This window comes from Pipra filicauda, unplaced genomic scaffold (assembly GCF_003945595.2).
Source record: "Pipra filicauda isolate LSUMZ 115617 unplaced genomic scaffold, ASM394559v2 scaffold291_size933811_pilon, whole genome shotgun sequence".
Classification (NCBI taxonomy): Eukaryota; Metazoa; Chordata; class Aves; order Passeriformes; family Pipridae; genus Pipra; species Pipra filicauda.
This window is the reverse complement of record NW_024104411.1, coordinates 640,209-710,263: the sequence shown is the minus strand read 5'-3', so window position 1 is coordinate 710,263 and position 70,055 is coordinate 640,209. Positions and strand designations below refer to the sequence as shown.

Sequence of the window (70,055 nt, the reverse complement as noted above, 5' to 3'; positions counted from 1 at the left end):
AATAACTGTTTTGTTTGTAACAATCCTGCCTTGTAAAATAGTTGAATGTTGACAGAAAAGGCATTTTCATTAACAAGTTCAGCTGTTCCACCTCACTGTGCTGACAAGCTCTTATCAAATGGCATTTACAAGCATTCCCTGGTACGAATTATTTGTAGAATCCTCTCCCTGCACTTTCAAAATCCTTGCAGGTGGATTTTTATCCCGGTTTCCAAAGGAGATGAGGTTTCTGCAACTGTGTTGGTTGATATGGCTGCTTCTCAAGTTCAGTTCATTACCAGTGTTCAAAATCAGTCAGCGATGAGTGGAAGGGTGGGTGGGAGAAAGGAAGGAAGGGTCTGAAATAGAAATTTTGTGACAAGTATGGCCTGAGTAAAACAAATGAAACAAGCAAAAATGTTACCCATTGCATCTTCTGTTGGCACTGTGCTGCTGGCCAGGCAGCACACGCTGGTGGACCAGTTTGCATCCGTGCAGCTGGAGAACATCCCTCCCACTGCCCTGTCTTGTCTGGACAGGATGGCCAAGAGGCAGGATACGGGATCCAGTTTGCTGAAATGAGAGAGAACAGATATGAGATAAAGGATACAAACCCACGGGACATAAAAACTCATTAGTCCTCCTGCTGTAGGAGATGCTGCAGAAAGAACCCCCGGAAAGCAGAGCCGGCGTAATGGGAGCAGGATGCTATAAAACATGAATCACAGCCTCCAAATGAGAGAGTGGAAGTCAGGACCACATTCTGCTAATATTCTTTCTTGACAGCAATAGGAATACTTAGGGGAAAGATTCAAGGAGCTCTTGTACTTGGAGCTCTGAAAAACACTACAGAGCTCTTCAGGGGCAGTGTTAAACAAAATTGCAGTCATAAAAAACTCACAGTATAAGTACAGCAGTCCTCATTGGAACCGGGTCTGAATGCAGAGCATATGTGTTGGGGGACAAGGAGGAGGGGACAGGGGTTCCAGAGGTACATTTCACAAGGGACCTTTCCCTGACCAGAGCTGGGCTCCTCATGAGCCCCTCATTAAGCAGTGCTGTGTCACAGGGGAAAACTGGCAGACTCAAAAATTTTGGGTTGATGCATGAAAAGCCATCAGCTAGCCCAAAGGTATGTCTTGCAAAACATAAAATATTCCATTTGACCACTCCTGAAATGACCCTGAACTCACCTCTGGAGCTCCCCCAACCCATAGCAGGTAGGAACCAGGTATTGGAGAGACCTCTCTAGGGGTAAGGACACTGGAGCCAATTGTGTGGGGAACAATGAAGTCTCCAAGTCTATGAGATTTGTAGAAATGGGAATTTGCAGAAATGATAGATGAAATGATAGTAGAAATGATCTACAGGTAGATGCAGGAGCAGATTTCTGTGATGACCTGATGCCCTCTCTCCCATTTTCCATGACTGTGACTGTATTAATATATATCTAAGCAATAGGGGAAATTCAGGCTGAAATCCTGGCCCTGTTAAGTTCAGGGAGTTTTGCAATTAATCCAAATGGCTTCATTTTGATGACATTTTGTCTGGCACTACTCAGATTTGTCAAGTGGAGCTTCCACTTGCAGGACACCCTGTGATATCCAGCAGTCCCTCCAGGGAGCACAGGGCTGTGTTAGGAAACAAAGGGCACTGGCCTCTGATGCCATATATTTGTGTCTTCACCCTGGCAGTGCTCAGAGAACTTGGAACCTGGATATTGTCTCTTTTGTTGGCTGTTTAGGTTTGATATTTTAGTCCTACACAGTCCCTTTTTTCTCATATTACCTGCACTGTATGAAACAAAGGGTAGAGTTGCTGCTGTCACCATTTGGGGTCTTTCTTCCGCTGTAGACGCAGTGCCAGGAACAGATAAAAGACAAAGGCAGAAGAGATTATGGGAGGATAATCAGGTAGCTTTGAAAACAAATCAAAGAATGGGACTTGGAAATGAGTTTTTTCAAGCTCATTTGTTGGGAGTCCTCCATGAAATCCACTAATGCACTGTTGTGCCTCAGAAATTGGTGGTAATTTAGTTCCACTTACTCTTTCCCTCTCCTGAACTGCTTTCTCCTCATGTCCTATTCTTCCCTTTCAGCTCTGTTTTCATAGCTCATCAGGACGTAACCAAGGCTCTATGGCTGAACAAACAAAGCCTAAAATAGGTCAGTGATTTAAAACTACCAAGCATCCAAAGGCTACATCGAGGCCCTGCTGGCCTCCACATATCACAGCTAATGACAGAAACAGCACCCAGGAACTCATATTTTAAGTGGAAAGGCCCTGGTTTCCTTAAGAACTTACTCAGCTCCAGGTATTGCTGAAATCTTGTTGGGATCTTGTTAAGTTCCTCAAGCTTCCCCTCCAGCAGCCTGTTCTTACCAAAACAAAAGGGAGTCAGTGGGGTTCACAGAGAGAATGAGCAGCTGAAGTGGGCAGATCTGTTCACGTTGAGACATGGATGAGTCATTGTTGTCCATGGCACAGGCTCCCTTGACTGCTAAATGAAAGGCACTCTACCCTAATTGAGAATTATCATCTTCACCAGGCCAGCACAGAGATTCAAGATTAATTTTACCATCTTCAGCTCTGAAGAGTCCTTTCAGGCTCATACTCACACAGCCCTGCACTGACGGCCAGTCAGAGTCCATCGGCTTTACATGACACAAAGCGCTGCTCAGTCTGAGACATCAGCTTCTGGACCTGTCTCTTCAAATGCATCCCTGTTTCCTGGGGAGAGAAGACCTCTAAGCCACGTTGTGGGGTTGTATCATGGAAGGAATCTCTGCAGGAGGCTGGGAGGCCTGCCTGCATCTCAGCAGTGTTTGTTCAGGGATGCTATCGCTGACGATGCTCTGGAGATGCTCCTCCAAGGAGCACGGCACCCTCTCCCTTTCTGTAGCTTCTTCAGCAGGAACACACGACAACAACACTTAACTTCTGCTTGCTTACCCGCCAGAAAATAAAATTCATTTCCTGAATTCACCCTGCCCATTTTGTTCATTAAATTGTCTTTTCTTATTTACAGCGGGGAGGCTGTTAGGATGACACTCATGGATGTGTGCAGATATTTGAAATGTACCCACTTCAAACACCGCTCAGGCGAAGAGTGGGTAGTTAGGCTCAGACACAGTATGAAAAATAATATGCCAGGCCCAAATGTCAAATATAATCATAGGTGATATTAACCTCCCCAGTGAAAGGAATACATCCCTCTGTGAAATAACCTGGCTTTAATGTTCAAGATTGCTACAACAGATTAAAAGGCAGCCCCTGATAAGTTGCCTACACTAAAAGCATCATGGAAATTGAAAACATAATGTACCTCACTTAAGTGATTCACACTATTAATATGTAGAGGTTTTTAAGCTATGGTTTTATCAAAGTTGAACAGTGGGAATAAGTGAGGGGTTTTTTCCTCTTTTTTTTTTTTTTCCTGAATAACAAAAGAAAACAGATGCATTTATGTCCAGGGAAGAAAGAAACAAAATTGTTTCTGAGAAATTGAAGTTGGCACCTTGAGCAAAATCAGTTCTGTGCTGGGTAGATCCCAGTGTGGGATGTAAAAGCTGGTCACCTGTATGAGATAATAAAGAAAATTGTGATCAAAACCCCAGACCAGACACACATTCATCCTCCACGCAGACCAAAAGGGCAAAGGAAAGGAAATGTAATAAACAATTCATAATTTTACTCTAGATTTTGATGCAAGCAAGTCCTAATTCCTATGGTAATGCTGAACAAGATGATCTGTGGATGGTTACAAGAAAGGTTAAGTGGTTCCTCATAGGATGGAGATGCTCACACCAACATATGCACATCATCACCCAGCCCATGTTCACCCGCAGCTTCCAAACCTTCTGAGGTTTAGAAATATCAGGTTTCCTTTCAATTACAGTCTCTCATAACCAATTTCATTGGCAAGCCTCAGGCTGGCTCTAAGAGCTAAACTGTACTGTTTAATCTGCTTGTTGACTTTCCAGCTTTAGTGCCGCCAGAGCTGCACCTTCGGTCTACAAAAACATCACGCAGCTGCTCCTGTTCCCTTGAAGGCTATTTAATATCCAGGGCTGTTAACTCTTCAGAAACAGCACAGCGTGAGTTTGGAAATCCCTTGCCAGTTCCTCTGCAAGCTGAGGATACAGCTGCCTTAAAGCACCCTTCCAAATGGACACGGACAGTGAAGATATTACACCTCGCCCACGTGTTAGATGGCTCTCATTTTGTTTTCACAGCGCTGTGAAACACCTGCGTCCAGCCCCCTCGGGAAACCCTGAAGGACAGAAGAGGCCAAAAGCGTTTTCTCAGTGCCATAATGAGAAGGAAAAAAGGCAGCACTCTGTGTGCCACAGTCTGTTTTCTCACTGCTTTGACAGCATTTATGAGACACCGGTTGCCCCGATGGGTTTGAATCTTGCTGTAGAGCATCACTTGTGCAGCCACTGCTATTTCAAGTCTCCCATGGGACTAGAAAAACAGGGGGTTTGAAATTAAATAAGCCAAAATTTCTGGGAAGGAAATCCCAGTATCTGTATTTATATATGTATGAGCTGCGGGGTCAATCATAGAATGGTTTGGGTAGGAAGGGACCACAAAGATCAATGAGGGGTTGTGTGGAGAACTTGCTGGTTTCGTACTGAAAGAAAAGAGGGTTTCAGAAATTATCTCCCTTCGTGTCCCTGCAGACTCCAGCCAGCAGGTCCCTACCTCAGTGACAGATATGATGGGGTTAATACTGCTGCATGCAAAACTTTACTAGAGCCTTGGGGAGGGGCTGGGCCTTGCTTTGTCACAGGCTCAGATAAATATTTGGTACCTCAGAGAGTCCTTCCCATTTCTTCTGACCACATTAATGCCTCAGCTACCACCATTTCCAAAGATACCCAAATCCCAAAAATCTTGTCCTTTTATTTAAAGGTCTGGGGGATGCTACCCCAAGCTGAGGAAGGTTTACCCATCTCACCTCTCTGCCTGTAAATCCATCCAGCACTTTTCAAGGAGAATTTCACCAGCTCACTTTCTGCAGGAAAGGCTTCAATGCTATCAAACAACACTAGAGCTCTCAGCACCCTCTTTCCTTTCTGTCTGCAGCAAAAATCATATTTGAATTATTTCTATGGATAGTTGTCAAATTGAAATCCAGAGACGGAAAACTGAATCCTGATGAGTTCAGATGACTTTTTTTTTTTATTGCATCTGAATAATTTCTGATGGCCAAAGCTATTAGAAAAACTCACACTGACTTCAGCAATGAAAACTGGACCCTGCATTGGCATCCTGGGAAGAGCTGCCAGTTCAGCAGCTTACCAAAAACATTATCCCACTTTTCAGCCTGGAAAATGAAAAAAACCAGTTTTCATGTTCAGGTGTGTTTCTACCTGTCATTTTGGAATCCACCCACTTGTCCATGCTTTTATCTATAAAGACAGACCTGTTTGAAGCTTAATCTGTAACATATGGGTATCACATGTGGGTTTTTTGACTGTGCAATATTCTTAATTAAAAACATTACAAATTCAAAATGAACCTATATGGGGACCTTCCCTTGTATGTTTTTATTCTCTTTAAAAGTTTCTGTCATGTCTGCCCTGAAGACAGCAAAATACAATAAAACATATTCTGTGGCTAATTCATACTAACTGTCATTGTTAGCCATTTAACAGGCGATGTCAAGACAATGTCCATGCAGCTGGAAGTGTCTCCACTTGCTGTCTTCTTTAACCAAGAATTAACTCATCTTTCTTGATGAGAACATGAGCCTTCTCCCTTCCCACTTTCCAGGCCATTTGTCAGCAAAGATTACTCCAGATTTATGACACAGTTTTGCCAGGGCAGCCAGGGTTAGTGGGTTATTTTTCCAAAGGAAAAGTGCTGGTTGGTCCCTGCCCTCTCTCAGTTCTTTGGAAATGTCCACCTTTTTCTGGTTTGTATTGCTGGCTCTTGAGTGACCTAATAAATGCAGCTCTCTAAGCTGTACAAGCACAAAAAAGTGGGTCACAGGCTGCAGCAATTACAGGAAAAAATACAGACATCACAGTTGCAACTTTCAAGTTATTCACCAGAAAGCAGGTCTGCTCCTGGCTCTCTCAGGAATGACTTTTCCTCAGAGCATTGACTAAACCAGCACTGTGTACTGTATAAATAGGAATTAGTTGAATTAAAGGCAAGACTACAGTGAGTTGTAAAATCCCTCTACCCAGACAACCCATTAAAGTGACTGATTTCATTTCTCACCCTAAAGGTCCTGTTGGAAGGGCCATGAATACATTCATATTTGTTCCTTCTGCTCTGAGCCAAGAAATACAGAAAGATCTGCAAATGGAAAAGCAGTACTTCTGCAGAAAGCAAACCCAACTTCTTTCCTAGTTCACCTCTAGTGAGAATTGGGAAATACACTGCATAAAAACCCAAAAAGCAGAGAGCAGTTTGCACCTCCCTTGTGGTCTGCACGAATTACAACAGACTTTTTTTTTGTGGGTGGTTTGTAGCTAGTTTTACTGTTTAGATTCCAGGAGAGGAAGGAGTCCTCTTGCTTGAGTCATTTCCACAACACAGTGAAGTACAAGAAAACATGCTCAAGTAATTTGGGGACCGTGAAGAAGAGCAGGGTTCTCACATCATGGCAGTGTTTTACTCCTGGACCAAACCACTTTAAGGAACAACAGTAAACCTCTGACTTCTGACCCAGCCTTTTTTTGGTTGGAGGGGTCTTCCTATGGCTTTCCTTCCCTTTTGGCAATTTATTATGAATTCAGGGTATGTAAAACCTCAGGGAGTCAACAAATAGAACAGGGAATGTCCAACCTGCACAGGGGCAGGTTATCACGGAGGGGAAATCCTGCCATGAGTGAAGGTGTGAACGCTGGATGGTGTTACCTGCTTCCCTCCTGCCTCTGGGAAACAGAGGGCAAACTAACTCCTGAATTTAAGATATACAGAAGAAGGATTTGACCCTTCTCTGGCACCATTCCAGTGAGTTTGTTGAACATATAAAAGCAATGATGTTGCTCCTCTGAAGTCAGTGATTTTATCAGTCTTCTCACTTAAGAAATGATCGATTTTCTTATATTACCAGGCTAAAACCTAGCCTGTAATACGCAGGTCATGAACTCATCTGTCTCCACCTTCCATGTCTCTGGGCGCAGTACAACAAATTAATGGTAACAATAATAAACTCCTTTGGAGTTTTAACGATTATTCATTACCTGGAGTACATCAGTTCTGCAGTCTCCTCTTCCTTGGATGCCTGATACTCTGGGCTACACTGCTTATATTTAAGAGAAAAAATCAATAAGCACCATGCAGTCCTGGCTTTCTGGGATGCTAATCTCTCTGTTCCAGACTTAAGCACGCAGTCCCCTTGGCTTCAGCTAACATTCAGCCAAACAAAAGAACCCATCCAACAAAAAGAAAACATGTCCCCAGACTGCTTCTCACGAGAACTGTGATGTCCTGGGACAGCACGTAAGTGATGTTGACAAGGGGACACTGGGGCTTTACAAAGAAGAAGAACTGGGGCATGTTCCTCACCAGCCTTCATCCTCCAGCACAGAGATGAAGAAGCTGAGAAGCCATGTCCATACCCCAAATGCTTTGTCGGACCCTGGGAGGGTCAGAGTGGGTCAAGAACAGGGCTGAGAAGCCGCTGCTCCTCTGTGGGATCCTTCCTCCACCATCAAGAGACCTGGGTGAGAACAGAAGCAAGGGCTGAGACCTCAGGAGGCAGCAGGAGGATCTCCAGCAACCTCAGTGGGTTAATATTCATTTGAGAAGGACTTACTGACCTGTGAACATGTGACTCACATCAAGTCCTCACCTTCTGAGCAGAACATCACACCTGGTTCCAAAGCTTTCATGGATATTTCATTGGACTGCACACCAAGGCCAGGAGAGCAGCAATCCTGCTGTCAGAGGGCTCTGAGCTCTCTCTCTTCTCTCATTTTGGTCTCTGAATATAATTCATTTAAGCTTTTATGAGGCAATTCCTATCCAGATTTTATTAGAAGCCGAAGGCCCTTTTATTTCCTCAGTGTATTCATCACACAGAGAACTGATGCTCTGGTTAATTTTATTTCTGTACTTTCTGTGTTTTAATAATGATCTCCCCAGTTCCATTCAACTCTGAAAAGATGGGGGAGATAGAGAGATATGAGGTGGAATAATGCAATCATGTACTGCAGACAGAGGAATAGTGGTAAAAATGAAGTGTAATGAATATGTGACTGAAGCAGAGACATAAAAGATTGCTTAAAGTATAAAATCTGATATATTTGCACACCTACCAGGCGTGTGTGTGCACTCTTAAAAAAAAAATATGCGGGTATGCTTTCAAGAAAAATGTAAAACGGTACAAAAAATTACTTTTATCAAAAAATATTCCAGAAATGCAAATACAATACACACATCTCTGTGTGCTTTTTTTTTCCTCTTTCACTGTCTTTTTGAAGCCAAATAAGATAAAGACTTACCGGAACCAAAAACAAAAAAAATCTTCTTGTGACACTGTGGAGATGTCACACAGCTTCAAGCTCCTACAGGTCAAGGCTTGTTCTGGTATTTCATTGACCCCCCCAGCTGAGGTCTCTCTGTGTCCCTCAGCTGCCTGATGGAGGATCTCAAGCCAAGACAAAGACACGAGCACAGGACACTTCCACAATCTGCTGTTCCATTCATTCTCTGTCAGATGATTTTTTCCAACTGCATTCAGCCAGCTCAGAGCATCAGGCAGACTCAGCAATGGCTGTCTGGGGCTCATGTAAAGGCAGCCAGGCTTTGTAAGCCTTGATTAAGATCCAAGAAGGGATTTAGTTCCATTTTAACATTTTTCCTTTATCTGATACTCGTGGTTTGCATGTCACTGAATGGGTGTGTTATGGTTTCTAGGGGATGCACGCAGTGCAGACATTGAGAGACTCAGTGGTGAGTGTTTCCTACAAGCCACATAATGGGAAAATTAAAATCTGCCTGTACTGGACATGGAATCCCCCTGGAAGAGTCAAGGAAATTAATTTGAAATAAATGGTGAAGGCTCCATCTTTCCCTGAAATCCCATGTATTGCTGCCAGTGAGTAACACACAGCTTTCAGCCAGCTCCTAAGGAAACAAAAGAGGTGTAACCAGGTGGTGGGTGGTGGGTGGCAGTGCCCCATTGCAGTGTTTTGAGGTGCTGGGGGCGGGGACCAAGGGCCCTCAGAGAGCCCCAGAGTCCTGTAAGGTCCCTGCTCAGTTGCTGCACACCCTGGTTGAATCATGTAAAGCCCTGAGAACAGAACTGCTGCTCTGGTTCCTGCTGGAGGGAGGGAGGACTGGATGTTCCATGCCTGTCCTATATTTGCAAAAGTTGACAAGTCCCCTCTCTGCTTCCTTTTAAAATGCAAAAAGTCCTTGAAGACACCGCTGGGGTTTTACCTTTATTTTCACTGTCCCTGTCCTCCTGCACCCAGACAGCCCACAAGCTGAACAGAGAGTATCATTTTTAACAAGATGCTGAGGATTCAGCAGAGTAATTAATCTCAACAGAGAGACCTGTACAGTTTTCTCTAGTAATTCACGTAAAGTGGGAGGTTAATGGGATTCAATAGAGCTGCCCTTCATCACTTAGAGAGAGATGGGCTTTCAACACCCCCAAGTGAAGTGGTTCTGGCATAAATGCCCCTCCTCCTCCTCTATCTGCCCTGACCCCTTCATCCCTGAGGGGATGCCACATCTCAGTGCTGTATGATCCCCCTCTTGAGGCTGATTAGCCAGAGCAGGAGAGTTCAGAGAGGTGAGAGCATTGGCATCCTCGCGGTGACATCTCGAATCTGATCGCTGATGTCTGCGAGGGCTCCCAATTAGCCTGGAAACGCTGCCTCCGGCCCACAAACACCTTAAAAATTAAGTTTAACGAAAAGCCGCCTGCGTTGCCTTTCTCCAACCCTCTCTGCTGTATCAAAGCTTTTGAGAGCAGCTGAGGACAACTTTTATATCCGAGAGGGGCCCATTTGAGCATCGACTCATTAGTGCTGCGGCAGTGCTGCGCACAGAGCCGGGGAGCATCCATCAGCCCACTTACCAGGAGCACTCGCTGAATATCAGCAAGTGTTTTAGGCTGTTAGGTCACCTCTGAGGGAGCCACCAAAGGGTCTTTCAAGCAGAAAGGTCACCCAGCTCATCTGCTTCCAGGGGAGCTGATTAGAGACGACTTGTTTCGGGAGCCATCGCACCCCACATCAAGTCCGTTCTCTTGGGGTTTTCTCTCCCTCCTCTTGCAGTAATGATCTGCAGCTCATCAGAGGGGGCTCAGCAGGGGAGGACAGCAACAGCACTTGTTTTAATAAATAACATTTTTGAGCTGGCTTTCAAGGTTGCAGCTTGGCGAGGGATCTGATGAGGCATCAGGAGGGAAGACTGAGAGAGGCACACGGGCACAGATTGCCCAGAGAAGCTGTGGCTGCCCCTGGATCCCTGGAAGTGTTCAAGGCCAGGTTGGATGGGACTTGGAGCAACCTGGTCCGGTGGAAGGTGTCCCTGCCCATGGCAGGGAGTTGGAATGAGATGGTCTTTAAGGTTCTGCAGGATAAGGTTGTTTGTGCCTCCTCAATCTTCTCTTTGGTAAGTCAACATTAGAAACATCACCTGGGGCAGTTATACCAGTGATACATTCCCTGAGCAGTGATACCAGCCTAAGGCCTTCCCTGTGGTGGGAAGGTAAGATGCTTCCAGCAAGGCTGCTGGATTCCAGGGTGTGTTTCTGCACTGAGGAGGTTTGGGGGCAGTTCTGCTCAGGTTGGGTGTCTTTTCAAGGACTGGCTGCACTCTCGGCTCTAAGTGATCACAACAGACCTGCTCCAGCTGCTGCTGGAGTCAAGGTCCTTGCAAAGGAGAAATCATCACCAGTATGTTTGCATAACAGAGAGTTAGGAAAAACATTGCACTGGGAAAACAGAAGGAATATCTTCAGTTGTTATCTACACCAATTTAACGTGACTGTTAGAAACATCTGATGAAAATAGTGCCAGAAACATTGCCAAGCATATCTCCCTCCAAAATCAAAATGCTTCATAGCATTAGCCCTACTTTAATGATTCTGTTTTTCAAGTAGAAAAAAGGCAGAGGGGGGAGGAAAATTCGGAAAATAACACGTTTCTTTTTTTTTTCCCTTTCAAAACAGCTCCTTGTTTTTCCAATACATTTATTTTGTCTTATTATTTCTCATGTAACTCTGAAGAAATTAAATACTTGAAAACACAACAAAACATATAAATTAAACCAAATGTTTTGATTAATGCAAAACCACTGACACTTCTTTTCCTGAATAATTTAAAAGTTAAGCTTAGAAAACCAATTTCTGGTTCGAGAAGCCTTTGTAAAAGAGAATGTTTGGCATTTTGCAGCACTTCTGTTAAGTGGACTGGTGTCAGCATCTTATTCTTTTAATATTAAAAACAATTTTAAGACATCCGAACTCCAGCTCTGAACTATTTAGGAAAAGATGTGTCTTTCTAGCCCTTCTCTATAGTCTCTCAGCAAACTCTCTGGTTGTACTTGGCATTTCTTAACTAGGATATAAATACTGTATTTAAATTATGGTAACTGTGTCCATAGCATGTCTGATCTTTGAAGTAAAGATGTAACTACAGTGGGCCATATTTTGTCCTTCATCCCTCACTCTTGTGTCATGAAAATGCACAGGATTTCTCCATGGAAATAATCTGGTCTTGAAAGGAAAATTAATGCAAAGTAATTTCCACGGGTGGCCACTTCTATTTTTCAGGAGGTTTTTGTAAGTGAAAACAAGTCTTCCATACAGCTACATTAAAATAGTGGGGAAAAAAATGAAATTATCTTTCTCTGAAAGTTTTATGGTGCTGTTTATGAGTCTGCTGTTCTGTTACTGCAGGAAATTGTAAAACACATTCACTGGGAGCAAAGAGAAAAATATTGTCCCACAGGCAGAAGGAGGACACCAGAATCATGCAGAGAGAAGCCCTGTTAGGTGACACACCATACGTCCACAGCTGGACTCCCTATCCCAGAGCCAACATTTCTCCCTAACCCACTGCAAGGTTAAACACAGCTGACTTACTGACCCATACCTGGACCCAGTGGGAGCCCTCAGCCTCTGAGCACATCATCAAAAAGTCATAGAGACAATTACATGCACCCACAGTGAGGTTCACACACAGACTGGGTAGGAAGGAACCTGTAGAGTGCTAGCAGATGTGCAAAAACTCGGCCAAGCTGGGCAGAATTCCTGCTCAATCAACGCGGGCAGAGGTTTGGCAGTGAAAGGTTTGAGCTGTGTTTAGCACACGGTTCCCTTGGATTGGCTCCTTGGGGGAAATCAACTGGACAGCAGCAGATTGGACTCATCTTTTCCCGGGAGGGCTGCTCAGGTGCACACACGAGAATGGCAGGAGGAGACACCAAGTACCCCCCATGTCTCAGAGACATTCTGTCTTAAACTTCTGCCTCAGGGCTTTCTGCACATTTTGTATCTTCTCTGTGATCACGGTGTCACTGAGGTGATCTCCAAACTTCTGCTTCAACAGCACCCTGATGATTTTGATGCAGCGTTCGTCCATCATGGGCTTTGCCTCCCGGAAGGTGTTGCCCCTCCGCCCCGTGATGGAGTGGCTCTGGATGTAGTCAGAGGTGAAGAGCTTGTAGAGCAGTGTCTTGCAGGCTGTGCTGATTTTCTGGTCAAACCTGATGGTTTCTTTGAGCTGTTCCTTGGTGTAGCCGTTGAAGAGCTCCACCACCTCGCACGGCTGCCGGTGGGGCTCCTCCTGGAAGGACAGGGATTCCAGCCTCTGCACCTTCTTCCTCAGAGAGAGGACATCCTGTTGGAGGTCAAACACCATCTTCTCCAGCTGCTCTATCTTCTCCACCCTGAAAAATTAAACTTGAATGTGTAAAGGCAAGAAGGCGCCACGGTCTCACCGTGGATATTGCCAAGGGATGTAGCATCTCCACCCAAGCAGTGATTACACACTTCCTGCAGGAAAGGCCAGGACAACTTCTCTGACAGAGTATCAGCCCATCCAACTATGCCTGGGTGAGCAGTAAGGCAGGAGAGAAGAATTACGTGGTCTGGACTTTTCAGTAACTCAGAAATGTTCAGTTTAACTCTCAGCTCCCCCTTGTCATGCAGATATGGAGATTTTGATGCTCAATTTTCTTCTCAACTCTAAGGAAAAACGTAAGCCTTATCCTGCAAGTCCCAGGAGGCACATATTTGTGGTATTAAACAACAGAAATGTGGGAAATTGCAATGCAAAAACCGTAACGTGAATCTTTTTGGCACACATTTCTTTGCAAGAAAACTGTCCCCTAGCATCCCTTTATAACTGGATACTTGTCATCAAAGTAATGAACAATAAAACAAGGAACACACAACCATGTTCAAAGATGGTAGGTGTCATTTTGATTGTTATAGGAAAGAGCTTTGTGGTTTCTGCACTGTTTTAGAGCCTTCTTGCATCTCTAACTCCAAGCCCTACAGTCAGAAACACCTGGCTCTGATTATAAAGAGACAGCAACTTTTGGTTCTTAAATTGCACCACTTTGTCACACAGCTGTTATCTCACTGCTCACTCTTGTAGTGAGGAAGAAAACACAGTTAAGAACAAGTGCCTTCTTTTGCTAATTACCTTTCCATCTCACCAGGACTGAAACTTTTTTGAACCCTCTCGAAGTCATCCATCTCTTGCAAAGTGTCAATCTTTTGCTCTTCACGGCTGGAAGAAACAAGCAAGTTAAACAGCACTGCCACAGCTTCATGCTCATATTCATATTCATACCTGATGAGAATTATCTGTGATTCAAAGGCTGTAATTTAAAGCAAAGTCACTTCTTTTTTCATTTGCAGCAAGAATAAAATGGATTGAGAGGGAATATCAGAAGTTTTTCCCATGGACAATGTCCTGTGCAACCCCTCTCATACAGATGTGGAGGACCACCCACTGACCTCCCCCAAGGAACCAGGACTCCAGAGCAAAAGGGACTCAATTGCTCTGCTGTATTTACCCACACAGACTCCTGTTACCTTTTGTGCTTTGGGTTTAAGCCTCCATTGACATCTACTCAAATCAAGCACCACCAGGGAATGGAAACAGAGTGGACAGACCCCATGCTATGAAATCAATGTATATGGTGTGAAACATTCAGGGTCCTCACTGCTCTTTCAGGTGTTACCTGTTCAGACAGATGTGTTGCTGGCACTGGGAAAAGATGCCATCTGACTTCCTCTTCATTGGCAAGGCAACATAATCTGCAGCAGGGATGGGAGACAAGCTGAAAAATCAGCTGTTGAGAAGGTCCTGAATCCCTCTGTCTCCAGAACAGAGTATCTAAGCACTCCAGCTAGATTGCATGGCAACAGATTATTCCCTTTGCACAAACAGAGTGATCCAGACATGTTTTCCAGGATTGATCAATTGGGATTTTGTAATTAGAAAAAGGTCGTATCTCAAGGGCTTCTCCTGTTCTCATCACAAAAGAAGCCATGGGCAAGGTAAGCAGAGCCAACATGTCTCTGGGCACTGCTGTCAGTCAGCAGGTAAATAACACGCTAACATATTTTTATAAGTACATTTAACATGTGTAGTGGTGAGTGGAAAAACAGGGAAATAGGCAAATCTGGAAAGGTTTGACTAATTGAGACACAAGGCTTTTGGGTGTTTGACAGTTGTTCAGGCAGGCTACATTGCCTTTTGGCTTGTGGGGAGAGAACTGCTACCCCAGGAGACAGAGCTGATGGCTGATAGAGCAGATACCACACACCATCACAGAGGTATCTCCCTTTAGACAGCCTTCCTGGAGGAGATCTCCCAGGTGAAAAGGACCACAAAATTTAATCTCTAACCTTTGTAGCCCTGAGAGAAAGCACACACAGCCCCAGAGCAAAGCAGAGGTCTCCTGGCTGCTCTGCAGGTCCCCATCCCACCGTGCCGCTCAGGACCAGGCAGGAGAGCAAGAACCCAAGGTTACCTCTGGTAGCTGGACCAGCCCTCTCCTCTTCACCCTGGGAAGTCCCTGGCCCCGGCATGGCCATGGTGATGAAGGTGGATGGAGGAGTGAAGGCACTGGCTGGGTGGGGAGGACCTGCCAGTGAGCAGGGGCTTCCTGCTGCAGTGCCCAGGACACGTCTCTCCTTGAGGATGGAGGAGCTGCCAGCGTCATGGGGCAGGCTGTCCTCACCTGCCCTCAGCAGTGGCTTTGCAGGGTAGGCCCTGTCACCATGATATTTCCTGGATGCATTCCCTGGGGTCCATTTTGGGAAGGTTTTCCTGGATTTTTTTGGTGGGGATGGCATCATGCTGTGGACAGCCGGTTCTGCTTCTGAAAGGAAGGAGGGTACTCAAGAAGTGCAATGGGGCATCAGTTTTGTGTATCTCCCACCTCCCTCCCAGTGCTTTTTACCCTGATTGCCGTGATGTGAAATTTATGATGGGACTACAATGTGCTCAGCATCCTCCCACCCCAAAATCCCCACGGAATTAGAAGGGTGCAACCCCCCAAAAGACCTTACTCACTTAACTTCTCCAGGAGCTGCCTGTCTTCCAGCAGCTTCTTCTCTAAAATATCCTTGTGCTCTGTGGGAAGAGAGGATTTTTCAGCGCTCCCTCTCGACAGGTCGGTCCCGAGCAGCCCCAAATTGCAAAGCCCAGGGCAGTGGGGTGTCACTCACCACTTATGCCTTCCACCATGCCCCAGTAGAGCCCACTGAAGCCGGGGCAGCGGGCCAGCACCTGCTCACCCACCGTGTAGAGGTGGAAGGGCTTGCGGGGCTCCTTGATGTTCTCCATGTTGATCACCCGGCTGCCGTCGGGCCAGCTGATGAGGACGTAGAGCTTGGCTGACATCAGGGCTGCCCACCTGCAGCAGGGGGAACAGCAGGGGAATGTTATGGCACAGCTCCGGGCTCTCCCATGGTTGGAAGTGTTGGCAAACAACGCTCTGCCTGGGGCAGTGCAGCCTGCAGGTAGAAAATACTTCTCCCTCTATCTTTACTAATTATTTCTCCTTTCCCATTCCTGCCCTTCTGTGCTTGCCTCATCCTAAACCCCTTGGCTGGAAGGATGCCCTGGCTCTGACTGAGCACAGCCCCACATGCCTTCAGTGTATCTAAGTTCAATTTGAATTGGAACTGCAGGGACAGCCATGATATGTCTCACCTGGGGTCAGGCAAGACCAGCTCTCACACAGGACACCTTGGGCAGATGCTGGATGAGCCACTGAGCAGACACAGGCTGGTTCCTCTGCCCGTGTGAACCATCACAGCTCAAATGGCTTCAGTGGTTCTACAGCAATTTGCTACAGTGCAGAGCTGTATCTGTATGATATCAAGGCAGTACAGAGAAGAGACTCAAAAAGACTCAGGAGTATTCCAGGAAATGATCATTGCTTTGCCTGTGCAGTTATTTTCCCCAGTAAACATCAAAGTGCTTTGATAAGGGGAACAGCAAATTCCCTTCATTTCACACGTGGGGAAACTAAGGCACAGACCAGTGACAGATATATCTAAGGCAGTCAAGTAGGAAAGCTGTAAATAGCTGGATCCTGGGTCCTGGCCACTTCTCTGCCCACTGAGATACCCTCTTTCCCCTCCTGGATCTGCAGACCTAAAGCCCTGGAGAAAACAGAGTGCTCAGCAATCGAACAGCAGCCAGGCTGATGGTGACTTCCAAAACCTCCTGCGCCAGAGGAGCAGCTAAGGAGACAAAGGCTGCTGAGCTCAGGAGGGGTTTCTTTGCACCTTTCAACCATGGATGGGGACAAAATCAAGCAGAGATCACCTGCCAGAGCTCCTGAGGGCCCTGGCAGAGCGTCACCCCAGTCCTGCCTGCTCTGCTTGGCAGCAGGATTTGGCAGAAGGGTTCTGGGGGCAGGAGCTGAGCTTGTGTGCTGGGCACAGCGTGGAGAATGGCCACGGTGTCCAAAGCTGATGGGAGGGAGCTGGGGCAGGGAGAGGAGAGGTGGAGCAGGGACAAGGTGACAGGAAGGGCAGCTAGGAGCCAATGTATTGCAATTTCTTGTTTTACCTCCACATCCACATTAAAGTCAAGCCTGAATGTGATTCCCCTCACTTGGAAGGTTCAAGTTCACCCTGGAGAACTTTCTCCTTCCCCCCCTCCACCATCATCAGCTACAGAAAAGCTCCTTGCAGCAACCATAACTCTCCCCAAACCTGCCAGCCTGCCCTGCTGGTACAGTCTCACACCTGGTTCTCTCCAACCCCCTTCTGGCAGAGACACAGTGACATTTATTTTTATCAGGTAGCACCATACATAAATTATCCGGGTGGTAACTGCCTGTCTCCCCACATCCCCTTCCCTGCAGCAGGAGCCTGCCCCCAGCCCTCTCCGAACACAGGGAAGGCTACAGACCAGAAACTGAGATAAATGCATAACTCAGCCTTCTCCCTCCCAGAAACACGGCTCCACATTCCAAACAGCAAAAACCCCTGCCCAAAAAGCTCTCTAGAGGGGTTTTGCTTTAACATTTAAAGAATGATCTTTAAACACTGATCTTCATAGCTGCTGCTGCTCCCTCCTTCCCCACTAACCAGTTGTTCATTTACCCTAATGAAGGCAGCAAAACTACACAAACACACAGAGAAAGAAAGAGATCAAAATCCTGATAGCAACAGAGCTGCTCCTTGCCTGGTTAGCACTGCTCCAGGTGTTGAGTCTTGCAAGATGTCTCCTGTCTCTCCAGGTCTCAGCTGCCTGTTCCGGGAGAGGTGGTGACCAGACACTTCTTTGCCTTGGGCTTGTCCCTTCACCACAGTTCCTTGTCAGGTCTCCTTTGTCTGGCTTGGAAAGCTCCCACCTGCTGTCCTCACTGCAAAGAAAAGGAGAGCTTTGGTTTTCTTTTTTTCCTGGTTGTTTTGTTTCAGTATTATTATTCCTGTTATTTTTCCATATACATACATTATTTTTTTCCTTAGCTTGTTTCAGGTCTGTTTCTTACAGGGAGAGAGAGCAGAATAGAAGAGAAAAAGCCTTGGGTTTTTTGGAGCATGAATAAACCTTGCATTTCCATGAGTTATTCATGAATAATTCATGAAAATGCATGATTAATTCAGGTTCATGAATTATTCAGGAATAATTCTCGAACATTCCTGGTTAATTCATGCTCACACAGCGAGTGAGTCAGGCTCTAGGGCTTGGTGAATTCCTTTCTCCCTGAGACAGGAGAAGAGAGGCTTAGAGAAGCCGCATTGTGCACTTGCTGTTTACTGCCTCTTAGAAGAGAACATATTTTGGGCCCTTTTTGAAACAAGGACTTGAAGAAGAGAATTGAAATGCCTGCAGCCTCCTGCCCACAGAGGAATAGCACAGCACCAAAAGGAAAAAAAAAAAAAAAAGAGAGAAAGAAATTGGACTTGCTCTCAGAGGAAAACCTGGCAGCAAGTTTTACTCCATTTCAAAACATCTTTTTTCCCCCCTGCCTTCAGATCTCTCCCTGGTTAAGATACATCTCAGCTGCTCCAGTTTTTACCTACTGTGTAACAAAAAGGACCATCCACAGGAGTTTCTGTACCACAAATCACAGGGACTTCCCAAGCCATTTGCCCATCTGTCCCTGAATGTGTGTGTGTAAACAGTCAAACAGTCTCTTCTCCCAGGAAACAAGCAACAGGACAAAAGAAAATGGCCTCAAGTTGCACCAAGTGAGGCTTAGATTGGATATGAGGAAAATTTCTTCATCCAAAGGGTTGTCGGTCCCTGGCGTGGGCTGCCCGGAGCAGTGGTGGAGTCACCATCCCTGGAGGGATTTAAAAGACATGTAGATGTGGCACATGGGGACATGGGTTAGTGGTGGGCTTGGCACTGCTGGGGGAGCAGCTGGGCTCGATGATCTTAGAGGGCTGTTCCAACCTAAATGATTCTGTGGATCTACAAAAAGCTCCTTGACTCAGTGTCCCAGCTGGCCTGGTGCTCACACTGGCACAGGCATCAAGCTGGCCATGCACAGCTCTGCTTTCCCTCTCTGTTTCTCCAGAGCTGCCTGCACAAGCTGCCTGCCCAATTAGCCATCCTACCCCAGCCACTGAATGAGATGGAAATACAGCTAGGCAGTGAATCCAAACAGCACTGCCCGCTTTATCTTAGCCAAAACCAGCACTAGAAGCTGTTGGAAGAAAGGGACAATTCAGATGTTCAGTGACACATTAGAAAAGGACACAGGGTAAGAAAATTTCTGTATGTCTTATTTGTGGTATTTACAGCTTAAAAATACACCTGTCAGCCCAGGTAAAACTAGATGTTAAATAGAGAATTAGCTGAGATTAGGTAAAACAGCAGATATGAATATAAAAGCAGAAGCATTTGACTTCTACATAGTTTTGAACAATGTTGCTGAAGAATGAAAACTGCATAGGAAGAAGAAATGGAAAAGCAATGAAAAGTGGAAAAATAATAGAGGAAAAACAACGGTGGAGATGAGATTGGATTCTGGATTGATGCAGAACCTGGTTCAAATAAAATCTTGGGCTGGCTTAAACAAGCATTGTCTGCTTTCATTTGAAGAACCAACAATATCCAAAGCATAACAGATGAACAGTCCTGGGGTAGAGGTGGGTAATTTGACTGGAAACCGCAGGAGAGGAAGGATTGCAGGAACCACAAGAGGAAGACAAATTGTAGTCTCATCAAACAACAGAAAAGTCAAGTGCCCATGTATAAATATACAGTGTTTGTGTTGAATTATTCCAGGAAAATGCGAGTCTGAAGTGAATCCCAGGTGTTTGACTTCATGAAAATTAGCGAGTCCTGATTAGATTTCCCTCCCGGTTGTGAATATGAAATCCCTGGCCAGATGCCTCAGTTCCGACCGTTTTCAGGAACCTCTCTTCTGCATTTCCTGATTCTTTGAAAACAAGTCCCACACTGGGGCCCCGGTGCCAGCACACATCACCCTGCAAGCTGCACTTGCTGAGATTTAGATTTCAGCCCTGACTAATGAGCAACAATAGCTCCTTTGTGATCTTACCCAGAGATACACCAGATGAACCCTGTTCAGCATCTGTTTGAGTGCTGCCTGGTCTTTATCAGAACAATCTTAATTGATGTGTGAAGGGATTTAATTAGCAAACACAGGTGGTTTTAGTCTCCCTTTTCATTAACCTCTGCAATGTTGCTCTTCCTTTGGCTGAGTTCAGCAGCCTGTAGAATTCTAGAATGGTTTGGACTAGGAAGGATGTTCAAGACCATCTCATTCCACTCCCCTGCAGAGACACCTTCCACTAGACCAGCCTGCTCCAAGCCCTGTCCAACCTGGCCTTGAACACTTCCAGGGATCCAGGGGCAGCCACAGCTTCCCTGAGCAACCTGTGCCAGGGCCTCACTACCCTCACAGAGAAGAATTTCTTCCCAGTACCAAATCTATCCCTGTCATCTGTCAGACTGAAGCCATTTCCCCCTCATCCTCTCACTCCAGATCCTTGTCCAAAGTCCCTCTACAGCTCTCCTGGAGCCCACTTAGGTACTGGAAGGGCTCTAAGGTCTCCTCAGGTTCTTCCCTTCTCCAGGCTGGATAACCCCAGCTCTCTCAGCCTGTCCATGTAGCAGAGGTGTTCCAGTCCCTAGAGCATCTTTGTGGCCTCTTCTGGGCTCCCTCCAGCAGCTCCACATCCTTCTCACGCACTTCACCATTTCAGAACGCAGCCACAGTTCAATAATTGAGCTGCATGGCTCGCTAAGTTTTATCAACATCATGAAATGACACGGGAACCCTCAAGTGCTGTGGTTCAGTGGGAGCAGACCTGAGACCAGCTCTGCATTCCTCCCACGCTGTGGGGAGAAGGGTCTGGGCAGCGCTGGGAGGGATCAGTGTTGCCAGGGCACATGGTGGACAGAGAGACTCAGGCACTTAGTGCTGCCCCTTAGTCACCAGTCCCTTCTGGGATGGCAGGTTGGTTGATGGAGTCATTAGGATGGATCTGGGTGACAGTTTTGCAGTTAGTGGTGACAAACCTGTAGCGTAAGTCACTGTCTGTACCCGAGAGCGACCACCCGGTGACATTCTGCATTTGTAATGAAACAAGTACAAGTCCCATCTCTGCCTGTGATACAGGGAACAGTGAAATACAACCCAGGCTAATGAGGCAGGAATTAACTGCATTTTAATTAAAGAATGTTTCTTTTCTAATAAGATAGAAATTATCTAAATTACTCAGAAATGGGGAGTAAAGCCACAGTCAGGGGCAGCAGCCAGCAAGACTGGTACATACAAGTCCTAACTACCACAGCTGGTTAAATGCTTTCCTAGATTGGAGCTTTTCCCTGTTATTCCCCGTGTGACAGAGGCCAGAAAACAATGAGAAAATGAGAGTCTAAATGCACCAGGCAGAGCTTTGCAGGGCTGCAGAGGCTGCGTGGGCTCCTGCAGAGTGCACTGGCTGGCAGGGCTTCACATTTACCTAATGTAACTTATTATTCCTTCTCTATTATTGCCCTGAATTGACTAAGATATTTTTTAGAGACTAAGGTATTTTATTTCTCTCCAGAAAAAGATTTCCCTTGTGTAATTCCATTCCCAAACCCCTTCCTTTTCACCTAATCAACTTCCCACTGTTTTGCAAAGCCTTTTTTCCAGGCTGTCTGTATTTATTTGACCTTTGCACTCTACAACATCTGTTTCTTTATCTGCTTGGCAGGCTGATTTCTTGGGGCTCCTTTGTACTCTTGGCAGTGAGATAGCAGAAGCACAGTTAGCGAGAAAAAAAAAAAAAAAAAAAAAAAAAAGAGGGGGAAAAAATCACCCCAAAAATGGCAGGAACTTTGAGGGAGGGTAGTGCTATAAAACACGATTGCTTTTAAATATCCCCAAACCTTTTACTGATGCTTTCAAGTATTTAACTTTAGCCTCTTTCTAGTATTCAAAAGGACATGAAGGGGACTAGCAGGAATTAACTCAACTAAGGAAGTACCAGAAATTAAAGAATAGATCATTCGCATGAGACTGAAAAGGAAGAAATTATTCTAAATTAAAATTACAGCTGTAGGTAGCTGGGCAACAGAAACCTGCTTAACCTCAGGTATATGAGCAGCTCCTGAGAAAGTGACAAGACTGACCATACTTTTAAAATAAAGCACACGCCTGCCTAGTCACAAAATCAGGGCCAAAAAACAGGAAAAACCTCAATGTTCCACACATTAACAAACCCCAGTGAAAGAGATGCTTCTGATGTACAGGTCAATGCAATTTAAAAAAAAAAAACTAAAACTCAAAAATGCATTTTTGAGGTTCAGATTTCCAGAGTGAAAGTGAAAAAGCAGAAAAGAAAAAAAAACATCCCAGCACATCATCTTACAAGAGGAGGAAATAACACAGCAAGAAAGGGCTGATGTGGAAAATTCATCTCATCAATCACCTCTTGGATCCGCACCCCTGGGCACTCACCACCCTTTTCCACCTCATTCCTGGATGGAAAGGTGTTGCAGGGACACGAGATCTGTGCTTGGGAGCACCAAATCCGAGTGCTCAGCCTCCATGGAGCCAGCACTGTGCTGCCAGATGCTCCTGCTCATCCTCTGAGTCACTGCCCCCGTTACCTTGGCGAGCGCAGCCGCAGGTACTGTCAGAGGAGCCCCAGAGCCAAGAGAACATGTTGTTTCCTGCTACTCCACCAGCACAACCCCAGTTCCGGATTCTCATCATGTTGCTAATTCATTAAATACAGTCAGGAGCACGTTAGCAGTTGCAGAAGGGACTCACTGGGTGGCACACACTGCGTGAGCACCCATGAGCACATGCATGGTGCTGCTGCCTCCAGCCCTCTCCACGGCATCCCTGGGGAACAGAGCTCTTGCCCTCAGCATTCCTCTGTTGGTTCCCACTCCCAGTTTTTGCCCTGTTTCTGGCAGAAAGCACAAAGAGCAGTTCTTCAGAAGGAATGAGGTCAGGGTTGATTTTGGACAAGAAGCTATGCCAGCTGGGACCAAGGTGCCGCAGGGGATATCTCATCCCTCTCCACAATGTCTTGGGGTGCTGCACTCTGGATCAGAGCTTCCACAGCAGCACCTGATCCTCTGCCAAATAACATGAAATCCTCAGATTTTACCTTACATTGCCACAGCACTCATTATTTCTCACAGGGCCTTTGATGCTGCTGAATAATTTATTAAATTCCCTCTTTGAGTGAAAGGGGACAGAGCCCTTGCAGGAACAGGTGCATCGAGCAAAGCCACCCTGGTGTCACCGTGCAGGCAGTAAGTGTGTGGCAGGATGGTCTCACCAAGGACACCATCCACAGGGATGCAAAGGGAATGGAAAGCACTGTCAAACAGCCTTGTAGCAACACGCTGTAAAATCAGGCAGCGGAATTGTCCTTGACCAGCCTTCTCTCCAGGCCCTGCTTTGGGAGTTGGCATTAGCAAATGGGCTCTTGTGTGAATAGATCTGTCAAAATCCATGTAAGCGATTCCCACCCCAGGCCTGCCTACTCCAAGTGGCATAATTTTGGTACCTGACTACTTCAAAGGTGAAAGCATATCCTCTCTAATTTGCTAAATTGAAAAATTTACTCCTCTCAGGAGACAACCTCATCTCCACCTTCAACCTCTTCAGCTTTGTACACTCTGTAACATGAAAAGGTTTTTCCTTAATTTCTTCTCCAGGAAAGAAGGAATTGATCTCTCATTTGTAGCACTTTAAATTGACATGTTGACTACAAAAATCCACCACTCATCTCATCAAAGGCTGATCTAATAGTGCCAATTACTCCAGTAATGGAGATCCTCACAGGGATGGGTGGATTAGTAGAAAAGGGAAGTAGGGGTGGGAGAGAAAAAGTGACAGGATTAAGATGGATGGGTCCTCTCACATGCAAGGAGGCACAGGAAGAAGTGGAATCTGGGAAGACAGCATTGTTTTAAATCAGGATATCTGCTGTACATGGCAAGACAAGACATGACACATTCCTCATCTTGTCGACAGGAGGGATTCGACCCACTCGTCTCCAGCTGTGGAAATGTGATGCAGAGTCTGGTCCTCACTCATCTGGGTAAGTGACAGAGCTGATCTGAGCTCAGCCTGGAATCCTGTGGATTGACAGCATGGGCTTGTACAAGATGTAACTTGAATGCTTGTAACAAGCCCAATATCCACTGACAGTCAGTGGCAGGGCAGGCTTGTTCATCCTTCCCGCTCTCCAGGTATTGCTCTGGTAAAATGCGCTCTCTAGTGTGGGCAAAGCAGCAAAGATGGAAGGTTCTGAGTGCCCCAAAAAGCCATCAGCCCGTTCATTCCACAGCCCTGCTGCTCAGGACCATCAGTTCTGCACACAGCAGGCAGTGAGCTCGTCACCACTGGCATTGCTTGTGGTTTTGAACCGGGAGCTGTGGATCACCATCAAGCTTCAAGCATTTTCTAGTGTTAAGTGCTTCACATAGTCCCCTCCAGATTGTGGTTCCAAGTCAGTTCAGCAGTAGGTTTGGGGAGTGTTTAGATCAACAGTCTCACCATCCTGCAGTGGAGGTTTGTGGCCTCTCTCTGACCTACAAAACAGTAAAAAAAAAAAAAAAAAAAAAAAAGATCTGCTAAGGTCACAATGAAAAACCCTGAGCTAAGCTTTCTTTAAACTCTCTTACCTCATAATTTTGATTCTGAAATGCTATTTAGGAAGACCAAGACTGATCAAAAGCAGGACATTTTTGTAGATTTTTGTAAAAGTGGGGTTTTTTTGAAGGTTTAAGATGGAAAGATTTTCACTGAAGTAATTTTTCTCTTACAGTTTTTTCAGCATCCTGGTATTTTGAGTTTCCGCTTTTATCTCCTGCCAACCTTTACCTGTCCAGAGCAAATAGTTTTCCTGACAGCTTCCATCCCTATGTGCCATTTCCTGAGCATTACCTGCATGAAGCCTCGGGTGCTCACTGAGGAAAACTCACTTCTTTATGCTCTTTGCAGAACCAGGGAAGGTCTTGCTTGCTCAGCTGGGCACTGAGATAGTTTGCTACTCAAACCTACTCTGTATGGCATCACTGATGTATTTTTGACTGAAAGAAATCTGTTTGTTTTCTGCTCTTAAATAAAGAGTGAACGGCTCCGTGAACAACACGAAGGCGCAGGAAACACAATCAGCCTGTTACTCAAACACCATTTCTGAAGGGATTGTGCTCTGCTTTTTAGAGAAGATTAAGAGCTCAATTACAGTAGAGGAAGAGTCTTTCATTAAATCACACATAGAACATAATAAGGACAAATTATAAAGCTCTTCAGAAGCAAATCTGTGTCAGACTGCTGGGTAAAGAGGCCTTTCATGGGGAGCATCAGTTGTTTCTCCTGCCCTTCTGAAGAAATGAGTCCCACACACCTCATCTAACCACATTTTTAAGGAAAGCACATAACCAGATACCTATGGGGCATATGAACCTGGAGATGAGGGATTCAATTCTTTTTTTTTTTCCCCCAAGCATTTTAAGGCACTTCATGGCAGAGCTCAAAGGGGACAACAAGGAGTTACAGGGCTGTCCAGAATCCTGCACCTGGGAAAGAGTGAGTCCAAGTTTAGTCACAGATTTGTCATTGCTTAATTTCGTTCTGTTGTTATTCTGTTCTCCTGAAATAAATTATGGATAATTAAAGGCAGTTAGCTAGTTGGATTGTAAGCAGGTGCTAGTGGAAAAAACACACCATTCCCCTTTGAAACCCCAAACAGAGATTCATTGAAATTTCCTTGGAAAAGACACCCCAAAAGCTCCTAATCTGTTGATAAAAACAGTCACCTGAAAGGAACAAAAAGCAACATTTTTCGGGAGGTTTCACAACAGCAACCCCCATCAAGCATTAGGATTGTCATTAACACACCAGAAAACCCTTCAAAGGCTCAAAAACCTCTCTTGGGAAGCAGTGCCAGAATGCACAAAGTTGAAAAATGATCCATGAAGGCCTCACATTTCCATCAAGAGCAGGATGAGATGAGTAGGAGAGCATGACTGGGGTTCTTCAAAAGCCAGACCGTAGAGAAGAAAAGGGATTAAATCCTGATATCCCTCCGATTATCCAGAAGTGGATCAAGCCATGTGAGAGAGCTCAGAAAGCAACAGTGCTTGTGACAAAACAGCAGCAAAAACAGCATAAACAGAGGGAGGAAGAGAAGATACAGCTGAATACATCCTAATGCTCATCTTCGGACTGACCTGATGTCATTGGTGCAGTGAGTCACAGACATCTCCAAACGTGGGTGGCAGAACTGAAAAGTCCACTGATAAGCAACAGAAATAATTAAGAGCATAAAAGAGTGAGAATAGGGATTAGGACCTGGAGAAGAAAGAACATAAAAAGGCTAGGCATCATGTAATACTGTGCATAATGAGAGTAAAATATATGTTGCTACTCATTATATATCAAAATAATCATAGAATACTTTGGGTTGGAAGGGACCTTTAAAGGTCACCAGGAATGACACTCAAAAGAAACAGAAAAACAATATATTAACTGAGAAACCTATATTGAAAACAACGTATGATTAGAGCCAAAACAGCAACATCTTATCCTTGATCTGAAGATTTATCAATAACCAATGCTGTCTGGCACTAAGGGAAACACTAAAACAAAATCCCTCTGATCAGATTCTCCCATGCTGTGCTATCAGACATCTCCCTGCTCCTGCAGAAACATTAGACTTCGGGAAGTGACCCCAGTGTTGAAGCATCACGTGTGAAACACCACCTCAGAAAAGTGCATCACTTCTACACAATAAGGCAGTTTTTACTTGATCACTAAACTTTGCTGGAAAGCACTGGGTGCAGGATAAACCGGCAGAGAAAAGGGATGTCTCTGTGGAGAAGTGGGCTGGGTTAATTTCTCATGAGGTCGTTAACTGCTGGTTTCATTAGACTGCCTACAAACAAACCTTAATTGCCTAGTGGTTACTGCATGGTGAAAAGCCATTTTGGTTTGTTAATGTTCTCACCTGCCAATGAAATTATTTTTAAAATGCCTTGTAAAGTTTTTCCCTTCTCAAAGAACGTGTGATAGACTGGTGTGTGAAAATAACTCTCCTATAAAAGAAGTGTACTTCTTTTTTCCCCCCAACCATTGCATAAAAGCCCCCACTCACTTAAGAGCTTTTTATATAATTTCAAATATTCGCTACATGGCCAATTATTAAAAGAGCCCTGAACCTGTGGTTCAGTTAATGACCATCTCCTGCATATTTTTTTTACATGTTTTTTCCTTCCGCAAATGCATCACCATGCACGAAGTCACATGTGTTGGAGGTCAAAAAAGTCTTGCAGAGATACTGAAAACCTCCTGTGAAGACCCAATTTAGGGAGAACTTGAGCTATTTTCTGGTTCTGAGGGTGAAGATGCTCAGGATCTTCCATTTTGTCCCTGAATCCTGCTCTGGAAAGACTAGAGCTCAACAGAGAGCTGTGGGAATGATTTATGTTGCATTGAAAGGAGCCAAGGTCATGCAAGGGTCTTTCATCAGGAGCAAACAGCAGCCTGGAGGATGGGATAGACTGAATCCATACCACCAAATGCCCATCCTTCACCTTAATGCAAAGCTGCCACAGCTGCCCCCAGAGTTGCCATGTATCACTTTTTATATTCCTCCTGTTGTGTATATTTTTGAGCAGCTGTAATATGTGGCTTTTCATGGTGATCCAGTGGGAAACAGCTATTTGCCTGCTGTGATATCCACTAATAACTAATACCAACACCTCATTCCCTTTGGTTTTGTTTGGGGTTTTTTTGCCTGTTTGTTTGTTGGGGGCTTTTGTTTGGGGTTTTATGGTTTTGTTTGTTTTGGTTTGGGGTTTTGTTTGTTTGAGTTTGGTTTTTTTTGTAAATGACTGATGAAGTTGAAACTGCCAAACTCAAAAGAATGTAAACCAGGCTTGACTCACCAGAAATTACTTCTGATTGGGTTTAGCTGCGTTAGACCATTTGCAGGTTTTGCTTTACACCATCAGCCTGCCTGGACTCTGTGTGCTCAACATTTCACAAAGGGAGAAGCCAACTGATGCTGCACTGAGCTCCCTTTCAAACAGCAAAACCTGCATCAGCACGACAGAAAAGCAGAAAAAAAATTAATACAATATTCATCAGTTAGAGCAGAGCAAGAGTCCCACTATCTGCCCCTCTGCTGTTATTAATTTTGTACATTTACAGACAAACCTGGGTCTAATGCTACCATCTCTCCTTTCAGTCCCTGATGTTATTTGCCACCCTCCAGCTTTGATACCAACTGAGCTAACTCATTACTGTCCATGTGGAGCAGAGGGGAAAGGCATCACCGGGTTCTACATGGACAAACATTCCCTTTGGAGACCCCCCCTCTGTCACCAGACTCTGGTACAAACATAGCATGACTTGATCCTCCTAGTTAAAGGCATGATGGTAATTGGCACACGTTTGTCCCTTGGACTTTCCAGCACAGCAAATGTCAGTGCTCATAATCCCTGCTCTGCAGTCCCTGCTCAGGCACCAAAACATCTGAACCCCCCAGTACATCTCTAATTGGCACCTACCTGTGGAGAGCTACTGGGGGAGAATCTACCCCCAGCAACCACACAGAAAAACAAAACACTTGACATTGGTAGTCTGGGTCAGAGCTGAAACAAGAGAGAAGGTATTTTAATGCAGATTAGAGAGGGTTTTTTAATGCTGAGTTCGTTCTCCGAGAAAACAAACCTAATGAAAGCTTTCAGTCTCCTCACCTGCCACGGACATGTATTGCTGAGGTTGCTCCTGGGTTATGACTGATTTTTGTTAGTCGGTTTGGGACTCTAATATCCCTCCTGGTTAAGGTGCAGAGATGATATTTCAGAGCTAGACAAGCTCAGTACAGCTCCTGCAACACACAGAATTTCCAGATGCAGATATTCAGGCCATGCAAACTGATACTTTTTCATCCCAGCGCAAGGGTAACTATTAGGACGTCACCAATGTACCACACGCTTCTCAGAGCTGTCTCTTCTGCCCAGCCCTCCCAAATCCCTTCACAGACTTTGTTCCCAAGCAGTTATTGATGGCTTTCAGTAGCATGTGGAATTTCATCCTGGTTTTCCTTCATCTTCTCCTCCCGAGCTGTCTCCAGTCACGGTGTGTGGGCACTGACAGCGCAGCATTAACGCGTCACCTCGTTGACGCCAAGGTGCCTGTCACAACTTTTCATCAAAAGCAGGGAACAGATGATTCTCACTGGGTCCCACACAGCCCCGTGGGGACCTTGCGTGGCTGCAGCTCTGGCACCAGCCCTAGTGCGCAGGTGACACCCAGCCAGGGGCACCCAAGGGATGAGGTGGCCCGATCACCACGAGGCTTCCACAAGTAACGCAGCCATCCTACAGCACAGAGCTGGAGGAGCTGGGACTCTGCTGGGGGAAACAGCAGCAACGTTAAGCTCTGTTGGAGTTCAGCAGCACCTGCATCTTCCATGCTTTTGTATGGTTTTACCTGCTTTTTAGCAAACCATTGAACAAGCAAACCAAAACCTCACTGGAAAATACGTGAATAATACTTAGCTCTTGGTGAGACAAAGACATATATGTTTCTCTGCATCACACAACAAACCCAGTTCCTGAGGAGTGGGAAATAAATTTATCTCCTTGAAATGGCCCCTTGCAACTACCCAATGCAGCTCCAAAGGAAGCAGAGCTCAGAGAGAGAAGCACTGCAGTGAATCCTCCTTGATCGCTCTTCCCCGTGCCTTGTGCTGCTCAGGGAGTGACAGGTTGTAATGACAGGGAATTTGCAGCAGCCTGAAGCACCCAAGCAAGCACCAGTCACTCTCCAAAATGGCCCTTCAAGAGCTGATTGCAAAATCTGGGATTTTTTAAAAAAAAACTTATGCCAAAAATGTCAAGTAACTCTTCATCTGCAGAAAAAGAGCCAAACTCACTCTGGAATAATAAGGATGACCTGAAAACACCCCAAGTATTTTAACCCCTTTGGTGTTTAGACATTTCAACCACTTTCCTAAAGGAAGGATGCATTAAAGATGCATGGGGGCAAGGCAAAGGAGGTGATAAGTCTTTGAACACCCCTGGCTCAGGAGATGCTTCTCTATGTTGGCAGCGTTTCATCCTCATGCCAGGCTGGAACATCTGCTCCCGGTCACCTTCGGACACAGGGCAGGGACAGACCGTGTTGTTCATCACGCTCAGTTCACCACCTGGGATAACATATTCACATCCCATTGCCATTTACGTAGGAATTTCAGGGGACACACAGAAGGAGCCACCCATTCACAGGGAAAAGCATTAATTTGCACAGCCCAAATCCCCAGGACGCTGCAGACTGCAGCAACCCAGACTCTGCGTTTACACTTCGGCCTGTGTGCCTTATTTTTTCCCCCTCTGTAAAGTCCCCCCAGGTCCCTCCATGCTCAAATTCCCAAGATAATTAAAAGCAGCATTAGGAACAGGGATGGGCAATGCGAACGATTCCAAGGCACAGCAGAATTTCTCTTCTCAGGGCTGACATTTCCAGCCAAGGTGAGAGGAAAAGCCGACATGAAAGAGGTGTGAAATCAAAGCAGTAATCAAATTTAGGTATAATGAGAGAAGCTGGAGAGGTTTTCAGTGTTCAGAACAAGATTAGCAGCTCCAGGCACAGGAGGAACGCGGCCTTTTCCACCCTGTAACAACTCCGCGATGCAAATTGCATTTCAAATCCCTCTGCCCAGCTCTGGGACCCATTCAGCTGCCAACGTGGTGCTGAATTTTTAAAGCAAAGTGGAGGCTGGTTGGAGAGATGGTTTGTAAATAAATATCACGGAAGACAGCTTGGAAGCACCAGCCAGAGCAAAGACCAGCAGAGCCTGGCCCTGGGGTGCAGCACAGCCCCCCAACACATGCCTGAAACTCCAAGAAATTAATGCATTTGCCACTTGTTTTCCTCCCACAGGAGATATAGAAGGTGCTTTATGGAATCCCTGCCTCCTCCAGGCTGTTTCAGCCTGCAGAAGAGCACAAGGATGAAGATTACACCATCTACTGCAGCTGCTTCCAACTCCTGCCTCAAATCTCTCCGAAACCTGTCACTACTGAGCCTTCCCAGAGCCCCAGCTTCACTTGGTCCCTGCAAGATTTCAATGCTGAGGAGCATGAAGGAAGATGAGGGAGCTTGCAGAGACCAGAGACGCAATTGCTGCCTCAGGTGCATTTCACTGCCCAAGTTAGTGCCTCTAAAACCATTAAAATCAACCCCTTTGACAGCATTAAGCCAACATGAGAACATCAAAGCCTGTAAATGGTTGGAAGAGTCATTTCTTAATATTTCTCTCCCAGTCTCGCATTTCGTGCTGCTGTTGCAGGGGCTTATCCCATCACCCAGCAGCTGCAGCAAGTCCTGGCAATCAGCTTCAGATGGATTTTTAGCGCTGAGCAGATACGAGGCAATTTTACTCAGTCCCCAGTGAAAGAGATTTCAGCTAAATCAGATAACTTCTGTGTTCTGAGGCTGGTCAGGCACTGACTGCTTCCAGATCCCCAAGTCTGGATATCAAACTGCTGTAATTTCATTATGAAGTGGAGCTGATGGTGTCACCCAAGTGCTGGCTCTGGGGTAGAAGGTGACCATGCCCCAAGGCACAGCTCCTACAGCAGGAACAGTCCCAGACCTGCCAGCTTCCCTCATCTCCTGCAAATAGTTCCTCAGCAAACTGCAAACCCTTCCTTTTCTCTCTGCAAAAGGAGCAGTTCCAATCTCCAGTTGCCCTCAGATTCAGCCCTGCCTCCAAAGAGGATGGAGACACAGCAGGAAGAGGAGGGATTAATAAGTCCTGAGTGGGATGGGAACTACAAGGATCTGGCTGTGTTCACTGTCCATCACATCCAGCACATTTACAGCCCAGGGGGCTGGGATAGCCCAGCAGAAGGACAGCTGCTGTCAGGACACCTCATCAGGCTGCTGAGGCCCTGGGCAGCCAAACAGGCACGATGACAATTAAACCAGGCCAGGCATTGCTTCCCCAATCTTTGTCTCCTTCCTCTGCCACCCAATCAGCTCTTTTCTAGAAGATTTGGGTGCACGGAAAGCTCCCTTCCAGAAAGTCAATCTGCATATTAGGCAGGTTTGTTTGATCCTCAGAACTTGCTGGTATTTCCTTCATCTCTTATCTCACCAACAAACAGGAGATAACACACACAACAGGGGATTGAAAACTGAAAAAGACTCAAAGAAGGGTTTGGGTTGGAAGGGACCTTAAAGATCATCTTGTTCCAACCCCCTGCCATGGGCAGGGACACTTTTCACCAGACCAGCTTGCTCCAAACCCTGTCCAACCTGGCCTTGAACACTTCCAGGGACAGAAGCAACAAAAGCAGTGAAAAGCCATTTACTTACATTCCATCTACTCCAACAGCTGACACAGTAGCAGAGACGAGGTGCAGGCAATCTTCCCATAAATATTATTCCCACCTGGATCCCCTTCTTTAACACGTCTGGCTCCTTCCTCTGCCCTCCATCCACGTCTGTTGGGCTAGAAAACATATTTGTAGAAGGGAAGAAATGACAACAAACAGCTCAGCCATTGGTCCTATAGTATAATGAGCAATAAATGAGTTACTTTGCTTCTCTCACACATCACTGCTGCAGGGTGATAATACCATTTATCATACCTGAATGATAAATGCCCACTGAGAAGGGAAAAGCATCCATTCATTCCTAAGCCCTGCAAGTCTTTTACTCAGAAGAAATTGGAGGAACAAAGGTCTACAGCCTCAGCAGGATGATGGGCAATGCCTCATCCTCCATCCCTCTGGGCCAGGGAAGGATTGCTGGGCATATTGTTTAAATAAATAACAATAAGGCCATGAAGCAGGAATGAAAACTCCCTAGAAAAGTTTTAACTGAGCAATCCCAAACATTAAAAGTTTCTCCAAAATATCGGTCAGTTAAATTACTTTAATTTTATATACAAAGTTATTCTGTCTCAAAATAATTGGGATCTATATAATTGCATTTCCAAGCACTAAATTCAGACCAGCCACAAAGACCACAAGAGGCAGGAGAAGAAAAAAAAAACACCAACAGAGATTTTTAAGGAGACAGAAATTGAAGGCTGAGTTTTTCCCATTATAGACAGTTTCATAAATTATCACCTGCCAGCTCCTTGCCTTCGCTTGTGAGGCCATCGCTGAATACTGGGGCTAGAAGTAGAAAAAGGCTCAGATATCTGAATTAAAGGACAGCATAATGACAAGAGCTGCCTTATAAAAGCAAGATATGATGGACAGCAGGAACAGCTGAAGCCAACAGAGACGAGTCCAGGAACTATTCATGCTTCAAAGATTTCTGACAAAACCCCCAATAATCCAAAAGCAGCGTTTTGTCTGGCAGAGCTGATTGTAACCATGTGCATGTAATTCAGTCACTGACAGCAAATGAAGATTTGCTTGGAGCTCCTTTAGTCCACTACTGCTTTCTTCTTTCTGTCCAGAAAATGTAATTACATCTACTCTTTGGGAAAAAATTACTTCTTTGAGTGGTTCATGGCAAAGAGTTTGTTCTCGTACCCACTTGTAATCAGTCACCAAGAGAAATATTTTCTCAGAAGATCTCTTCAAAATTTTGGAGTTATTTTAACATAAATAACTTGGTTATTTTGTTCCAAACGATAAGGGAATTCAATTTGGCTCTGCTAGCTTTAAAAGAAGCATTTCTTCCTAGTCTTTCAGAGAGAGGAACAAAATGCTTTGTTGCAGAAAAATGAAGGGAGGGAGAAGTTTCTTTCCCTCTGAGCTGCACAGTACCAAGAGGCAACAAAAAAACATCAAATATCCAATTCTTGTAGTTTAAGGAAAAACTCTGAGGATCTGAACTGTGGGAAAGACAGAGTGGGAGAAGCAGGGGATCTGCTGGGGGTTTTTTTTGGGTGGGGAGAGATTAGAGAAATACTACAGTGTTCAAGCAAAATCAGTAAGAATTCCAGACTCCATCCCTCAGAGAACAAATGCATCGATTTGACCCAAACGCCTTTCAAATTCAAGTGAGTCAGAGGCGTTTCCCCAAGCTCTGCTGAGCCATCAGGTACAAACCAAACCACCCTCTGAGACCAGGGCAGCAGATCCCTGGCACAGGGCAGGGATGCCACTCTGGGAAGCTGCCTGCATCACCCATGGGATTTGCAAGATCTGCTTCTACAGCCCCCAGCACCCAAAAAGCTCCACATTACAGTCTTCAGTTTGGGATTTCACTTCTCCATCTGTCTGTTGTCACTTGGCAACTGCTTCACGTCAACACCCTTCTGACGGGCACAAAGTTTCTCCTGATTTCCAGCCTAAACAGAAAGCTATTTCCATTCATTCTTCTGCAAATACTGGGAGTTTGTGCCTAATTTGCTCTTTCTCTCCCTGGTGTGCATTTGTACACCTAAAGGTATCAAAGCCATGAGCATTTCATTTTTAAATTATGCCATTTTTGCAAATTATCTTCTTCCTAGATCGTTGCACGGATGTGGTGCTGATTCAGCACTCAGAGCCTTGGCACCACGAAGTCCGAAGTTTTCCTGATGACCTCCCACGGCTTTGTATCAAGCCCCTGCAGAGAAAATACAGCAAAGAAATTCCAAACAGAGCCCCTAGAAAAGATAATAAAATGCCACATGCCTGTGTTGCTGCAGGGAAGGATCAGCTTCCCTGTTTAGTGGTGCTTATTAAATCATTACAAACAATTAAAGCAGCAGAGGAGAGGAAGGCAGTGTTATCATTTCCAGCTCTCCAGCCTGCCTCTGCCCCCCGGCAGAATTTCATAAAGCACAGATCTCTCAGCAAAAGTCCCTCAGCAACAGATTTCCTACTCATGGAATACAGCAGGCAGACACCTTGGCTTTCCTGGACAGAAAGGGAGAATTCGCCTCAATGTTTTTCTGTCATACAGCTGTGAAGTCAAATCTCCCTCCCTGACCTACTGGGAGAGTCCTGCAGGGGACTCCCATGTTTCTGTGGGATGACAACTCTGGAGATGCACAGGGAGACTCGTGTGAGCATAAGGGACCCCCACAAGAGCAGATCTCTGTTCAGGCTCCATCTTTGCTCACAAACAGGATCCAGAAGAAAATCTGCTGTGATTGCGTTTTCCCAGAACAGGTAATTTCCAGCACATTTTTCTCTTGAGCTGTTCTGCCTTCCACAAAAACAGAGTGCTTGGGATCACTTTGGAGCCGAGCAAATAGCTCCATCACAGATAGGAGCACCAGGAAACAGAGCAACACCTAACAGCCGAGACAATCCAAAACCAGTTATCAGCCCATCCCCACATCTCCTGGACTCACTCGAATGCTCAAGAGAGTTAGAAAAGCCAACTGTTTTCTAAGAACCGGCTGTGCAGTGGAAAGGTGAATGACAGGCACAAGCAGCCCCAAAACAATCGCCCCTCGGCAGGGGAAAGAGCAGGAGAAATCCAGCAGATAGGGATGGGAGAGGCTCTGTTACCGACAAGGATGCAGCTCCATTGATGTTCACTCACTGTTTGGGTTGCTCTTACATTAACATTGAGTCTCACACACCACAACTGTGTTTTCCCTCCCTGCAGCCACACGAAAAAGACACACTGATCTCTCACCTTTTTCTCACCTCTCTCTGCCTGAAATCACTTTTCCCTTATGTAATGGGCAAAACAGAGCTTGTTTTCATGCTGGAAATGAGTCCATAAACTCTTTGTCCAGTTTGACATTACAAACCCCCCCATTACTGAGGTGCCCCAGGGAAGCAAGGAAGGGAAAAACTGAGAACTGAGACGGGAACACCAGCCATGGGTACATGATGGGCAGCATCATATTCTGCCTCTCTCATGGATGTTTTATTTTCCAGCCCAGAAAATTCCCTGTCCTTTCCAGGGCTGCAGAAGGATGCTGTCTGCCTCACACAATGAGGAGTAAGCCAAGCAGGAGTGCTACAGAGCTGCACTGGGAAAACAGGGGAGTTGCTAATACACCCAAAAACTCTTATTGCAGAGTAAGGAGTTCGTCACATCCTCCCTGTAAATTAGGATGTTTTGGAGATGGAGAATTGATTACCAAGTAACCTGCAGAGACACACAACTACTCCGCAGTTTTCTAGGACTCACTGAGCGACACAAAAAGGTTATTGATGCAATTGGGGAGTGCTTCTGTATAACATGTGCTCCTGTACCTCCTGACATCCCAGCTGGGGAAACAATTTACTGAACATTTACAAGAAGAAAGAAATTGTTACTACAAAAAACACTAACCCAACAAAAAACCCAAAGAAACAAACAAACGAGAAAAAAAAAACAAAGCCAAAAAATCCCCCAACCAAAACAAAGCCAAAAGAAACCCCACAAACCAACTTCCTGGCAAGGAGTCTCAGGAAGAGTTTGTAGAATTTGGTGAAAACAGGCCATTTACAAGGAATTTTTCCTCTGCTTTCAAGTGGAATTGAGAAGCAGGTGGAGATGGAGAGGGCTCAGAGCCTGAGTGTGCTCTGTGCCCAACACAAAACATCTTCTCTTTGGTTAGTGCTTGTCTGAAATCACTCACCTGGCAGGAGGCCCTGCATGGCCCCAGGAGTTCTATGCTTTGGAAATTATTCCCTGTGGAAAACACAGATACATCTTTATTACTTTTATCTTCCTACTCCTCCTCCACAAGCATCCAAAACTTCTCTATAGTGTGGCTGTCTGTAAATAAATTTGTATCAATAGGATTTCTGATGGGGACCTTATTCACCCAGCAAGCTGTGAAAGCCTCACTCAGTGACCTGGCAGCTTCAATCCCCAGGGAATTAAGTTCTGGGGTTTTGCTTTGGGGCCCAAATTAGATTTTAAAGAGAGAAGAGCCAGGTTTTACTGTCTGTTGCTGCTCTTTTGGCTATTTCAGGTGCACCCACCAAATCCAGTCCCTCCCTCACTTGCTCAGAGCCAAACATCCCCACTATGTCCATGACCAAGGGGTGCAGATGAGCAGAGAGAACCAGACCATTACATCCAGTAATCCCTTCCCTTTTCCTTTCATCTTCTGCTTTATAAATTATTTTTATGAGTTCTATAGCACACCATTTCCTGCTCAGTTCACCACATTTATCCAACTTACATTTTCTCCGTCACACTGACACATCCAACAAGGCTCATGCTCCTAAAGCTGAATTTTCATTAGCACATATTCGGCCACAAGAATTACAATGACCTATTTAAGTAGGTCAGGCTGGTATTAATGGCAAAAGTGAGCTGATTGCAGTCCAAAGCCACAGAGTCCAGTCTTACTAAGCTCAAACCAGGCCTCCTGCTTCTCTTTTTGCCTTAAAACAATTGCTGGTATCGGAACCACAATGTTTGTTGGCCTGAAGAGCGTTAGAGAAAGGTGCTAGCTCTGTGTAATTGAACTCGAAAATGCGCCAGAAGACAGGTTTCATGTGTTTTGTTGGGGTTTTTTTCTACAATGAACACTGTAGAAAATATTAGAACATTTTTCTCAAACATGATACTAAGGTGAAGATGAGTCATTTCACTGTCATAACACGGGAGGGAGGGGAAACCAGAGTGAAAAAAGCAGCAAATTCATTCAGCAGCAATTTGCACTTCATAACCCTCCACTGATTAGGCTTTTAGGCCAGAGGAGGTCTGCTACTTAAGCAGAGAGGCAAAACATTGAGCTGTTGCTTAGATATTGGAATATATTGCACAGAGTCTGCTCCCTGGCAAGCATCTGTGAAGGGCTCCGGGCTGTTTTTCCAAGGATGCATTATAGCCCTGTTGCAATGCTGTTGTTTGCAAAGACTCAAAGATTTTCAAAACAGGTCAAGGGATGACAGAAAGGGTGACTTTTCTGAAGTGACAGTTCAGATGGCTTTAAAGAAGTCGAGGTGACAACTCCTATCACCTGGAAGTGGCAGATACCAAGGGCTCTTAGAAGCTGTGTAACAACCAGATTAATAGCAACTAAATAATGTATATTCCTACATGGAATGCCAATGGATTGCAGCACTATTTGCCCTGCACAGCCCTCATCTGCCAACAGCACAGCACGAGAAAGGACAGGGAAGAAGAGATCTCTACCTGCTGACTCACATCCATTCCCAATCCACCCAATTTGGGCAACAAATATCCTTTTATTTCTATTTTACTCCCATCCTTTTAAACTAGCATTCCTCCTCATTTCTTGCTTCTTACCTCTGAAATCCAACAACTGTGCTGAAGACTCCCCTTGCAGACACATCTGATAAAGGCAACCAGCAGGAAAACAGATCCTTTAGTCAGATCCAGTGGTCATGGATAGCTTCGGGAGTTCACAGCATTCCAAGAGAGCTACTGAAAGGAAGCAATTAGAGTACCCTGGAGTACTGCAGCACAAGGTCCCATCACATACAATGCTTTTTCCTCACAGGCACAGGTCCCACAGTCAGATTACACAAAAGCTGTGACTCACATGGGCTGATGGAAGAAGCCTGAGATAGGGAACAACAAAAGCTTCAAGCCCAGAAGACAAGCTGATCCATAGATTGATCCAGCAGATTAGCTTCCCCTTCTTCCAGATAGTTAAGGAGGATGAGGCAGCAGCATCTCCGGTGGAGTCAGGGCCATCACAGGACACGTGGGATGATTTTTGCCAGTTGCTCATGGCAGCACCGACAAAAGGGGAGCCCCAGGCCACTGCCCCGAGCCCCACAGACCCTGCAAAGGAGATGGAGCAGCACAGAAAAAGGGGACAGACCCCTTCCAGAAATCTTCCTCTCCCAAAGAGCTCTGCTTTGGACAGACTGGACTGGCTCAAAGCAGCAAACCAACCGAAGCACAGACTCACTTCCAGCCCTGGGAAAAAGCAGGAAAAAATGCTGGAGAATAAAAGCATCCTGTAAAGGAAGCAGATTTTAATTTCTGTAACAAGGCTGTTTGAAGCCAGACCAACAGGGGGTGGGGGAGGAAATGAGGGTGTTTAAATCAGTGTTCTGCCTGCACTCTAAATTCTCACAGATACATATTAATTGCAGCAAGACTGGTACTGTGTCCTTGCTCACATGGTCACGGGTACACTGCCAGAGCTCTATTAATTAACACACCTCTGGGTACATGGCCTCCTGCAGGGAGCCAGGCAGACTCCTGCAATGCCACTCACCCTCTATGGCTGGGTGACACTTCTGGGTGGCCCCAGGTAGCACCACAGGGCTCGGAGATGTTTGGTAGAAGAGCCAGATTCTCCAAAAGCTGCTGGGGATGAGAACTGACCCATTGCTGGAGCCTCACAGCCTCCTTCCTGGCTTGCGGGGAGCAATCATCTTCAGCCACCCACCACCTCCTGGTGCTGCAGTTTTTATTCCCTATCACATCTGGTCTGAGGAAATTGTTAACAGGGCATTTATCTCGATTGCTCCCCTGCAGAGACAGACAGGGCAGTTATTGATATGTACTTTCCCTGACAAAAACGGGCCATTTATAAGACTCATTACTACGATTTTCCTTAAATCACCTCCAGTACCACTTTGCCTTCACTGCAGCTTGTGATGGGTTGGATGTGTCACCAGTCCCTGGATCCACAGCAATTATTACCATTCAAAGGCACTTTCTGCACCACAATTTACCAGTTCGCTGATGGAGACATCTGCCCTACACTCACCCCCCAGAAAAATCAGCACCTATACCCTTTGTTGGATCCCAGGGGTGTCCCACAAGGGGAGCACCATCACCTGTCTAAGCCACCCTGGCTCAATATAGCTGGGAAGGGTTAGGAAGCAGCAGGACACGAGCCAGCTTGTGGCAAAGGCAGAAGCACCCAGCACAGGGGTGATGGATAAGCTCAGGTTTCTCTTTTCCAGTTCACCCCAGCACTCACCAACTGCTCCTTTGCTGAGTGAGCAGCACACCAAGGAGGAGCAGGTGCTGCCTGGGGGTGCAGTGACCAACTTCTCCACGTTTCCAAGCTTGCATCAGAGCAGCTCAAGGAGAACCAGTCCCGAGGAAGAGGCTAGAGCACAGTGAATATTATCCTATAACAAGTAACCTGACCAGGCACACTGGCTTTCCTCAACAGAAGCCATTGCAGACTGACATAATCAGTTCTGGATATTTTTGCAGGTTCTGTTGTGACAGGACAAGGGGGGGAGTGGCTTTAAACAGAAGGAGGATGGGTTTGGGTTAGATATAAGAAAGAAGTTTTTACAATGAGGGTGATAAGGCAGTGGCAGAGGTTACCAATAGAGGTGGTAGATGCCCCATCCCTGGGAACACTCAAGGTCAGGCTGGATGGGGTTCTGAGTAATCTGTTCTAGCTGACTATGTCCCTGCACATTGCAGGGCAGTTGGACTAGATGACCTTTAAAGGTCCCTTTCAACCCAAACTATTCCTTGATTCTATTATTAACCTGCAGTGCTTTTGAAAAGCCTGAACACCTCATACAAATAAATCACCTTAATAACCAAGGACTGCAAGACAGTCAGACGAGAACATTTTGTTTTGGTAAACAGGGTATTGATTGTGTATCTGTGTCCTTGAGATGAACTTGACTCTTCAACAGCAGCAGGAGCCCAACAAAACAGGTTCTCCATAACTCCAAAATGGTGGATTGCCTTTGCCTGGAGTGAGCAGCACGACAGGATTATGAAGGCAATAAAGCACCATTGATTTAGCAATGGCAGGGATTTCCCCCTCCCTAAAACACCACCTTTTCTTTGCACAGTTAACTCGAGCTGCACAGTGTGAACGTGGCTTTCAAGAGGCAAAGTTCATCTCCATGGCATGGATTTGGCAGGAATAGAAACTTTGTCCCTGTTGCATGAGCTGCTGGCATGAGAGTAGGTCCCAGCAGCTCAGAGGGAAAACACTGCTCATGTCCTTTGTAACAGCATCTTCAAACCAGTGCTTGATTTTCAAGGTTTCATAGCACCATAATATTTACAATCAAGTGGAAGGGATGCCCAGTCAGAGAAAACACAATGAATAAAACATCCTCTCAGCCTTCCCTCCAAGCGCTCCCCATCTCACTAATACACATGATGTGCCTCCGTTGTGCACAGCCACTGGCTCTGGTCAGACCCAGAGCCACACAGGGGAAAGATTTTTCTCTGTTGGTGGAAGGGCTCCTGCTGCAAAGCAATTTCCCACACGAATTCAGATCTGTTGGCAATCATCCTCCCCAAAGCAAGCGAGTTTTACAGAAGAACTACACAAAGAGCACAGCTCAGAAAGCAGGTGCCAGGAATTTGTTTGGGGTATATAAGAAGCAAAAGCCCCTCTACCCACACCAGGCAATGAGATTTAATTAGTCTCCATCTCATCTCTGGCAGGTTATTTTAATCATGCACATCCTAACCAAGGCACGGAGAGCACGTTCACTACGGATAATTAGGAGTAAGGCACAAGGCAGAGGGTAAAGCACAAGGGAATGTCACCGGCACTGCAGTCCCTGCATCCTTCCCCAGCCCATCACAACAGTCCCTAAAACAGACAGCACCTGGGCACACCACCACTGGACAGGACAGTGTGTTGCCAATTCCAAGATAATATAGTTGATGAGTGAAAGGACAGCTTTTAAGCTATCCCAGAGATGTGCTTTGTGCTGGAAACCAGAAAGCCTAAACGGAAGGATTGTGGATGCAAAATACTTTCAAACCCTTTTGTCCTGGGGAATAGTTACAGATCACCAAATGTAACATCACATTCTCCTGAATTTCTCTGCCTTCGTGTACTTTCTTCACTGAAAAAGACAACAGCAATTCCTGGAAACTGCCTTCTCCCTGCAGACCTATCAATACCTTACTTCATTTACAACTACTTACAGCTTTACCAAAATAGGCAAGAAGACGGCTCCAGGGGTGTTTCATGTGAAGAAATATCATCCATAGCATTCCTATGCATCTTTTGGGCAATATAATTTCTATTTCATTTTCCTTAAGCTTAATGTCTGGTCAGATTTTGGCTAAGATAAGGAAAATATCTGGAAGAGTGGTACACTGGGCATAAAAAAAATTCCATCTGCTGAAAAAGTCAGTTATACCCATAGTTTTAAGAAATTACCTCCAAGTGCAATGAAGTGTTTTACTCCCCCCCCCCCCCCAGTTACCGGTGCACAATAATCTCGTCAGAAGAGTGTAAATATCTACAGGAGAGGAGCAAAGTCAAACGCAGCTCTTGGCTATACAGCTCAGATCAAAAAGCTGATCTGTTTGGTTACATGCACACAGCCAGGCATGGCAGCAACGGATGGCTGCATTTTCCCTTGCCTTGTCTTGGAATGAAGGCCAGGCAACATTTAAAGGGCTAAAGGAGAATCAAGAGACCCTTGATTTCCTTTTTCTTCTTGTTCTAGGGACATGAAGGTAAAGTGGTCTTACACTGTTGCTGGTTTTGCTCTATAGCCTGAGGTGCATTTCTGTCAAGCTTCACGGGACTCCTGCACCTCCTGATGCACATCTGAAGGATTTTGCTTCATTTCCAAAGCTGCACCAGAGACCCAGCTGGGGAAAAAAATCAGCCAAACTCCCCCAGAGCAGCTGAAACCAGCACAGATCTGGCAAGGTCTGTTTATTTGTTCATTTTTCGAGCTGTAATGTTGCTTACTCTCCTCCCACTCCCTCTGGGGCATCTTCCTTTGTTAAAACCAGCCACTGTTCCCTATTGAAGCAGTTTAACCCCCCGCTTCCCACCGTTTCACATATCCCTCATTCAGCCAGCCCTGGGTGCTGTCCATGTCCCTCCAGATCTCCCTTATTCCTGAAGGGAACAGCCCGGAGCATCAGCTGCCCACCAGCACCTACCTTATTTACTATTTAAATAACCCTGCAGAAAGAAAACCTTTTTTTTTTTGCTTCCCTTCCCTGGTTTGAGCAAGTGCTAATTGTTCAGACATGCAACGCACACACACAGAGGCATCATGGTGATATGATTGCAAAGCCCGGTAACGTCAGCATCCCAGAGACCCTCCTCCGACTCGGATTAGAGAGAAGAGGCTCACCAGCACAAGCAGCAGGTACTGGAGGAGGCAGCGGAGCCACTCACCAGGTAAGAGACACTTCAGCCCTCCTTCCCCAGCGCTGGCGGTCCCGTCCTGCACTTGATTGCTGTGCAACAACAAAATGCAAGAGAAGGGAAGCACTTCTCTTTGCAGAGCCTGGGGACCAGTTGCCAAACCTTTGATCTTCATGGGGGTAGGGGAGTCGGTGCTTGCTCATTCCCAGCAGAGGAATTCTTGGAAGAAAGGGTCAGGCGTTAGTGATGGATGTGGCAACTGCTACTGATGTGGAGATTCTCGCTGTGACTCGAAAGTGGATTCGCTTTCAGAGTACTTTTCTCCCTCTTCCCTGATTAATCCTGAACTTCTGAGATTTACAGGTTTGTCTGTCCATCTGTGCCAAGTTTGTGTGCTGCCAGTGTTTTGCACTGGGGATGGTCTTCACAGTGAATAAGATCATAGCCCACCCTTGCTTAGAGCATTACTTTGACTGCAGCTTAAGCCCCTTTAACCCTTAGTTTTGGATATATTCCCTGAACGATTTTTCCTCCTCCTTCTTTTGCTAGGGGACCCTGGGAGTGGGGGAGTAGCAGTGTCAGAAACTTCTTCATTGTTTGTGAAATCTCAGTCAATGAAGAGCCTGAACTCCGACGCCAAGGCAGGCACTAATTAACAACTGCAACACTTCTGCTCCTGCACAGAAAGCAAGTGCTGTGCCAGTGGAACAGCAGCCGTCCCTCGAGTCCTCCAAAGGCTGTGAACAGCCAGACAGGCACAAAGTTCCCCCTCTGCCTCCCTGTTCCTGCCAGCCCCAGAAGAACACTCTCAGCAGACAGCTGAACTGGAGCCACTCAACTATCCCAGAAGAGAAAAGGCAAAGTTCACCAGAATGCCCTCAGAAGGAAGAGTTCCTTGACTTACATAGAGAATTATAATTCTCTTGTTTTCTTGGTTCATGGAGCCTTATGTGCCTTTCAAGCACTATCCCCTCCCTCATCACTTCAAAATCTAACTTCTCCAACATGGGGGGACAGGAGAGATAAGTTAGCTGGTCCATGTTGCCTCACAACCCACCTTTGAAAATAACCTGTGTCTACATGAGATAGTGGCTGCTTCTCCTAGGGGAAAGAAAAAACCCAAAATCAAACCACAAAAAACCCCCTCAACAACGACAAAAACCCCATCCCTTCTTTCTTCCGGGCTAACAAGGCTTTCAGTAACATCTGAGGGTGGTCCGTGACCAACAGGCATGGGAAACAGCTCTTTTTGGGATGATCTGAACAGCACCTGCAGCAAGGCAGGCAACAGCTGCTACCTGGACAACAGCATGAGGTTCAACTTCTCCTTCCAAGAGCAGGCAGCTGATTTCTATGTTGTCCTCCCCGTGATTTACTCCGTGATCTGTGCTGTGGGGCTCACAGGCAACACTGCTGTCATCTATGTGATCCTCAAGGCCCCCAAGATGAAGACTGTGACAAACATGTTCATCCTGAACCTTGCTATAGCCGACGACTTGTTCACACTTGTCTTGCCCATTAATATTGCAGAACACCTGCTCCGCTACTGGCCCTTTGGAGAGGTCCTCTGCAAGATCATCTTGTCCATAGACCACTACAATATCTTCTCCAGCATTTATTTCCTAACAGTGATGAGCATAGACAGGTATCTGGTGGTACTGGCTACAGTCAGATCCAAGAGGATGCCCCATCGTACGTACCGAGCAGCCAGGATTGTCAGCCTGTGCATCTGGATCCTGGTCACCATCATAGTTCTCCCTTTCATCATCTTTGCCAACGTCTACACCGATGACCTGGAGATAAAGAGTTGTGGTCTCAATTTCCCCAAGCCTGAAAGGTTTTGGTTCAAAGCCAGCAGGATCTATACCCTCATCCTTGGCTTTGCCATTCCAGTATCCACCATCTGCATCCTCTACACCATGATGCTCTACAAGCTAAGGAACATGCACTTGAACTCTAACGCTAGAGCCCTGGACAAAGCCAAGAAGAAAGTCACTATTATGGTCTTCATAGTCCTGGCTGTGTTCCTCTTCTGTTGGACCCCCTTCCACTTGGCCACCATCGTGGCTTTGACCACCGACTTGCCCCAGACCTCTGTGGTCATTGGTATATCCTACTTCATCACCAGCCTGAGCTATGCTAACTCATGCTTGAACCCTTTCCTGTACGCTTTCCTGGACGACAGTTTTCGGAAAAGTTTCCGGAAGCTGCTGGAATGCAGAACTTCTTGAACAGTGGCTTGGGGATCACAGATCCTTGCCCTCGCAGGGCTTTGCAGGGGCAGCTTCACAGACTGAAGGGGTGGCCAATGAATGCACAATGTCTGTTCTGGCGTTTACAAGTGTTGTGTGTGTCTGTTTATAATGCTCATCATCCACAGTTTGTCCTGCTCCCTTGCAGCTCTTATTTCCCCTCTTTGCTCCTCCCAGCTCCTCAGAGTTGCATTTCTGTATTCTTATTTTTAATTACACACCCTGAGTTATTAAGGACAGAAAACTTCCTTTCAGAGGCGCATTTCTACCACATAGTGGTCCTTTATTGCCATCTGCTGTACAGCACCGACAGGCTGGAGAGCAGTTTTCAGAATAATGCAATGCTCAGTTCTTTATTTCCATGTTATTAGGATTGTTTCATGGGGCAGAGCTAATGAGCACTTTCAATGAAATATCAATAAAATGGACAGAGGATGAGTATTTGGAAGAAAAAAAAAGAAACTGTTTTCATGTCCATGAAACACATGTGCCTATGTGTTATAGCCTTGTTTTTGATTTTGGGGGTTGTGCATCTTCCACCCCACTCCAAATTCCCTCTTTTCTGGACTGTTAACAAAGGTTAAATTTAGACCAAAAGGAAGATTTGTGTCTCAAAAATAGGGTTAAACAACACACCATACAAATACTATGACAACTGTGGGAATTTGTGTTAGAAATTATTTTTAACTAATTGTTCCTGTTAAGTGTCAAATATATATTTACTTAAGAGTGATTAATGAAATAAACCTCATGGGGAAAAAGAGTCTGGTCCTTCTTTCACAAGAGAAAATTTACACTACTTGTGCCTTATCTTTGCTTTATATATATTGCATTTTACCTACTGCAAAGTAAAATAGGGTAGATTTGTAACAAAATTAAGGTGTTTATAAGCAATAAGAAAAACCTCTAGCAAGCACTGCAGATAAAGTTCCTTCTTTAGCAGATAAACAGTTTGAATACTTGAACAGAACAAGGACTTGAGAAGAACAGTCTGAAGATCAGAAACACCATATTTAAAGCTTGGAAAGCTCACTCTCACACCCCTTAGCCCTGCAAAGTTTATAAATTATTGTTTTTAGGAAGGCTGCCTCAGCTAAAACTTTTCTCTCAAGCTTTCCCCAAATATACAGGTGACAAGCTGGGCTCTTACCTGTCCAAATTCCACCAGGAAAGCATAGGACAGGTAAAACAGGAGTGGGCTGCAGTTCTCAGTTTAAATGGGCTCCTGGGGCAATGGGAGAGGGTGTGGGAGGAGATCCCAGGTGAGGCTGCTCAGGGTAATTCAGTTGGGTCAGTGCCCTCAGCATCCCAACCTGACAACCTTCGATACATCGTGATGGCAATTGCCTTTTTTCCCTTTTAGAAAACTGAGAGAGATATGTTGCCTTCTCCATATTAAAGGTGTTAATTTTGGAAGAACAGTGAAGCGGAACACATTCTTCCAGGTGAAACTTCTCCAGGAATTTTGCTTTAGCACTGTTGCCACCTACTGGCAATGGGGCTTCCCAGGTGGAAAAACCTCTCTGAGTGTAGAAAATTAACTCAGATAGTGCCACCTCACACACAAGTTGCCTGGTTAGCTGAAAGGTCACTGTTCATTGGCACTAGGTCTGTAGGAAAGGCAATATAATTTATGAGGTTGAAAACCTAATATATTTCGTTAGATGGAAAGGACCTTTCGAGTGTAAGTCACCCACTTTCAGACCTGACAGTGTCGTTGCTGGAGCTTTCCCCACTAAATCACAAATCATGACTGTCACAGATTCCCAGTGCAGCTCAGGCAGGGTCACCTAGAGCAAAGTTCCCAGAACCACGTCCAATTGGGTTTGAATGTCTCCAAGGATGGAGATGCCACAACTTCTTCGGGCAACCTGTTCCCATACTTCACCAGTCTCACAGTAAATTTATTTCTTATGCTTAAATGGAGTTTTCCATATTTCAGTTTGTGCCTCCTGTCCTGTCACCGGACATCACCGAGCAGTGTCTGGTTCCCTCTTCTCTCCATCCTTTATCAAGTACTTCCAGGCACTGCTTATATCCCCTGGGACTTCTCTCCCCAAAGATGAACAGCATCTGCTTACAGCAGCATCCTGCCTTCATCCGTGATTTTCTCCATGTAGAATACATAAGACACGAGTGTCGGCTCCTCTTTGCTCTTGTAGTGTGCAAGGCTCCAAGGGGAGAAGCATTTGCATCGGCCAAGGTCTCCTGCCGTGCTCAGGAAGGGCTCTGGCTCCCAGGAGAGCCCCAAGGTGTCCGGAGTGTCGGCCAGCGGAGCGTCCAACACGCTGTATTTCAGAGCAGCGGCACTAAGCGGCACTCTCTGCTTTCAGCTCAGCATCGCAGCGCCTCCCGCAGCTGCTCAGCCTCACACAGCCCGGCACTCTGCTTCTGCGGGGCACCGGCGAAGTCGGGGTGCCCACGCCCAGGTAGACCCTCGGAGCATGGCACCCGAGGCCAGGCTGCTTCGGCTCCTTCTGGGAGAGCAGAAAACGCCTTCAAGGAGACTTTTCCCCCCACACAGGGAAACCCTGCATGCCAACACATTCCTTTGAATTTCCTCCCCCTGCTGGGACTGGCTTGCCACACCAACCCACATTAGCTGCATCTTGAAGACTGGAAGCGGCAAAATAAACCCCATTAACAACTCACTGAATAAATTCCCTCCTAAACCAAACATCCTTCTGGGGTCTGCAGGGTCACAGGAAGCTGAATTAGGGACCCACAGGGCCCTCCTATCCTAACCCCTTCCCAGAGAGATGTTCATTGGAGCAGGGAAGTCAGCTCAGCCTCAAAGCTGGGGGAAATTTCCTTCTGGGAGAGTCTGGAGTGTCTTAATGGGTGCAAAGATGAGGGACAGCCTTGCTGGTCACAGAAGGAGCTGAAGGCTTTCCGTTTACTCCTGCCCAGTCCAGCGGCACGGAGGAAAGCAGCAGGTTCCTGCCTGCCTCCTTTCCAGGAAGGAATTGGCTTCCCTGTTCTGCTGCACTCATGACCACAGACAGCCCTGAAGGACTCTGCTTCATCATCCCTGGGAGAGGGGGAACAAGTTGTTTTCCACACCAGAACCGGAATTAGGGTTCATACAGGGTTTATATTCCCACTGCAGGCTTTAAACACAGGCGTCTGAGACAAGGGGAGAGGAGGGGGATTGGAAATGACTGTTGCTTTTTAAGTCTTCCTGCTGCAGCAATAACGGCTGTTCCGATCAATTGTCCTCATCCAAGCTGTGCTGCAGCTTGTTCTCCCCCGGAAGCTCTAATCCCCTGGGATTTAGGCAGTCTCACACTGTCTCTCTATGGCTGGTCACGATTTTGGGTGAGAAAAGAAACAATAGCCTGCTGATTGATGAAGGCCTGGCTATCAGAAGGGTCTTTAAATGAGGGGGAAAAAAATGAAAAGAAAGATTAAAAATGGGCAAGCAAAAGCTTGGACTACAAAAGATGTGAAATGAAAAAGTCTCCAGAGGATACTGTTAAAATCAATCCAAGAAAGAGGATTTGTCCCTGTAATGTACGGCCTGACTTATCTTTAGCACTCCCCTTGTTTACTACAAGTTGCTGGGAGGTGCTGATGAGCCACTGATGCTCCCACCACAAACCCAATGAAATGGGGACCCTCTGCCTTTACTGCTAACTCTGGGAGAAACAAGCCTGGTTTGGTGCCTTCAAAGGGTCTCAGCACTTCAAGGTTTGACATTCCCGCCTGCTGCTGAAGGGAAGAGGACTTCCCAGGTTGGGTTCCTCTCATGGTGAGCCAGGAGGTCACCTGAGGACCCTCTGTGGGCTGTGGGGACACAGCACCGGCAGCTCCCTGTCCTTGCCCAAGACAGACAGTGTGGGTAAAACCCACCCACACCATCACTGCAGCCATGACTGTGCCCAGAGCCAGTTTTCAGGTGATAAACCCTTCTTCCATGTCAGCTCTGAGTCCTCCAGAGGAGCTCCAGGCTTGTCATCGTGGAGTGACAGGATGAGACAAAATGGCCTCAAGTGGAGAAGAATTTAGATTAGAGAAGATTTAGATTAGATACTAGGAAATATTTTTTCACTGAAAGGATGGTCAAGCATTGGAACAGGCTGCCCAAGGCAGTGGTGGAGTCACCATCCCTGGAAGTGTTCAAAAAAATGTGAGGATGTGTCACTTCAGGACATGGTTTAGCAGCAAACATGGTGGTGGTGCTGGGTTGATGGCTGGACCTGATGACCTTTTCCAACCTTAATGATTCTGTTGTTCTGTGATATCAGGCATCCTCCAAAAAACAAACAAACAAAAAAAACCGTTCCAAATAAATCTCTATTGAAAAGCCACATGCCATGTTGCCAAATTTCTCTCACCCCCCTCCCTTTGACTGGAAATGAGGAAGAGGAGTTGATTTAAAGGCAAAGGCCAAGAATAGTGACAGTAAATATTGCCAAGAGTTTCTTGTTGGCATTTGTGTATGGTAAGTGAAGATGCAGAGGGAAGGATCAAAGCTCTCTGAATAGCTTTTAATTACAAGCCTCAATTGCTCTGTTTTCTCTCAGAAAAATATTACAATTATCTAACAAAGCTCTTCAAGTGGAAATAGACACCAGCCCAAAGCTTGAAGGGCTGTTCAGTGGCTGTTTTCTCTTAATAAAAAAATAATTTATGTCTAGATAAAAACCAGGCAATCCTATAAGTGCCTACGGCCAAGCCTGATGCTCCCTGGATAAACAGATGATGGGAAGCTTTCCCCAGGAGGAGGTGAATAGTCTGGAGTGCACCAAAGGCTGGTGGTGGCTCTGCTAAAGCCCCACACCTCAGGGGTGGGCAGGCATGGGGGCTCTGGGTGCTGCCACCAGCATTATTGTTCCTGTCAGGGGGAAAATAAGCTGTAGTTTGGGGTTAAGACCTTTGACAACAGGCAACTGTCCCCATCTTCAGTTTTCCTGAGAAATGTTTTCTTCCTCTGTCTTTCCCCGGGATTTGTGTACAACTCCATCATCTCTCCTTTCTCTGATGCTTCTTCTCCTGCACAGCTCATGCCAGAAGAACAAGACACCTTGGGAGTTTCTAAGGTCCAAACCATCCACTGTACAAGACTCAATAAACCAGCTGAATAAGGAAATCAGAGGACTAAGGATTCAGTTTCATAAACTTAACCCTCAAATGAGATCAGAAGCTGGTAATTAATAAAGTCAGATTTCAATGCAATGAAAAATCTCCCCTGAGACCCAGCCTGCTGCTGCTCAGTATTGATGGAATTCCTACAGATGTAATTACATTTTCCTTATCTGTGTGATGGAGTCAGTGGGATCCTCCAAGCCACGGTCACGCTCAGCTGAGCTCCTTCATCCAAGCTGGGGCCATGAAGCTGACAGCCCCCATTTCATGGTAGATGGGGCAGGTCAGAGCCAACAGCTCATAGAATTATGGAATCAGAATCTGGTTTGGGTTGGAAGGGACCTTAAAGATCATCCAGTTCCAACCCCTTGCCATGGGAAGGGACACCTTCCACTAGACCAGGACACTCAGAGCCCCATCCAGCCTGGTCTGGAACTCACCCCACACCATCCTGGTGGATATTCCCCAGGCAGGGGCAGTGCTGACACACACTCACCAAAAGATGAAGCAGTTTTCCAGCCAAGTACATTCAAATTAAACCCCAGTGCAGGTGCCAAAGCAAACTGTAGGGTGATTGGCCCTGATCAGCTTTTCATTCCCACCTCCCAGTCACCGCAGGAATGCAGGGAGAAGGGTAAACACCAGCACCAGGGTTGGGCTCATTTTCTGCCCTTTTACAGCTGGGTCCCTGGAGGCAAGTGATTATCTCCAGGAATTTTAATGACAAGGGTGTTGGAAACAGGTGATCTTTAAGGTGCCTTTCATTCTGTGATTCTCTGATTTTCTCTATGGTTAAGCAAAGCAAGAGCAGTGCAAGGCTGAGATGAGGGAAACTCCAAAATATGTGAGCAAATGACCTGTGCACACAGAGAAGTGCTATTAATGACTAACACTGAATAAACATTCAATAGCCAAATCACAATATGGGATTATTTTCACACAGAGCTGAAAAGCCATTAATCTTAATTTCATATTGACTAGAGAGCTTGTGTTTTTATTCCTCATCACTGAATGAATCAGCATGGCATGAGCTTTTTTTTTTTGTAGCACTTGCTGCACATGGCAGACTGAAAACACACAGAGAAATTAATGTTTATAGAGTGGACAGAGCCAGCTCAGGCTTTGCCTGTGCTTCTCTCTGTGGCCAGGAGAAAGGTGATCTGATGCAGCCAAAACCAGACTATGGGAAGGTGCTGATTTTGTTTCCTTGGAAAAAATCAAATTTCCTGCTTGATTTCTGTCAGATTCATCCTTCATCTCAGTATGCTGAAAATCTACTGCTTGGCAGAGCTGGTTCTGCAAGGCTCCAGGCTCCAGCTTATCCTGCCTGGCTTCATGCCCAAAGGGAAGGGAAGCAGTGATGCTCTCCCTGACCACTGCAGGGAGGCAGGAGACTCCATCAGCACCAGAGCTACATCCTCTCACAGCAATAACATATTCCGGATGAAAAACACCCCTTGCTGCAAGAGTGGGCTGGGTTGGTTGCATAGGATATGAGACCTCCCACTAACAGCTGCCTGCATGGGCTCTGCAGGTGGGATTTCCCTCCTGGCACCCATATACTGCAACAGGAGCAAGGATTTGAGAGCAAAGCAGCAGGGAGAAGCAAGGACACGTATACAACATGTAATCCACAAATGATCCAGTCTGCTCATTACTCAGGAAGATCCCAAGTGATGCCACATACCATGGGGAGCTGGTGTTTCCTCCCAGAGGCCCTTCCAGCAGTTTAATCACAGGAGGACCAAATTCCCAAGAATCCTACACATGGCAAGGAGGTTGGAACTAGATGATCTTTGAGGTCCCTTCCAAACTCCCTTTAGGGAGTTTTTGGGCTTCTGAAGCAGAAACCTTGGGTTGGAGGAGGGAAGGCATCAGGTGGGGGAAGGATCTGCCCCAGCACTGCAGGCATCACTCCTTCACTGCAGACAGGCAGGATTTCTCTGCATTAAGGGAGAGACAGCAAAGTCAGTTTACATGGTTGATTAGCATCATCGTTGCCAAGATACAAAACCATGTTGCTCTATGTATTGATTATTTCATTCTGTGATTCAATCTATCCAGGCTCCAGGGTACTGAAAACAGGAACAAAGGGAGTTTGTGAGATGTGGCACCCACCCCAATAGCAGTCCCTTTGCTTAGAAAAATCCCAAAACTCCTTTCAAAATGAGCTGTGACCTTAATACCTTTGTTACCACATGTTTTGAGCAAAAGTGGCATGGATCCCCAGTCTGAACGGGCAAGAAGGCAGGTGCATGGAGTCAGCATGGGTGAAATAGGTGTGCATCAGCTCAGACATGGCAAGGAGGGGCTGCAGACCCTTTAACATCTCATCTCCATCCCAAAAAAACTCGTACCAAAGACCCATTAGCATCACACAGCACATGTTCTACTTTCTTATAGGCTATCTCTGTTCCTCATGTGGTGTCACAGCTCCTGGGTTATGGACTGATGCTACCACCTCAGGTCCACCTTCCTTTCATAGAATTCAGAATCACAGATTGGTTTGAGTGAGAAGGAACCTTAAAGACCATTTCATTCCAACTCCCTGCCCTGGGCATGGACACCTTCCACTAGATCAGGTTCCAGCTTCCCCATATCAAAAGCCTTTCTCCCCACAAAGCTGGGACAGCTTTCCCTCCTACAGTCATTGCTGCAGGATTCTACCCTCTATCCCTCCCACCTCAGCTTTGTGGTTCTCCTCAGAAAAGGAGAAGGTGGGGAAGTAAGATCTGGTCCTTCGGACAGCCCTGGTCAGGGCTTGGGAGGTGAGGATCAAGGATGTGATTTACCAGCTGATTCTGCAAAGTCACAGTGAAGAAGCTCTGCTGCCACAGAGATTCACGTGGAAACACGGCGTGAAACCATGAATGCACAATCAGGGCTGAGGCTCAGGATGTGTCCGAAGGAGATTCTCCTGTTGAGGGAAGGAGAAATTTGCTTATGCATAAATACCCACAAAAATAGCTGAGGGGAAGCACAGGGAAATGAGTGGGAAAGCAAACTGGAGTTTTTTTGGCGGAGCCTGCTTTGCTGCCAGTCTGAGAGATTCTCTTCTGAGCACATAGCAAAGGCTGCACCCGCACCAGCTGCTGCTGGAGATCCTTTTCATTTAAAATAGAGGCTCTAACTATAGAGAGCAGCCACTTGCCCTATAAAGCATTGCAGGGTGAGAACCATCCTTCTCTGGGCACACATTGTCCTACCTGGAATTGATATCCCAAAGTACCCAGAGAGAGATCAGAGCCCAGTGACAGCTCTTTAAAGAGTTAACAAATCTTCCTCTGGGTGGAAAATAAAAAAAAAAAAGGGAAAAAAAAAGAGACATTTACAGTCTAGTTCCTCATGAAAACACCTTGGAAAAACAGACATGGCACCTGCTCAGCATCAGGCAGCATCTTCATCAGGGCAAGTCCTTAGTTGCAGTGCTGGTATTGCAAGAGGCCAACCCAGCTTTGGTCTTTCTCCCACCTGCAAAAGTTGTCTTCAGGCCTGAGGGCCAGGCTTTTTGGGGGCAGAGGCATTCAGAGCAGGGGAAAGGCTTCATGGCTCCTATGGGCAGTGGGCATGAGGAGAGGGATTTCAACTAAATACTCACCCAAACCAACTAACTGCTGTCTGACCTGCAGCTCAGTAAAGGGTAACTCAGCACCTCCCTGGCTAAGCTCTTCCCGTGGCATAAAACCATAAATCATAGAATATCCAGAGTTAGGAGGGACCCACAAGGATTACTGAGTCCAACTCCTGGCCCCGCACAGGATAACTTTGAGAATCCCACATGTGCCTGAGGGTGTTGTCCATCCAAACTTCAGTAAAAGTGTAAATTCTGCTCCTTATTTCTACTGTTAGAAATTGTAATTAATGGGGACGGAAGTTGCTGGCTGAGGGAGAGGAAGGGAAATGTGGCATTTCCAAAGCCAGATTTGCTGCAAACCAAGTAGTTCCTCAGGAGAGAGCTCAGTCACTGGCTCATCCATTCCTCAGCCTTTTCCAGCACTTGACTTCAGCCAGCAGCAGTAGAAAGAACACTTAGTACATTAATAAATCCCATAATACTGAGTAAAGCACTTTGGTTTATGGTTTTGCTATGAGAACTCACCCCTGGACACTTATAATTAACTGAACTAGAAGAGAAATAAAGATTTCCATTTTTGTTCTCACCAATTTTTATTTTTTTTTTGAGAAGAAAATCACCCCTGCTAATAAAAAACCCTCTCCTGATATTTACCTGCTTGGGTAGGAATATTGATCTCAGTGCAGAAAGCGCTTCCCTGATCACACATCTCACTGGCTGATCTTTCTTGGAGAATATGGCCTTGGCTTTATTTTCAGAGCAGCACTGTAATTTATTATTCTCCATGATCATGCCTAACCCCATAACTCCTTGGAATTGTGGAGAAAGTATGTGGGAAGAGCTTGTTTTCATCCTGCATCAGACTTCACCTCTTACAGCAGGCAGCTGCCTGCACACCAGAGCTGCCTGTTGCAAAACCCAGGGACCCTGTGGAGGCTGGCAGGGTGCAGGCAACTCACACTCATCTCCAACCACCAATTTTCCAGCATTTTCACATCCTCTGTTCCTGTGTTAACTACAGACAGAGCTGCCTGTGACACAAAAGTTCCCACTGATCTCACTAAAAAAGGATCAGGCTGAGACATCCCTGACCCACACAGCTAAATCTTCCAGATCATCATTCAGTGCACAAGAGGTTTTATTTTCCTTTATTAAAGCACACAAATAGCCACCTAGGAAATCATCATTTACATTGCAGCAGTTGTAAAATCACACCAACACAACCATTTCCAAAGAGAATTACAGAGCCAGTGCTGCAGCCAACCAGCTGACCACAAGCCTGTAACTCCATAGGCACAGTACAATGAAGTTCTGCTTTCAGGTTTTTGTTGCTCTTCTTATAACAAACTCCACTGAGCATTGAACAGAATGTCTAAACACAGTCACTGCAAGGGCCATGGAAATATCCAAAAGCTTAGTAAACACACATTTATTGGTACTTGATTATGTAAGATCGTTGCAGCATAGTCATTATAACAAAATCCGTATTAAAAAAACGCCAAACACGGGTATATTTTTTTCAGAGGACATAAATCTATTTAAAAACTCAACCAAGAATGGCAAAGGGAGAGTGGCTGTTCCCTAGCCAGCCACTAAGGAATGCTCTCCTGCTCCCTAACAGCAAGAACAGCAGTCGGTTCCCAGCTTCAGGCCCAACCCTAGCCAGACCCCATCAGATCATCTGACAGCTGAGGGGCTGAGCAAACCCAAGGTCACGCACTGCTCAACACTGTTATTGCATCCACAACCACAACATCCCACCAAACTCAGCTTTTCCAAGGGCATGGATGCAGCTTGCCAGCAGCACAGTTCTCAGGGAGTTGTTCTTCCCATGCCTGGGGGCTGTGTGGGATTTCCTGGTGAGTGCTTGGGGATAAACATCCATTGCAAAGTGCTTAAAGTGCCCAGATTTCCTCCTCCCCCCAGATTAGTCAGGGGAAGTGATAATTGCAAAGTTTGCTCTGGTATCCCTCCAGATTCCCAATCAAATGCTAATCACAGCACCAAAATCCTCTCAGCTCGAGCAGTTTACAAGGGATCTGGGTCCTATACATGGGACACTGGAACTTCATCTATATTTTAAGCCCAACCATAAGGGAAACACTCTACATAGAAATATAACATTCAATTCTTTTATACAGCATATGTAAAGAACATGACAGCATTAAAATATTGGCAAATCAATACATTAAAAATACAGAATCTCCTAGACCAGAGCACAAGAAATATATTCACAAGAAATCTGTACAGTCCGGACAGCGCTGCCGGTTCTCAGATTGAAGTTGACCTCCCATTTCCACATGGGGGGCTTTGCTTTGCTTCCCCATCAGCACCACTGGCCACCACTGCCCAGATTTCCCCAGGCTGTTGTGCTACAGGGAGAATACCAGTCTGCTGTCCCCTCCAGCACAGAGAGCACTCGGTGGTTAAACTCTTCGGGGAAGCTTTCATTATTGAATGAAATGACACGACATTTCATTTTCCACAAACCTCTGACCTACTGAGAGAGGAAAAAATCAATCCACAGTTGGCAGGAGGAGTGGTACCTGGGCAGCATTTCCCATGTGCTCTCAGCATCATGGATCTCATTGCAGTCAAAAAAAAAAAAACCAAAACAACAAAACAAACCCCAAAACCCCACCTTTTGTATAGTTTGTGCCCCACTTATCCCATGCTGAGCAGATGGGACTGTTTTAGGTTGCCACATGCTACCAGGAAGGTCCATGTCTTCTGGAGGAGCTGCCATTCTGACTTCTCCAAAATGGTTTTCCCCTATACATAAATACATTTATATATAGGCCACTTCATTCCTTCCTCCTCTCACTGAGGAAGATCCCCAAGGCATGCTTGGCAAGGTGAAATCCTACCATATATCTGTACCTAGAGCACTGCAGACGTGTAGGTATAGACACAATCTGTCCACTGTCACACTGGAAATACAGAGTTTAAAAAAAAAAAGAAAAAGCAGTAGCAGCATGTAAACGAGGAACTGTGTTCATTTCCTCCTCTTCAGAGCCACACTCATCATTTTTTACATTCCCTTCTCACCCCCCTGCTCCCCTCTGAGAGGAGGGTTTTACTGCAGACCCCGTCTGCAGGAGCTGGCGTTGTCCTCTAAGGCAGTTTGAATTTCTCTTTCCGCCAGCTCCCTCCTCTCCCTCCCCGCATCCTTTCCTGCACGATGACTCATCCTGGAGATGATCTTAGGTTTTGTCTGATGGCTCCTGCCCACTTTGGCTGCAGCAAAGTCTAATTTCAGAGTGGTGGCACAGGAATAAAACCCGCACACGAGCGTCTGCTGAGCCACACGAGCTGTTAACATCTCAACTCGAGGAGGCAAAAAGCAATGGAAGAGTTTACATTCTGTCTGTCTCCCAGCAGCAAAAGTGCAAGTCCCAGGAACGATGCCTATTTTAAATCCTTGATTCCTGAACTCTCAATAATGTTGCAAACCCCCAGGGTTTCGCAGGAATCAAAGGGTTGATTTCAAACACGTTCTTTAGTGCAGGATGCACTAGATTTAAAAATGCATCAAATGGGTTCACTTCTTCTGCATGCTCTTGCAGTATCCAGTTTTCCCAACCCCCAGAATTGTTTCTCGCCTCTCAGTTTTGAGGTCCTGCTAAAGAGCTGTTATCTGAGTTAGTTCTGACGTGGGGGTGGTTGGACTCTGCTGGGCGACAGCCACCATGGGAATTTCCATGCCTAGTCAGGCCGGATTGTTAGTCCCCTCCGAGTTCTTGCAGGCATAGGCCACATCCTTGGCGATGCTGCACATCCTGTTGGACATCTGGAGCTCGGTCCTGAAGGCGGTGGGGAAGCAGAACTTCTTGAAGCACGCCTTGAAATTCTCATCCAAGAAGGCGTAGAGCACGGGGTTCAGGCTGCTGTTGGCGTACCCCAGGGCGGTGCAGAAGCAGGAGATGGCCAGCTCGAGCTCACTTTCTGCCTTGGCACCCAAGCACTGGACCAGCACAAAAATCTGGATGGGAGTCCAGCAAACAATGAAGACTGCCACGACCACCAGGACCATTCGGGTGATGCGCCTCAGGTTTCGGTCCTTCTCCTTGGAGCCTGAGAGGACACGGACATTCTTGAGCCGTCTGATCATGAGACTGTAGCAAATGGTGATGATCAACACGGGGATCATAAAGGAGAAGAGAAAGACGCAGATGCCGAACACCGGATCCCAGTAGTCCACTGGCGAAGGGAGTTTAATTAGACAATCAATTTCTGCAAGTGAAAAAAGTGAAAAAAATCAAATGGAAAAGAAGATCAGCAAACACAGAGCAAGCAAAAAGGCATCTGCACACTGAGATTAGTTTAGACTAGTTAGAGAAGTGGTTGGAGTTAATGTTCTTCGAAGTCTTTCCCAACCTTAATGATTCTGTGATTCTATGTTTAATACCGGGAAGGCAGTAGCAGTGATACAGGGAAGCAAGGGCAGAAAGGAGAGAGTTAAGACAACTTTACAGCAGAGCCCTCACCCCGCTGATGAAACTGGCACCCCGAGCCCGTGGGCTCTCCTGGCCATCACCACCTCCCACCCACTGGGTGCAGCTTTACTGACCGTTGTTCTCGTTCTCCGCGGATCCCATCACCATCGCTGGGATGCCGAAGACAGAAGCCAGTGCCCAGATGCAGACATTCACCACCTTGGCCTTGTGGGGAGTGCGGATGTCCAGGGCCTTGATGGGGTGGCAGATGGCGATGTAGCGGTCCACGCTCATCATCGTCAGCGTGAAGGTGCTGGTGAACATGTTGTAGTAGTCGATGGAGATGGCGATCTTGCAGAGGACGTTGCCAAAGGGCCAGAAGCCCAGGAACGTGTCTGTACCCTGGAAGGGTAAGGTCATCAGGCACAGGGTGTCAGCCAGAGCGAGGTTAAAGATGTAAATGTTTGTTGCTGTCTTCATCTTGGTGAATCTGAAATGCAGGAATGAGCAACGGTTAGAGCTCCACCTGATGAGGGGTAAGACATTAAACGCTACTGAAGAGGCCACTCTGCCACTTTAGGATGGAGATGCAGTATTTTTTTATATGAGACTGACCACCCTTCACCTTTCTACCTCCTACAGGTTTATCAACACACAGCTCAACCCAGCTCCTAAAAGATCACATACGGTATCTTCATAATCAGTTCCATGGGCAGGAGAAGTTTATTCCCTCAGACTGCCAGGGAGGACCATGAAAGCCTGAGCCTGTCAACTCACAGTGGTTCTTGAAAAATGACTTCAATAAGGCTAACCTAGGATTTCATCACATATGGCTTCATTATTATAAATGCTGGTGAAAGTTTTACCCAATATGATGATTTGAAAGATCCAGGGCTAAGCTGATAAGCCATTTTGTAAGGGCTCACATTCAAAGGGTGTGGCTAATGTGAGCTGTCAGAACAGGTGGGATGGCCAGCTAAAAACTGGTGAGGAATGAGGTTTGAATCAGAAATCGAAATATCACAATGGATCTTTCTCAAGAAAGAGGTAAAGTCACAAGTCAATTCTACTTCAAAGAATTTTTGTCATTTCGATATTACTTTTATCATATGAACTGGCTGCCCAAAAGAGAGATTCACCTTGCTCTAATGGCAATCATCTCCTTTTCACACATGGGAAACGATGCAGAGCAAACCATAATCACCTACCCATGAGACACGCAGAGTCTGCAGAAATGGAAGCTCAACAGTGACTCTGGGACTGAACCTAACATTTCAGCTCCAGGATGTTCCTCTCATGGGCAAAACAGGAGCTCAAATAGGTATAATTTTAAAACTATAGCTCATCCATCATTTACTATACTAATGGCCTTTGCAGAAACGTGGCCAAAAATGGCAGACAGGGATGTGTGTTATTAACAGAGTGCAAGATCATTTGAGGGTTACACTTCTACTTATAAACTGCCACCCTATTTTCACTCTGTGTTAGAATATTATAGGGTCTGATTTGAACTAAAAAGCTCTTTTTGTCAATTTGATTCAGAACAGCAAGCCCACAACTGCCCTTCTCAGCTCTGTGTCCTCCCCTCAGGGTCTGAACTTCAGTTCTTGAGAGATTATTTGAATGCTTGGCAGAACATTATCAGTGGCACACTCTGAACTCTGCTGAGACACACGGTGACGTGGCCAGGTTTGCAAGAATAGGAGCCAGGGGAGCCACAATCCAGACTATAAAGTCTATCTTTCTACCTGCTTTGGAGCTTTAAGCTGGGCTTGTATTAGAAATCTGAAAGTGGCTTCAGAAAGGAAGACCGAATGTTCCATTTGACCTTCAAAGCCAAGGAAAGCTTTTGGAGGTGAGCACTGATGGAAACACAGTTGGAAACACTGAGGTCCCTACAAAAGCCTGTGTCAGGCTCTTCTTGCCCCAGAAATCACAGGTTCTTAGAAAGGCAGCCCAGATAAACTTATGTAACCAGAACTAGTAGAAGAGAAATGCCAATGCCTTGCCTTTTGTGGTAGGATGAACAAGCAAAACACTTTGCAAATCCAACTCAACAGGCAGCTGCCAGGGCTTTAAGCTTTGGAGTTTCCTAAGCAGGATTACCACAGACTCCAGTGCCCTGAACCCCAGAGCAGCATCTCAGGGTAGGCAAGTTTTCTTTTTGTGTTTGAACACTTGCAGTTGGCCCAAGCATGGCAAAGTACTCAGGGGAATGAGGTAGGTCTGTTAAGTGGGTTCAGTCACCTTCCCCTCTAGGTCAGCAGAGGGGAATTAAAATGAAGAAAATCAAATCACTGTTTTTTATCAGCCCCCATAAAAATAAGTATTGTCAGCTCAGGCTTTAGGAAATGATTCAGTCACCTAAGACTGTGCTAGCAAAGGTCTCCTCGGAGCTGTGGCCTTCTCTGCAAACCACAGACTGGCTGGGCTGGCTCAAGCTTCCCAAAGGTCAAGGTTGTTGCAGTCCATCCTTTCAGGAGGACTGGAGCTGGAGGCAATTCATCAAAATGCCTCTAACACTGACTGCTCTTACTGACGTTATAACTCAAGGGAATAGAAATTTGGAGCAATGATGAGTGACTTGACAGCAAAACAGAAAAAAATTAGAGGTTGTTTGAGTTTGGTTTTCTAATTGACCAGTGGGAGAAACAAGCAGAATTCACCTATTTCCAGCCCCCTTCCAACATCCATGGGGGACAAAGCTGCCTCCCTGAAAACTCCTGTTTCCTCAGCACTGTGAGAATTTTGGGGCATCTCAGCCAGCCCTGAGCTCAGGGTGTGAAGATCACAAACCTTCAGCTCCCTCCCGCACCCCTCCACCCCTACCAGCCCCTCTCTTCCCAGACACTTCTCAGCAAGAATTCAGAGTCCAGCTGCAATTGCTCAGCCTGGCCCTGCAAAATCTGCTCTCTCTCAATGCACAGATCCCTCTCTGCTGCTTCCTTCCTCACCACCTCCTCAAGGTGATGGCAGAGCCACCTTCCCTAGCTCCCTCCAACATGGGGACACGCTGAGGTGACTGGCCCTTACCTCCTTCAACCCATCTTCTAGTGGATTTTAAGCTGATTTTGTGCTCTTGAAAGGTGGGGAAATTAATTTGCACCTAATTAATTACTTCTACTCCACTCTCTCTGCATGCTGAGAGCCAACAGCCATCACCCCAACCAAACAATGTTCCCAAACATTTCCAGAATGTTCAGTACACAAAAAAAATCAATTAATTGCTTCTCTGTGGATTAATCTCTTTTTCTTTTCCTCCAGGAACTGAGAGTGTTCTTTTTCTTAATCTGCACCAAAAAAAAAAAAAAAGACAAATTAAACTCTTGGGCTTTAGGAGGCACCTCAGTTTCCTCCCCCCGTGGTACAGCTCTGCTGCAGATAAGCCTGTGGCCTCCACGGAGGACATTAGTTCCCTGCTGAGCCACTTTCTTCCACTCTGTCATGGAGGTAATTTCCTAATGGAGCATCTCCCACAGAGTGGTTCTTAGCTCTTCATCCAGCTCCACCTTTGTCACAACAGTAATTGCTCTGCAGTCCTGTTCTCTCGGATGCTGAAGCCTAAGAGAAAAAATGCCTGGATATCATCTCAGCACATGTCTTCCCTCTCCTTTTTTGATGAGTGGACCTCAAGCAACAGTACCTGGAACAAAGCTGGACTTCAGCAAAGGGAAGATGCGACCTGGGAGTGAAGATGGGTAGGACACAGCTCTCTGGGCTTTAAGGCCCTGTTTCTCACGAGGATGGATTCTGTCCCTGGCTGAGACTCAGGGGAGCTGCAGACCTGCTTTTCCTACTTTCCCTCTCTTCCACCCAGCCATGGCAAGGCTGCAGGACAGTGAGCCACTCCGGATGCCACAAGGCTAAGAACCAGCTGGCTGCAGCAAAACTGCAACCCAAAATGGGGCAGCAGACACTGGGACAGAGGGACCAGAGCAAAACCTGCAGCCACGGGGAACCCTGAGCATTATCTCCAGGAGCTCTCTGCCTCCTGGAGTCTCTTGATTTTCATATTCATAGCTCCAGCTAATTGGGATGCAGACAGTGCTGTTCACCTTGAGCAGCTCCCTCCATCCCCACCTCACACCCTGGCAACAGTGCCAGCCTTTGCCCTAGTCCCTGAACATGCACCTGGGAGCAAAACAGAGCATAAAAGGCTCAGGGAGAATTTTTACTGAGCTACTCCCACCCTGTGATGGTAGAAATCAGCCCTGGTTCTCTCACATCTCTGCTCCCAGCCTGCTTATAGCCCACAGGTTGTGTGAACCTGCTATTTGATCTGGTACGCACCATCGTGATTTGTGTCCCCCCAGCCACACACCCACACTGTGCTCCCCACATCCCTGCTGCTCTGGTCACCACTTCAGGGCCCCCTCAGCCTCAAACTTCTAACCAGTTCAAGATGATTTATTCTTAATGGTTCAACAGGCCCTGAAAAAATCCAGAGAGTTTGAGAAGGACAAATTTAAATTACTTTGGGCTCTGAGGCCAGACACTACAGCAAAAGCAGCCACCAACACAGCACCTAAAAGCCTATAAATTACGCAGCAGGACAGGGACTGGCTAGCAGGGGTTGGTTAAGGAGTTTGCTGCCAGCCAGGGTGAGCACACACTTTGGGACAGATGATTTTCTTGCCCTTGAATCTCACCACTGTGTCCAGTGACAACTATAAAAAACAAACACTGCCCTCCTCTTCTGGGTGCTCTCTGGGGACCAGTGTGGATGGGGACATCACATGGCCCTGACTGCTGCCATGCCAAGGGAGGAGGCTGGGTGGCTGCAAAAGCCTCAGTAGCTCAGCCAGGGGCTCACAGGGATGCCCCCACATCCCTGAGCAGGTGCTTGGCCACCAGGAATGGTGCTCTGGTGTGAGGAGGGCATTCATCAGCCTCCACCCTGCAGCAAGATGCTCTTGTCCCAGTTCATGGGTCAGATCTGCCTCTGCTGAGTTGCTCGTATCCAACACGCTGCTGGGAATTGCCCAGTCCATGAAAAACACTGGGAACTGAGTCCCACACTAAACATCACAGAATTACTGCTGCACATGGGCAACTCTCTTTCACCCATCTCACCAAAGCCAGGTGAAACAAAGAGCCCTCCTATCTGGAGCCACAGGATCTGTATTAGCAGGGACCAGACATGGTTCCTATGAGTCATGTGGCTGAGCCCAGCTCACCTGGGCTCGTGGGGACCCAGAAATCAGGGATCTGCAGACCTGTCCTGTGCAGCCACTATCACAGCAGGTTCCTCTCCCGCTCACCTCACCATCCTCTCCAGGGTACAGAGCCCTCAGTGTGGCTTTCACTTCTATATAAATTGCAAGAATTGTCTATTTATTTTATATTTGTTTCTAGGAAAAACTAAGCAGGACTCAGATGGCTCCACCATCACACTGGGTCCCCTTCGCATTAAGCTCCATTTCAGCTCTGAGACACTCAGCTGGTCGAGGCTTTTCCCTTAGAAAGCTTTCTATTAAGAAATCAGCATCTCTGCAATGTCATAATTAACTTCATTTTCCCTGTCTCATCACAGCCAGCTGCCCTCACCCCTGTTCTGAGGGACTGTGGCAGTTTTCAAGCAGAATAACAGCTGGCACAGCATCCCCAGGCAGGATCGTGGTGCAGGCACCCCCCCATCACATCCTTCCTCCCTCACCTGGAAGCAGCCTGTCTAGGAGCCTGTCAGCCCTCATCTGTCTGAAATATTGCTTAAAATGCTCTGAAAAGTGCTCTTCAACAGAGAGAGCTGAGCATCCCCAGTACTTTGCTGGGCTCCAACAGAGAGCAACCATAGTAAAGAGTGCCCAAGAAATGAGGCATCATCATTCCCATGGGGGCCTGAGCTGGAGGAAAGGAGTTCTCCAGGCCATCACTGCTGAGCATTGTAGCAGCACGATGGAGCTGGGGACAACAGAGGAGTCCCTAGACCAGAAGCTGCATGTTGTCCCTTCCCTGGCACAGGAGTGGCTGGCAGCAGTTCAGGGTTCTCTGTCACAGCCCTATAACAACACCTGGGTCAGCATCACCTCCGGCCCCGTGAGTCACCCACCCCCAGGGCCACTGAAAGAACAATCCATCCTCCTTCTCCTTTGCTTTCCTTCCTAAAAACAAAGCTCTTGGGCAAGCAGCCTTGCAGAATTCAGTTAATAGCTAAGAAGGATCTCAGCAGCCTTTTTCCCTTCACTCTCCCCCCAAACCCTCTGTTCAGCTCCTGGTTTCACATTCATTAAAAAGAAGAACAGGAAATATATGCAGAAGAGAGCAAACAGCAGAAGGAGGAGGGAGGGGAGGCATCATCCCTGCTGGCAAGGAGCTCCACGATGAACCAGCAGAACAAAGCCACAGATGAGGCAGGTTCCCACAATAGGCCCTTTACTGTCTAGGAAATTGTGCTCCTGACGAGAGCCCTTCTCCATCTTACCCAATTAGTGCTGCTCAGCACTGGAAGGGACTGACAGCCACATGATGACTGTCTCTAAATTAATCATTCCAAATTTTAAATCACTCCAAATATAACAGAGATGTAGGCTGGGTTCTATAACACAGGGGAAAACCTAGAGGAGGCTTTGAATTTCTACTTTCGTGTGAAGTACTGGGAGATTTTAAAACTTTTCCCTCAGTGCTGCAGAAGACTCATTCAAAAGGAACAAAAAATGAGCCTTTCTGATGCCTCCAATTTCCTCGAGTGCAGGTATTAGTCTTCTTATTTCCCAGCTCCCTCAAAAACAGGAAACAATTACTGTTTATGACATTGTACCATTCTTTTTGTGGAAGATAATACACGATTTTCTTATGGGCTGTGTAATATGTTGAAGCCTGGTTATTCTTGCTGAAGCATGGAAAAAAAAAAAACAACCAGCTTTCATAGGCTGCACCATATCTGCAGGTGACAGGGGTGCAGCACAGAGGGTTTGCCAATCATTTTTCCATTAATGGAAGAGGTATATCATTAAGAGTTCCAAAAGCCCATGTTGACTTACCAGCAGCCAATTTTCAACCTACTGAAAAACAGATGCTACTCAAGGCATGAAGCCTCAATGCCCCAATCTGGGGAGGAAAAACCTGTGTTTGAGAAGTTCATCAGCATCTTCCTTGTACGGCCACTGATGTGGCAGCTCTGCATCAATCCACATACATGGCAAGGGTAAGAATCTGGGATACTGAGCTCAGTTTATCCCCACACCTGCTCCTGACCTCAACATACAGAACAAGGAGAGAAAAATCCTGAGCAGAGATAATCAGAAGTTGTAGTTACTCACCAACCTAAGAAGGGTCATTTCCTTGGGTATAACTCAGCTCAATACTGAGCTCCCAGGGGACACAGATGGGGAGAACCAGTGGGAACAGCAGGTTCTCCAGACTCACATTGAAGGGTTTTTGTTTTGTTTTTTTTAAAAAAAAAAAAGGTGAATTTCCCAAAAGGAGTACCCAAATAATCAAAATGTCTGTTGGCACCTTTTTTTTTTTTTTTAATATATAGGGGTTTCTAGATAAAGGGAAATAGAGAAATGGAAAATGGCTGGGGGAGATGGGGGTGGCACCTTTCTTCAGTTTTCAGTTGCTTAAACCAAGTAAAACCAGAGGACACACGAACAAGTTAAGTTCCAGTGGAAATTCCAGTGCTGAAATCCCACTTTCTTTTCCTGAGTGCCATTTATCCAACTGGAAGGTATCAAAGTCAAAAAGATGTGGAACAAAAGCCGCCATTCTGCACGCATGGCAACAGCACAGGTCCACCCTGACCAGGATGCTGTCTTGGGACACTGATGTCATTTGTGATACCCAGTCACAGCCCTGGGCTGGGGCCAGCAGGATCCAGCTGCTCACATCCCACAAGACCTCTGCAGACAGGGAGATTTCTGCCAAGACTTCTTGTTACACACATCTAAGGCTCATGCACGGGGTAAGGACTCCCTTCCTCTGCACACACGCTGGCTGGCATTCCCATGGAGCTGCATCACTGTCAGACAAGGACTTCTAGCTCCCAGAGCCTCACTACTCACCACACTTGGACACACCCACAAACTACTCAAATGACTGCTACTACACTGAACAGGAACACGAGCTCTCCAGACATGTCATTAGTTTACTACAAACCTGCTCTCTGCATCTGCAGCTCACCAGGGCTAATGGGATCCCTTCTCTCTGCCATGAACTCCTCTGCAAAGAGAGCACAGATAGGCAGCCTGATGAACAGTCACCTCACTCTGCCCTTGTAGCAGAGATTTAGCCATCCTTCACCGACCTCTGATACCAGAGACTTGAATTTTGCAGCATCTCCTGCAACCAAGTTGTGTGTATTCAGGGGAAAGATGCTTTGGAAGCACTTGGGCTCCTGGTAGGAGCAAGACAATCTCATCAGTGTCTGAATACCTGCTAAATATTTGCATTTTCTGTTGGAGGATTCAACCTGTCTTTTTTGTGCTGGCAGCATCCACCTGCAGCAGGAATTTGCTCCAAGACATGGATAAAATGGAAGTTCCCTCCCTAACATGAAGGATGCAGAGATCAGAAGGGGGGTGCTGGGATTTAGCACAATCACAGCCCTAATAGCTGCATAAACTTATTCTGTACTTATAAGGGGAACAAGGTTTCTGATTCCCAGAAATAAAGGGGGGTTTGAACCACAACAGTGTCAGACAGGGACACTTAAAATGCCAGCAGTGTGCAGGGAGGCTGGACTGGTTCATGGTCCGTGCTCTGTCCCTCTGCAAAGGTCCCCCCACTCTCCTGACTTCAGCACAAGAAGTCAGAGAAGTTGCCTTCAACTCTGCAGCATCCTGTCACATCTTATTCATGTCTACAGCTTCCAAAGGGTTGAAAGACTTACATTCCTGATTTTTCCCCTGTACAATTAAGGCAGAGCCTCTGCACATGCCATTCCCTTTGCAACAAGGTTCAGCTTTGGAAAGAGCCAGCTCCCAGACGGAACAGCACCTGCAAACACAGCTGGGGTGCCGGACACAGCCCAGGAAGGAGAGGTCCCATTAAGAAGCCAGCACAGCCTGGCAGCAAAACCCTTCCAGCTCATTGCCCTCTTTAGGGACATCCAGCTCGCTCCAAAAAAAAGCACAAAACATTTTTTTTTTTGAGCAGCTCTGCTCTCTCTGTTCCATTCTCTGAGTTAAACTTTAGGAGGCACCAGAGGGCAGCTGAAAACTGGTGGAAACCTTCATCACAGCCTAGGAAGGGTTAAAAAAAAACAAATAAAACCAAAACAATGTAACAAATGCTACATCATTACCACTAAAGCACATCACAAACACCAGGGAAGCACCTGCCTGCTTCACCTGCAGCAGGGATTGAGGGAGGGGAGGTCTGCCCCTCTCCCAGCCTTCCCTGGAGCCTCCCTGCGTGTCCTACCTGACGATCACATACATGACGGAGCAGTTGCCCACCAGCCCCACAATGCACACGATGGAATAGACAACCACGATGGTGATCTTGATGCTGAGCGGCAGGAAGCTGTCCCCCGTGCTGTTGTTAAACCAGTTGCTGGGGAGAAAGCTCAGGTTGAGCATGGAGGAGTCATTCAGCAGCTTTCTCAGGTCAGGGTCTTCAAAAATATGGGCGGGGAAGAGCGGGTCCATCCTGAAGCACCAGCCTGCGCCAAGGACCTGGGGCACCAAGAGACAGTTTTAAGATCTGCTGATCAAACGGGTAGCACGGGACTGTGGCAAAGCGTGTGCGTGAGAAGCGCTGGGGAAGGATGATTTATTACCAGGGAGAAGGATGATTTATTGCCGGGGAACACAGCCCCCCCTCGAGCCTTCCCAGGAGCATTCTGATGGTCTGCAACCCTGAGAGCCCGGCGCATCCCGGGCACACCGGGATCGCGCATATCTCCACACGGCCGGCGCAGGGGACGCGCGGGCTGCGCACGCCATCCCTCCCAAGGGCTGGATTGCTCCCACCTGCCTCTCCCATCCCTGCGGGCCGGTGAGTCCCCACACGCGGCTTTGTGCCCCCAAACCTTCCACTGCCCCCCCGTTGTCCCCCGAGAGCCACCGCAGCCTCCCACTGGGGCTGGGGCACAACCTCCCCCCCCTCCATCCCGGTCCATATCCTAATAAAACGGCAGGAAAAGCACAAAGTTGGAAATAAACCCCAGTTGGCTCCGTACCTGTGGCGGGTCCACTCTAGCGCAGCTCCGGACCAGGCTCCGCTCCCCGCGGCCGCATCCAGCACCCCCGGGCCGGGGGATGAGGGGGGACACGGGACAAAGCCGGGGGCTCCGCAGGTGGAGGAGGGGAAGGGGCTGCTCTCCCAGGCAGGGATGCTGCCAGCGCAGGGGGCTGCACCCCGGATCCCACGTTTTTAAGGAAAAGGGAGGGATGAGAGAGAGGGAGGGAGGGAGGACGGAGGGCGGCTGGGCAGAGCCAGGCTGCCGGGCTGCTCCCACTGCGTAAGAGAAAAGCGGGAGGGGGAAGGAGGAAAAGAAGCGCGGGGAGGGGGAGAAATAATAAATTACCAAACGCGGCAAAGGGAAGGCGAGCCCACACCTGCGAGACACGGGCAGCGTCCTCCCCCCGCCCCGCAGGCGCCGGGAGCTGCGGTGGCCTCCCCGTCCCACCCCCGGCACGGGCAGGGGGGGTTAGCACCCCCCAACCTCCCCAAACCCTTCCTGCAGCAGCCCTCGACCCACAGCCTACCTGGGATGGGCTCCCAGCCGTAGACGCTGGGAAGAAGGGAAGAATCGTGGAAGGGTGCTGAGGAGATAGGGATTAGGGAAGCAGATTCTCCCTCCTCTGCAATTGTGCAACCTGATCGCTGTGCTAGCGCAGGAGCAGCGGAATGGGGAATCTGACCTAGAAATTGGCGAAAAAATACAAGGAGGAATGAGAATTAGGGGGAGAAAATTGTTATTATTTAGTAATCTTTTAGCAGCATTAACTAAAGGTCATTTTTTGCAGCGCAAACCATCCTGCACTTCACATCAGAGTTAGAGTAACACATATATTCCAAGAAGCTGCAGTGGTAAATTCATTACCTCAAGGTGGGGTGAGCCACAAAGACCCCACAGGTACCTGCAGTCCCCAGTCTGGCTGTGAGATATTGACCCTCATAAACTCAGTACCAGAGAGCTGCAGAGTCCCCCAGGTATGCCACCCCTCAGACAGGTTGCACAGAGGCATTTGGGGTCCACCCCTAGTTTAATCCCAGATCAGAGGTGGATTGACTACTGAGAACTAGAGCCTCATGGTCTGGTGCCTCTGGCCATCTACAGTGTTTCTCCAAAGAAGCCATTTCCCAGCAATCTGAGGAGATCTCCCAGTGTTGGGGACATAAGCAGAGACACATCGGTCAGATTCAATCCGGGGCACACTGTTATTGCCCAGGAGATGGAGAAAAGGGACATGAGATCTTGCAGCAAATGCTTTTTCTCTTCCCAAGCCCAACACAGAACTCCTGGGGCCCAGCAGGCAGTCAGGGCTATACCTTTCTGCCCCAGTTCTGCTTCAATGGATGTTTGGGGATATTTAGCACAAAAGCTGCATCTCCTTCACAAGGAACACAATGCCAAGGTATGGTGTTGCATGGTAATTTTCCTGAATGCTTCCACAGGAGCAGATCTCAGCTCTAATGGGGAACAAGGGGAAAAGTACGACCCAGAGATACAGCCCCCCTGTGGAACAGAGCAGTCCTACTGCTTGAAAAAGTGAGGGGTTTGTCAGTCCACTAATGAGAGTGTGAAATAAACACTAGACTAGACATTACCTTAATTGTTAATGGATTGATTTTCAAAGGCTGAAGGAAGGACAGCAGTAAATCAGTGCAAGAGCTCCCAGCTGGACAGCCCAGGAGCTGACGGGAAGAGCATTTGCAAATTCAGCTCTGCTCCTCTCTGCTGGCTCTCA

The 70,055-nt window shown here is 46.6% G+C and overlaps 3 protein-coding genes across 6 annotated transcripts; 1 reads left to right on the top strand and 2 right to left on the bottom strand.

Annotated features, from left to right (window-relative positions):
- Positions 1-10,465: 10,465 nt before the first annotated feature.
- LOC113982342 lies at positions 10,466-38,652 on the bottom strand. Of its 4 annotated transcripts, XM_039382972.1 has the most exons (14): positions 38,315-38,652; positions 38,059-38,196; positions 36,431-36,483; positions 32,275-32,410; positions 28,644-28,777; positions 28,455-28,538; positions 27,831-27,980; positions 17,628-17,808; positions 15,653-15,840; positions 15,498-15,557; positions 14,953-15,303; positions 14,158-14,233; positions 13,614-13,700; positions 10,466-12,852 (listed from the first exon to the last, which is right to left on the bottom strand). In XM_039382972.1, exons 9-14 carry the CDS (start codon positions 15,825-15,827, stop codon positions 12,405-12,407), a joined length of 1,197 nt encoding a protein of 398 aa, XP_039238906.1. In that variant the 5' UTR covers positions 15,828-15,840; positions 17,628-17,808; positions 27,831-27,980; positions 28,455-28,538; positions 28,644-28,777; positions 32,275-32,410; positions 36,431-36,483; positions 38,059-38,196; positions 38,315-38,652; the 3' UTR covers positions 10,466-12,404. The 4 variants fall into 4 exon arrangements, with proteins under 4 accessions (XP_039238906.1, XP_039238907.1, XP_039238908.1 ...); XM_039382973.1 differs by lacking the exons at positions 27,831-27,980; positions 28,455-28,538; positions 28,644-28,777; ... (2 more) ...; positions 38,059-38,196; positions 38,315-38,652 and adding an exon at positions 23,798-23,831; XM_039382974.1 differs by lacking the exons at positions 27,831-27,980; positions 28,455-28,538; positions 28,644-28,777; ... (2 more) ...; positions 38,059-38,196; positions 38,315-38,652 and adding an exon at positions 22,346-23,771.
- A 3,902-nt stretch (positions 38,653-42,554) lies between these two features.
- On the top strand, positions 42,555-45,862 carry NPBWR2 (neuropeptides B and W receptor 2). Its single transcript, XM_027710435.2, has 2 exons — positions 42,555-42,880; positions 43,397-45,862. Exon 2 carries the CDS (start codon positions 44,080-44,082, stop codon positions 45,076-45,078), a length of 999 nt encoding a protein of 332 aa, XP_027566236.1. The 5' UTR covers positions 42,555-42,880; positions 43,397-44,079; the 3' UTR covers positions 45,079-45,862.
- Positions 45,863-54,881: 9,019 nt separating this feature from the next.
- OPRL1 (opioid related nociceptin receptor 1) lies at positions 54,882-68,959 on the bottom strand. Its single transcript, XM_027710684.2, has 5 exons — positions 68,850-68,959; positions 68,321-68,598; positions 67,561-67,814; positions 58,332-58,687; positions 54,882-57,994 (listed from the first exon to the last, which is right to left on the bottom strand). Exons 3-5 carry the CDS (start codon positions 67,785-67,787, stop codon positions 57,471-57,473), a joined length of 1,107 nt encoding a protein of 368 aa, XP_027566485.1. The 5' UTR covers positions 67,788-67,814; positions 68,321-68,598; positions 68,850-68,959; the 3' UTR covers positions 54,882-57,470.
- Positions 68,960-70,055: the final 1,096 nt, after the last annotated feature.

What these genes read in the sequence shown, in the direction of transcription:
- OPRL1 (XM_027710684.2), bottom strand. Translation starts at nt 67,787, where the DNA reads ATGGACCCGCTCTTCCCCGCCCATATTTTTGAAGACCCTGACCTGAGA. An exon ending in GTCATGTATGTGATCGTCAG is followed by an intron (nt 58,688 to 67,560) that starts GTAGGACACGCA and finishes CCTGCATTTCAG; the next exon opens with ATTCACCAAGATGAAGACAG. An exon ending in CGCGGAGAACGAGAACAACG is followed by an intron (nt 57,995 to 58,331) that starts GTCAGTAAAGCT and finishes TTTCACTTGCAG; the next exon opens with AAATTGATTGTCTAATTAAA.
- LOC113982342 (XM_039382972.1), bottom strand. Translation starts at nt 15,827, where the DNA reads ATGTCAGCCAAGCTCTACGTCCTCATCAGCTGGCCCGACGGCAGCCGG. An exon ending in GGCTGGTCCAGCTACCAGAG is followed by an intron (nt 14,234 to 14,952) that starts GTAACCTTGGGT and finishes TCCCTGCTGCAG; the next exon opens with ATTATGTTGCCTTGCCAATG. An exon ending in CAACACATCTGTCTGAACAG is followed by an intron (nt 13,701 to 14,157) that starts GTAACACCTGAA and finishes TGTTTCTTCCAG; the next exon opens with CCGTGAAGAGCAAAAGATTG.
- NPBWR2 (XM_027710435.2), top strand. Translation starts at nt 44,080, where the DNA reads ATGGGAAACAGCTCTTTTTGGGATGATCTGAACAGCACCTGCAGCAAG.